Source organism: Armigeres subalbatus, chromosome 2 (assembly GCF_024139115.2).
Source record: "Armigeres subalbatus isolate Guangzhou_Male chromosome 2, GZ_Asu_2, whole genome shotgun sequence".
Taxonomy (NCBI): domain Eukaryota; kingdom Metazoa; phylum Arthropoda; class Insecta; order Diptera; family Culicidae; genus Armigeres; species Armigeres subalbatus.
In genome coordinates, this window is record NC_085140.1 from 365891171 (window position 1) to 365963259 (window position 72089).

The 72089-nt window shown below is 39.1% G+C and overlaps 3 protein-coding genes across 4 annotated transcripts; 2 read left to right on the forward strand and 1 right to left on the reverse strand.

Annotated features, from left to right (window-relative positions):
* Positions 1–4594: 4594 nt before the first annotated feature.
* On the forward strand, positions 4595–32066 carry LOC134213027 (uncharacterized). 2 transcript variants are annotated; one of them, XM_062691494.1, is made up of 5 exons: positions 4595–4697; positions 5137–5350; positions 29412–29576; positions 29641–29696; positions 29761–32066. In XM_062691494.1, the coding sequence occupies exons 2-5, from the start codon at positions 5287–5289 to the stop codon at positions 29902–29904; spliced, it is 429 nt and encodes a 142-aa protein (XP_062547478.1). In that variant the 5' UTR covers positions 4595–4697; positions 5137–5286; the 3' UTR covers positions 29905–32066. The 2 variants fall into 2 exon arrangements, with proteins under 2 accessions (XP_062547478.1, XP_062547476.1); XM_062691492.1 differs by lacking the exon at positions 4595–4697 and adding an exon at positions 4712–4983.
* An 11312-nt stretch (positions 32067–43378) lies between these two features.
* LOC134217189 (uncharacterized) lies at positions 43379–46708 on the forward strand. Its single transcript, XM_062695972.1, has 4 exons — positions 43379–43527; positions 43653–43902; positions 45863–46019; positions 46086–46708. The coding sequence occupies exons 2-4, from the start codon at positions 43689–43691 to the stop codon at positions 46600–46602; spliced, it is 888 nt and encodes a 295-aa protein (XP_062551956.1). The 5' UTR covers positions 43379–43527; positions 43653–43688; the 3' UTR covers positions 46603–46708.
* Positions 46709–47985: 1277 nt separating this feature from the next.
* On the reverse strand, positions 47986–59600 carry LOC134217190 (uncharacterized). The gene is made up of 3 exons (XM_062695973.1): positions 59256–59600; positions 48421–48597; positions 47986–48333 (listed from the first exon to the last, which is right to left on the reverse strand). The coding sequence occupies exons 1-3, from the start codon at positions 59314–59316 to the stop codon at positions 48128–48130; spliced, it is 444 nt and encodes a 147-aa protein (XP_062551957.1). The 5' UTR covers positions 59317–59600; the 3' UTR covers positions 47986–48127.
* Between the last annotated feature and the right edge of the window lie 12489 nt (positions 59601–72089).

Genomic DNA, 72089 nt, shown 5'->3' on the forward strand with positions numbered 1-72089 from the left:
AAAGGTGACGTTTGCGGAAAAGCCGTCAGAATCCGAGTATCAACCTCCACCACGGTTAGCTCTTTTTGCAAATTGAATATCTTTCGGATGCTTGATTTGTCCAATCTCCACATGTGCTTTACTGTTGTATTAAACGAGAGGATCGTACTCTGGGGTCATTTGGCCGATACCCATTCGGCCGAAAGCCATTTGGCCGAATGCCACTAAGCCGAACAGACCATTAGGCCGAAACCCATCTGGCCGAAAGTCAATTGACCGAAAGGGTTGTTTGGCCGAAAGGGTCGTTATAAGGCTTGCTCTCGACAAAATCTGGACCCCTCCATACACGTTATAACTTATGAAATACCAAAGGAAATACCTCATCAACAAGTGAATTAAAAAATGTATGGGGCCTCCTTAGCCGTGCGGTAAGACGCGCGGCTACAAAGCAAGACCATGCTGAGAGTAATTTTCGGATTGGAGATTGCCTCGACTTCCCTGGGCATTAATTATCATCGTGTTAACCCTTATGATATACGAATGCAAAAATGGTAACTTGGCTTAGAAACCTCGCAGTTAATAACTATGGAAGTGCTTAATAAACACTAAACTGCGAGGCGGCTCTGTCCCAGTGTTGGGATGTAATGCCAATGAGAAGAAGAAGAAGAAGATTATTTATTAGTATTACAAGTACTTAATGGATAATAGACAATTTTTTGGCGCAACACCTATGGTTTTTTGTACCTATCAAGGATTTTGGGAATCCTACGAGATTTGTAGATTTTTGTAACAGGGCTGAGCGTCGATTTACATCATTTGAAATATTTAAGTCGTCCATTAATATCTGATAGACCAACTTGCATGAGCATGAGCATGAGCATGATTGACCACCCACGGTTGCTACTCCGTTATTGCCAGGCCAGCTGTAATTACACAGAGAACCAACAGATGCTGTTTGGGACTAACATCATCTTCAATGTGTAAGAACTGGTGACCCAAATTAGAGCAATACCAGCGCCGGCCGTGTCCGAATGCAGGTCAATTAGGGAATAGGTAGGAAATTGTTGACGTGATACTCGCTTTGATGGAAGCCGACGAGTCATCTGCACTTCCACGAGAAATCGAGTTTGTATGAAAATTAATATGAAACCAGTAACTTTTGTAGAAAACCTTTCTGCAACGCTGCCCATTAAGCTCTAAAAATATATGAATACATTGGCAAGATAAAAAAATTGGCACAGGAACCGATCGTTTTTGTTGCGAAACGTTTTGACACTGGCATCAAAAGTTATTAATAAAATACTTAATCGTGGGAAATTCAATTTAACACGTAAAAGAATAACATCAATATCAATAATGAGCATGTTTGTTTTCTTTATAGCTTTACTTACAAAAGTCAAATCGCATCGCAACAACAACTGACTTTCAGTTTAGAAAGTGTTCTATGAAGTCGACGCGTTGATTATATTCGATTAGTTTATGGGCCAGCTCACGGAACGATCTTTCACATTAGTAGCGATTACCATAGTAATTTCTATACTAACTTCAAATGAGGCTGTATACGGATGTATAAAGTAATTGGGTCCTAAAGCCCTACCTCGTTTATGGTTGCAAACGATAGTGCATCGATCATATTAAATCCCAAATAGTAATCCATAAGCAGTTGGGGTAAGAAAGTTAAAGAAAATACATGACAGCTATCAGTATGCAATCTACGAAATACTCTGTTACAACGCAATGCAACGCAACGCAACGCAACGCAAACGATAGTGCATCGATCAAGAATACTTGAACCGATGTTTTGAAAATTCTGGTAAAAGTCTAAATAAGTAAAAATAATATTTTTGTGATTAGGACATTTTGAGGCAAATTTTGGGTTGTGCAACATTTCAGAACGAATCAACCATCAGCCCGAAACGTCAGGCCCATATATTAACTGTCAAACGTCGAGTCAAGTGCCCTGCGGTGTTTCGCTAGTGCGTTTGAATCATATTATTCCGTACGTCAAACAAGACCGAAAATGCCGAGGAAGCATTTTTCATCTATTTTCAAATTTCAAATTAAACAATACTCCTTTCGATTTTTGAGTCAAAATAAAAACTGACGCGTTCAGGATGATTAACTTCATCGTTTCCTGAAAGAAAATCGAAAATCGATTCTTCATTTTAGGACCCAATTGAGAGTTTGGCCGCACTGAGTTAGAAGAAGAAGAAGAGTTAGAATCAGAGGGATACAACAAAACAGACCCGGCAATATTTTTCAAATCTTCTTCTTATTGGCATTACATCCCCACACTGGGACAGAGCCGCCTCGCAGCATAGTGTTCATTAAGCACTTCCACAGTTATTAACTGCGAGGTTTCTAAGCCAAGTTACCATTTTTGCATTCGTATATCATGAGGCTAACACGATGATACTTTAATGCCAAGGGAAGTCGAGACAATTTCCAATCCGAAAATTGCCTAGACCGGCACTGGGAATCGAACCCAGCCACCCTCAGCATGTTCTTGCTTTGTAGCGTCTTACCACCGCACGGCTAAGGAGGTCAAATGGCCCTGAAGCAAATATATATTTCTTTAAATGGGTAAATGATGATTAACGGCATATGAGTCTGATAAAAAATAAATATGGATGAAGAAGAAAGACGACATCAATCGTTTCTAAAATTCGAGAATAAAACGTAGCGTTTACAAACGTAAGATTATTTACAATGTAAGAATTCTTCACAAAAGAAGCAAATATTTTGAAAAGAGTTCAAAACAAACCTCATGTTTTTTTATGGCTTCCCATGACAAAGTAATTCATTCGTTTAATTACAGCGGGGTAATAATCAAAGTTAGTAAGTTGAAATTACAAGTACAAGTATTGACAAATCCCTTTTTAAAATAAATAAAGAATTTGAAGAAATGGGAACATATCTTTGTAAATGATTAGCTACATATACACTATACAGTTTAGGTACGTGTAAGCACGAATGAAGTTTAGACAGGGAGCTCACCGAAAAGGTTGATATACAACAACCTCAAATTGGTTTAAAAACAATATGTTACTTCCCTGATTTGATGTATTGCTTACGTCCTTCAGTCTGAATAACTGCGTTCTCCACTGCCCGCTATCGTCCATTAGTATCTGATACCAACTTGCAAACAATAACATCAGTTGAATCGAGCGAAAATGTTAAACTTTCTGTGTTATGAGTGTTAAAATAGAAAAGTTTTAAAAAAAATTAGCCCCCTTAGAATTCTTCATTAGTTACGCCAATCAATGGTTTATTCTTTCGAATTGTTTTTTATAATTAGATGGCGTTCAATAAAACATAATGGTTTGTTGCATAATATATTATTAACCAGAGTGTAAAATAATCGAAAATTTTTAGTGAAGTCCATTTTTCTTCATTTGTCAGTTCACTTCCGACACATTCATAGTCGGCTCTGGACAGTCAATATTCAGTTGAATATTTATGCACATTTTACAAATTGATAAATTATCTGAAATCTGAACACGTTTCAAATGAGTAAAGTGATTTATCACACAGGACTGAATCCGATTTTCATCCTCGAGGCACTTTCAGCGGTAAACATCAACATAAACAATGATAATTATGTTTTTTTCTGCACATAATGAACACATTCAGTGACAGTCGAATGAATGAGTTCGTGGAGTAGTCGTCTGACTATGTCATTCTATGTTTTGAATATTCATGCGATGTTTGTCAAAATTCGGACCGAAGTTGCTTCATGAAGATGAATATTTTAAGCTCTGATATTAACATTATAGTTAATTGTGGTACATCGCTGCATTTGTTCAAAGATCTGGTAATATTTTTCTTCAGCATTCAACTTTACAGTATAATGTGCAACATAATTTTCATCTAGGTCAGATGGAACTACAAAAGTACAGCTTCTGTTGCAAGCCGAACACGAACTATCGAAATTGCGGATTTTTTGTTCCTGAGACCATTTGTAGAAGTTTGAGCTACTAGTTCAAGTTAACTAATACCGCACTTGCCGTCTCCAAACACCCAATTCTGTTATTCGGATTTGAATTTGAAACATTTTATAATATTTTTGAGGTTAATAAAATTTATTAATATGTGCAGTTTAGCCAATCTAACACCAGATTCTGGTGAAGTGGTACACCGCGTGGCCTTTGCTTCGATTTATCTATTCGCACACAACTTTACGCGGCCGAGAAAATTACGCGCCATGTCGGAGGAAACACTGCACTGCAATGTTCATAAAGGAAGTAAACAGGGTGCAAAAAGTTCAGCGCTTCTTTTAAAGGACAGGCCACATGATGTTTTGAGCAAATCACCCAATCTTTTCTAAAATATGTTCTAAAACTTCACATTTTTAGTGGATCAAAGATAGGCACATTTGATTTTAGTGTCCACGTGTCTGACTGCCAGCAAAATAACTGAAAACATGCCTTCGTCCATAAATAGATTGCTGTTCGTAACGGATGATATCCTTTACTCGATTCCAGGTTTCTTCGACGTTATTTTTTTTGCGCGCTTGTTGTAATCGCTCTCCCTCTCGCAAAACTGACCATTCTGACTCACTTCACGCGAACGCTCTTCATCGTTTCAAGAAAACTAAAAGCTCACAGTGCTCCATGCCATGCTGCCCATTTAGAAGCGCACAGTCTGTCGTTATCGTTCGGTCGGTCGCTAGTCCTCATCACGTTGTGTAGTGTGTTCCGTTCCATCGTTTTCTCCGGGTAATAAAAGGGCTCCCCTTTGGCTGACTGGTTCTGCTCACTCACCCCAACCACCCAAGACAGGGACCGCTGCAGCTGTTCCGCTGGATTCACCACCCGCTGATTCCGCCCGTCGTGGAAAGAAAGGGAGGGTTCTTTTGGACGGTTATACAATTTTCTTCTGCTAGTGAGACGGTTAGTGGTTATAAGAAAGGGCACGATTGCTGTGAATTTTGGCGAGGATTTATTGATTTGCTTTAGTTTTTCGCTAAGCGGCGTGTTGTGGATCCTCTTGGGCACTATTAGGGTAGGCAGTGTGGCGTGAGCAGGAACAGCTCTGTACAATTGTGAATTTGATTGGAAAATTGGCCATACTCCGTGTGCCGTACTGTGGAGTGCAATATTACGAGCGAGGACTCTGTAAAGCTTCAGAATTAAACGATCCGTGCATAATTTCTAGGTGCTGCATTGCGTGGTAGTGGCTGTAGTCGACCTGACCCTCGTTCACACCCCAATTGATTAGGGTTCGGAACAGTCGGAAGTGTGTGAAGATCTTTGAAAAGTAGTACACAAATTACCCAAGTCACCTTCGGAAAAAGAATTATTAGAAATGGCTGTGCTGCAATCGATAATCCTGGCCAGTGTCCTGCTGCTGTCATTCGTTGTGCAAAGAGGTAAGCGTAAAAAAGGTTTTCCATATGAAATCGATATTTTCGTGGTCGCAAGCATCAACCCAGTTTAGGAGAATGCATAAAAGGTGCCTTTTTGACAAAATGTGGACTATCTTTAAGATCGAGACATTTTGAGAATACCACAGGACCTAAGTATAGGTCAAATAGTTTCTGCGAAGGACACGACAAGGATTATGTAAGAAATGTAGTCGGGCATTATGTTTCGGGTGAAACGAGGGGGAAGCCGTCCTGCTACACTGGTGCCATAGGGCTAGCGTAAAGGACGAGGATGGCGGTACAGTTTGATGATTTGTGACTCCGATGGTACCTACAATGTGTTAGTGAGGAGGAATCTATGCCCTGTCCGATCGATATCCTGTGCTGTGTATTTTTTTTCTCAATGTGCGCTCTAAAGCGGGAGCGGCTAATGAAAATATGAGAGAGGATTTTTGCATATGGTTGTCTGTGCGATTCCAGACTGAGACTGGAGGGAAGTAGATTCGTATGTGGTTATATCGGTAACATTACCTTGTATGACATTTGATGTTTGAATGATTTGTGAGCACTTGTATCTTACAAACAGGTTCTTAACGGATATAAGCAATCTAGGAGGGGATTTTGCTCGTGATTCTTAGGCTAACAATCGGTCGTGAATATATATTTACAACGAAGTATTAATCACAAGTTGCTATAAAAAAAACGATTATCAGTTCAGAGGGTGATGTGATCAGAGTTAATGGAATGATTTCACTTCACCAGACGAGTAGTTCGTCTGTGCTGGATAAGTATCGCGATAGTAAATTCAAACAATCGTCGACACTGCCAGATAAAAAATACTAGATATCTGCACCAAAAATTGTTAGTGGCGAAATATTTTTTTCAAGGCGATGTTTTGTTTGGTTGATTGGATTTGGTTTCATTGCTTCTGTTGTTGATGTACACCCTTGTTAAACTACAGAGCAGTCATATTCCCAATAATTTATTTTTCGCTGACTGCAAGTCAGCCTTATCTAAATAGAATCGACCACAAAAGTGCTCTATGTATTTGAATCGGAATCACGTACATGAAACGCTCTATTAAACTTCAGTCACATTTGTAATATGTTATACTATGTTCGCACTACGACCTGAATAACATATTATTCAAATTATCGTCAAAAGAAAGCTCATCAAGATAGCCGAATAACATGTTACAAGGCCCTAGTGCGAACATACTATTAAGCAAAAAGATAAAAATGTGTTACAACTTGATTCACACATTTAGCTGGTTGCCTAACATATCCCTTCGAGTGGCCCTGAAATGAAATCTTGCTTAACTTTTCAAAAGGTCCTAAGTAACATACATGAATTAATTTGAGTACTGCAATCAAAAGCTTTCATGTTGTTCTGTTGATTGCGCTATTCAAATTAATTCATGAAAAAATGTTACTTAGGACCTTTTGAAAAGTTAAGCGAGAAATCCTTTTTGGCAATATCGTGTTTTTGTAGACTAATCAAAATCATAAGAGTCTGTTCACAAATTACGTAATGCGTTTGGGGAGAGGGAAGATGTCCACCTTGTGTTATACTTTGCTACACTAAAAGGTGGGAAAGGGGGTGGGTAACACCAAATGTTACGCGTAACGCGAATGAAAGTTCATTTATTAAGCTTTTGAACGACTGAAGCAATTGCTGACATGTGTCACTTTATATGCATAATTGCCTCATATTAATCTTAGTAGATTTTGACTTTTTATCTCGGAGCGGTCTATTTTTATGTAAATTTTAGAAAATTTTTAAAGACACAGACAATATCAAGTACATAGCAAGACTGATTTGCGTAAAAAATACCAAACGAATATTGTATTTCTCAGCAGAACTGTCTGACTAGACTATTTGAATAATCATGTTGAAAATTATATTTCAGAATGGAAAATTAGAATGATTTAAATTAAAAGAGTTTTCTGATCAATTTTGTGAGCCGATAAGGGGGAGGGAAGGGGTAAAAACTCCGATTTTTGCGTTACGTAATTTGTGAAAAAAAAACTCTAAGAGGTTATTCAAACTGATAATAAAAATAGAAACTTTCTTAGTTATTATTTATTTACTTTACATCTAAACAGACAACACTGAATCAACAATTTGACGCCACAATTCACGGTTGGAGACCGCATCTCTCCATCCTCGAATGCGCCCCACGCTTGCCAAGTCGTTTTCTACCTGGCCAGCCCACCTTGCTCGCTGCGCTCCACGCCGTCTCGTACCTGGCGGATCGGAAACGAGCACCATCTTTGCAGGGTTGCAGTCCGGCATTCTTACAACATGCCCTGCCCATCGTACCCTTCCGGCTTTAGCTATCTTTTGGATACTGAGTTCGCCGTAGAGCGGGGTGAGCTCGTGGTTCATTCTTCGCCGCCACACACCATCTTCTTGCACACCGCCAAAGATGGTCCTAAGCACCCGTCTCTCCAATACTCCGAGTGCTTGCAATTCCTCCTCGATCATGGTCCAAGTTTCATGTCCGTAGAGGACTAGCGGTCGTTTTGTACATGACACATTTTGTGCGGGGGTGAATCTTTTTTGACCCGTAGTTGACCCGACTTCCACAGATGACACGCCTCTTCGTATTTCACGACTAACATTGTTATCAGTCGTTAGCAAGGATACAAAGTAGCCGAATTTATTGACCACCTCGAAAGTATCCTCGTCTATCGTAACACTTGTAGTCGTTGGTACAAAATTTTAAATTTTAAAATTAAAAATGTGCCATGTTTTCGAAGATATAAGTACACAACGAAACTATAGAGGATAGAACACCACTGGGTTGTAAACGTGAACAGCTAAACATGGCGTGAATAGTGTCACAGAAGAACAATACTGTGAAGGCGCTATAAGAACGGGCTGATGGGTTCTACGATATTTGGTGGGCGATACTTGCCTACTTTGAAACAGGCGAGCGTGTAGATTAGTCGAGCTTTTCGAATTGTGGAAAAATTGTGCCAAGTGATAGTTCAGTGAATTACAGTGTACTATCGTTCAGGTAATTAAACCCATTCCGCCTTGATGGAGTGAGACTGATTTTTGGTTGTCCTCTTGATAGGACCTTTTTGCGTTTTTCTTCTTCCTTCCTTCTGATTGGCGTGTCAGAAGACCGCCATTGCACGCATCGACTTGGGTAAATCCCGAGTCTAACCGTCAAGGACCGCCATCGCTCCTCTGGCTCTAGGCCAGAAATATAAAGAAGGACAAAGCTCTCGGGCCGAGGTCCTAATTACCAAGGAGAGGATCCCTTTTTGGTTCGAAAAAGGGCGGCCTTGCCGTCGTCGGCCGACTACGTCTGAAGGAAGCGCCTGTAGTCGAGAACCACCTCCACAACCCGTTAATCCAGCTCGTTACCCACCGTCAGGACGCCGGCCAACTGTACCGCCATCTTCCAGCAAGCTTCGTCGTTTCCGTCAGCCATTGCTGGACCAGCAACCCAGTAAGCGTTCGCAGAGGTACGCACTGCAGTGAACAATGAACTAGAACACCAACCATCGAAACACACCGTGAAAATCGATCCCATAGTGATTAGCTCCGAGCAGAGCTGTAAATATTCGATTATTTTTTATGAAGCCCATCGGCTTTCTTTGTCACTTCACTTCTAAACATATTCATATTCGGCTCTGCACCGTAAATTTTCAGAATGAATATGGGTCAGTGAGTATTTATTTGAATATCACAAATTATTAAATAATCGTAAAACTGAACACATTTTTGATGATTTAAATAAATACACGCATAGATCTAATCCCGACGTTCAATTGAGGGGCATTTTTAACGTCAAATGTCAATATAATCAAGGCTAATTTTGTTTTTTTCACGCGCAGTTACCATATTCAGTGGTAATCAATTGAATGAATTTATGAAGAAGTAAACTGAGTAAGTCATTCTATGTTTTGAATAATCAAAACACGAATGTCAAAAGTCGGAGTGAATGTGCTTCATGAAAGTGAATATTTTATGCTCTGGCTCCGAGTCTCGCGCTACTGAGTTGTTGTCGGGTAATTAATCAGTTTCACACTGCTTCCCAGGCGGGCCCTGTCGCGCTGGGTTCCGGCCACAAGCATGTACTTTGTCTTCGATGCATTCACCACCAGTCCAACTTTTGTTGCTTTCAGGTTGGTGTACAGTTCTGCCACCTTTGCAAATGTTCGGCCGACAATGTCCATGTAATCCGCAAAACAAATAAATTGTCTGGATCTGTTGAAAATCATTCCTTGCTGTTACTCCCGGCTCTCCGCATGACACCTTCTAGCGCAATGTTGAACAACAGGCATGAAAGTCTATGACCTTGTCTTAGCCCTCAGCGCAATTCGAACGAACTGGAGTGTTCGCCCAAAATCTTTGCACACCATCCACCGTTGTTGCTTTGATCAGTCTGGTAAGCATCTCAGGGAAGCTGTTTTCGCCCATAATTTTCCATGCCTCTATGTAGTCTAGACTGTCGTATGCCGCCTTGAAATCAACGAACAGATGGTGCGTTGGGACCTGGTATTCACGGCATTTTTGAAGGATTTGCCGTACAGTAAAGATCTGGTCCGTTGTCGAGCGGCCGTCAACGAAGCCGGCTTGATAACTTCCCATGAACTCATTCACGAATGGTGACAGACGACGGAAGATGATCTGCGATATCACTTTGTAGGCGTCATTAAGGATGGTGATCTCTCGAAAGTTCTCACACTCCAGCTTGTCGCCTTTCTTGTAGATGGGGCATATAACCCCTTCCTTCCACTCCTCCAGTAGCTGTTCGGTTTCCCAGATTCTGACTATCAGTTTGTGCAGGCAAGTGGCCAGCTTTTCCGGGCCCATCTTGATGAGCTCAGCTCTGATACCATCCTTACCAGCTGCTTTATTGGTCTCTAACTGTTGGATGACATCCTTAACTTCCCTCAAGGTGGAGACTGGTTAGCTTCCATTGTCCGCTGAACTGACGTAGTCATCTCCTCTGCTGCCATCACTTTCACTACCTGTACTCTCAGTGCCATTTAAATGTTCCTCGTAATGCTGTTTCCACCTTTCGATCACCACACGTTCATCCGCCAAGATGCTCCCATCCTTATCTCTGCACATTTCGGCTCACTGCACGAAGCCTTTGCGGGATGCGTTGAGTTTCTGGTAGAACTTGCGTGTTTCTTGAGAACGGCACAGCTGTTCCATCTCCTCGCACTTCGCTTCTTTCAGGCGGCGTTTCTTCTCCTGAAAAAGACGGGTCTGCTGTCTCCGCTTCCGTCTATAACGTTCTACGTTTTGCCGGGTACCTTGCTGTAGCGCGACCGCCCGCGCAGCGTCCTTCTCTTCCAGAATCTGCCAGCACTCTTCGTCGAACCAATCGTTCCGTCGACTTCGTCCTGTAAACCCGACGTTGTTCTCCGCTGCGTCGTTAATGGCTGCTTCAACTGTATTTCAGCAGTCCTCAAGAGGGACCCCATCGAGCTCACCCTCTTCCGGCAACGCTGCCTCGAGATGCTGCGCGTATGCAGTGGCGACATCAGGTTGCTTCAGTCGCTCTAGGTCGTACCGCGGCGGTCGTCGGTACCGAACATTGTTGATGACGAATAGTTTTGGGCGCAGTTTAACCATTACCAGATAGTGGTCAGAGTCGATGTTAGCGCCCCGATATGTCCTGACGTTGATAATGTCGGAGAAGTGCCGTCCATCAATCAGAACGTGGTCGATTTGTGATTCTGTCTGCAGAAGGCTGTGTTGGAAGTAGGTGCCGCGAACGGCCATATTTTTAGAGGCGGCAAAATCAATTAGTCCAGGCCGTTTTCGTTCGTCAGCCGGTGAGCGCTGAACTTTCCAATAGTCGGTCTAAACTCCTCCTTTTGGCCAACCTGAGCGTTCAAATCTCGTAAATATGATGATTTTGACGTCGTGGCTTGGGCAGCTGTCGTACTCACGTTCCAGTGCTTCCGGAGTGTGGGCTATGGACGTTGGTTATGCTGAAGTTGAAGAACCGGCATTTGATCCTCAACCTGAACATTCTCTTATTGATCTGTCACCACCCGATCACACGCCTTTGCATATCGTCCATCACTATGAAAGCTGTTTCCAGATCTTGTGTGTTGCCGCCGCTCTGGTAGAAGGTATGGTTACTTTATGAGCTATTTGGGTTTACTCTATGAGTTGAGTTACGTGAATTTGCTCGAAATGAGTAAGAATAGTAGAATAGTCATCGCATTTGAATTACATGAATGGTGGTATCACATTTTAAAAATCTCATGTTACCTAATTTTAAATCAGACAAAGTAAAAGAGGTTATAAATTAAAGGCAAAAATTGTTGCGTTGTGTACATGTGTACATAACTCTCAAAACGTATGCAAACACTGACATTTCGCTCATTTGGTTCCTTTTTATAGTTCTAGTCTGAATCTATGACAAAAGGTCGAAAGACAAAAGGTCGAAAGGACAAATGGTCGAAAGACAAAAGGTCGAAAAGATAAAAGGTCGAAAAGACAAAACGACGAAAGGGACAGAAGGTCGAAAAGAGAAAAGGTCGAAAGGCGCAGAAGGTCTAACGGGACAAAAGGTCGAAAAGGACAAAAGGTCGAAAGGGACAAAAGGTCGATCAAGAACAATTTGATAACAAGTTGGGTGTATTCCAAAAGAATTTATGAAATGCATTTAACTTCAAGCTGAAATAAAACACTCATAACATCAATCAAAGTTGAAGAAAGAGCAATTTTCAAAGAAGGAGTAATTACTATGAAACAATATTATGAATATCTAGATAGCTCTGTTAGAGATAAAAAAGATTGTTCATTTAGGAAATGAATAAAACTTGTTTCGCGCGAGGCAGAGTTGTTGTTGAGTTGGCAGAGTTGTTGTTTTAAACTATTTTTAGCAACTAAATAAAATTCATTCAATAAGTGCAAATAATATATGAATATCTAGGTTTTCTGAATGTCAGTTCGATCTGTCAAAATAGGCGCAGGCGCACGCATTGAAAATACACCGGCGTGTAATATACGCTGATGTATTTAATGTGCGGCGTGCACCATTTTGAAAGATCGAAGTGACATTTAGAAAACTCAACATCCATCTATTAGTGAATGAATTTTATTAAATTGTTAAAAATTGTGAAAAATAAAAGATCAGATTTTTTGCTACTTATGTAGGGCAACTCTGGTGCTAGATTGACTCTCTCCGTTTCCGTTCCTTGTCTATTTCAACCTTTTGTCCCTTTCGACCTTTTGTCCTTTTCGATCTTTTGTCCCGATCGACGTTTTGTCCTTTCGACCTTTTGTCCCTTTCGACCTTTTGTCCTTTTCGACCATTTGTCCCTTCGACCTTTTGTATTTCGACGTTTTGTCTTTCGACCTTTTGTCCTTTCGACCTTTTGTCCCAAACCCTTCTAGTCTAGTCAATCACTGAGTTGCAATTACGAATTGATGCATTTTCGCGCCAAATCGTATTCGCAGCTGGCACACCGTCTCAGATTTTAATGAAACTTTCTGGACATGTAGACTTTGTCACAAAAAGCCACTTTTGCATACTGAGTTTTTCCAAGATCATGCTAAAACATCATTAGGAAAGAGCCAAACTTTTTTTTCAAATTAGGCTGACCAGATCATTTCGGTTAAAAAACGGAACAAACGCACTTGCAAAACGGGACATGTCAAAAAACATTGGGAGAAAATTCAAGAGCTGTGGAAATTTCAAAATGTATGGGCTTAATTTTCATTTTCCGTGTATAAAGTTAGAAACATTAGTTGTGGAAAAATGCTACAAATAATTCACTATTCAAAGGGTCGCGGAGAAAACACGAAGGGACATTTTTTACATTAATAAAGCATTTTTCAAAATATTTTTAGAAAATTGTATAATTTTTAAATTTTTAATCTACTTATAAAAATGGATTTTATTACTGATCAATATCAAAAACTTTTCCAATTCTGAACAATTGAAAATAACAAAAAATAACAAAACTACGTGAAGACCGAAATCCGAACAAACTTTTCCTCGGTTTGAAACTGCCTCAAACTCGATTTGTTTAACTGATATATAATATTTTTTATTGTCGTCGATTTTTTTACAGTAAGATTATTTCGAAATATTCAGAGTTATTCAGAAAGACTTTGAATGATTCCTAATATTTCGAAAAGAATCAATCAATTGAAAAATAGGTAGTGAACCAGATTTGAAAAAAAAAACAGAACACTTCGCAAGAAAAAAAATCGTAAATGAGCTTAATCTGGAAATTAGAATGTCTGTTCCTGCGCTTCATTTTCTTGACATTAAGGCCTGACCTGATTTTCATGATGGACTTGCCTTCCAAGTTACCGGTTCCGTTTAATTCATTGATGAAATTGGTCAAATTTTTAATGGCTTCGAAATAAGCAGAAATAAGTCATAGAAATGAAACTGTATGAAGAAATCTCCCGTTGTCATTAGCTGTAAAATACATAACGGCATTAATAGCTTTCTTTGAAAGTCAACACGGCACGACAAACGCTTTACCCAGGCGTACCATTGGTACTTCGCGTACCTGAAGGAATAAAATAGACCCCATCTCGCGGTCCTTAGCCTCTTACCCAGCAACTCCTATCCCTACCTCCCGCGGTGCTGGCCGGGATACGAGTAATCTTAAGGAAGATTTTGTAACCAACCCTGGTGGGAACTACATATGTATGGTCGTAAGCTTACGGAGAAGGGGTCGTTTGGTCCTCTCCGGAGATGCAAATCTTATCGAGCGTCTGTTTTCCACTTCGGAAGCGGCTCACAACAGCGTTCCCATGTTAGGGACGGCTGATCATCGTCCGAGTACCAGCGAGGGATTCTAAGCAAATCTGTGCACTATGCGGTCCACCGGAAATAAGGAGAAATGGTCTTTCGGAAATTGGGGGAGTTTGGTGTCAGGGCTTGCAATCCAGCCTTTAAAATCATAAGCAACGAACAATCAACAAGAGAGTACGGACCGGAACCATCGGCGAAGACCACTGCGACGAAAAAGGACTAGCGATTGGAAACTCGGTTCGTGGAACTGCAAATCTCTCAACTTCATCGGGAGCACACGCATACTCGCCGATGTGCTCAAGGACCGTGGATTCGGCATCGTAGCGCTGCAGGAGGTTTGTTGGAAGGGATCAATGGTGCGAACGTTTAGAGGTAATCATACCATCTACCAGAGCTGCGGCAACACACACGAGCTGGGAACAGCTTTCATAGTGATGGGCGATATGCAAAGGCGCGTGATCGGGTGGTGGCCGATCAATGAAAGAATGTGCAGGTTGAGGATCAAAGGCCGGTTCTTCAACTTCAGCATAATCAACGTCCATAGCCCACACTCCGGAAGCACTGATGATGATAAGGACGCATTCTACGCGCAGCTGGAACGTGAGTACGACAGCTGCCCAAGCCACGACGTCAAAATCATCATAGGAGATTTGAACGCTCAGGTTGGCCAAGAGGAGGAGTTTAGACCGACTATTGGAAAGTTCAGCGCTCACCGGCTGACGAACGAAAACGGCCTACGACTAATTGATTTCGCCGCCTCCAAGAATATGGCCATTCGCAGCACCTACTTCCAACACAGCCTCCCGTATCGGTACACCTGGAGATCACCACTGCAGACAGAATCACAAATCGACCACGTTCTGATTGATGGACGGCACTTCTCCGACATTATCGACGTCAGGACATATCGTGGCGCTAACATCGACTCTGACCACTATCTGGTGATGGTTAAACTGCGCCCAAAACTATCCGTCATCAACAATGTTCGGTACCGACGACCGCCGCGGTACGACCTAGAGCGACTGAAGCAACCTGATGTCGCCACTGCATACGCGCAGCATCTCGAGGCAGCGAAGAGTGCAGACAGATTCTGGAGGAGAAGGACGCAGCGCGGGCGGTCACGCTGCAGCAAGGTACCCGGCAGAACGTGGAACGTTATAGACGGAAGCGGAGACAGCAGACCCGCCTTTTCAGGAGAAGAAACGCCGCCTGGAAGAAGCGGAGTGCGAGGAGATGGAACAGCTGTGCCGTTCTCAAGAAACACGCAAGTTCTATCAGAAGCTCAACGCATCCCGCAAAGGCTTCGTGCCGCGAGCCGAAATGTGCCGGGATAAGGATGGGAGCATCTTGACGGACGAACGTGTGGTGATCGAAAGGTGGAAGCAGCACTACGAGGAACATCTGAATGGCGCTGAGTACAGGCAGTGAAAGTCAAGGCAGCGGAGGAGATGACTACGTCAGTTCAGCGGACGATGGAAGCCAACCAGCCCCCACCTTGAGGGAAGTTAAGGATGCCATTCAACAGCTAAAGACCAACAAAGCCGCTGGTAAGGATGGTATCGGAGCTGAGCTCATCAAGATGGGCCCGGAAAAACTGGCCACTTGCCTGCACAAACTGATAGTCAGAATCTGGGAAACCGAACAGCTACCGGAGGAGTGGAAGGAAGGGGTTATATGCCCCATCTACAAGAAAGGCGACAAACTGGAGTGTGAGAACTTTCGAGCGATCACCATCCTTAATGCCGCCTACAAAGTGATATCCCAGATCATCTTCCGTCGTCTGTCGCCATTAGTGAACGAGTTTGTGGGATGTTATCAAGCCGGCTTCGTTGACGGCCGCTCGACAACGGACCAGATCTTTACTGTACGGCAAATCCTTCAAAAATGCCGTGAATACCAGGTCCCAACGCACCATCTGTTCGTTGATTTCAAGGCGGCATACGACAGTAAAGACCGCGTAGAGCTATGGAAAATTATGGACGAGAACAGCTTCCCTGGGAAGCTTACCAGACTGATCAAAGCAACGGTGGATGGTGTGCAAAACTGTGTGAAGATTTCGGGCGAACACTCCAGTTCGTTCGAATCGCGCCGGGGACTAAGACAAGGTGATGGACTTTCGTGCCTGTTGTTCAACATTGCGCTAGAAGGTGTCATGCGGAGAGCCAGGTGTAACAGCCGGGGTACGATTTTCAACAGATCCAGTCAATTTATTTGCTTCGCGGATGACATGGACATTGTCGGCCGAACATTTGCAAAGGTGGCAGAACTGTACACCCGCCTGAAACGTGAAGCAACAAAAGTTGGACTGGTGGTGAATGCGTCAAAGACAAAGTACATGCTTGTGGGCGGAACCGAGCGCGACAGGGCCCGCCTGGGAAGCAGTGTTACGATAGACGGGGATACCTTCGAGGTGGTCGAGGAATTCGTCTAACTCGGATCCTTGCTAACGGCTGACAACAACGTTAGTCGTGAAATACGAAGGCGCATCATCTGTGGAAGTCGGGCCTACTACGGGCTCCAGAAGAAACTGCGGTCGAAAAAGATTCGCCACCGCACCAAATGTGTCATGTACAAGACGTTAATAAGACCGGTTGTCCTCTACGGACATGAAACATGGACAATGCTCGAGGAGGACTTGCAAGCACTCGGAGTATTCGAGAGACGGGTGCTTAGGACCATCTTTGGCGGTGTGCAAGAAGACGGTGTGTGGCGGCGAAGAATGAACCATGAGCTCGCCCAACTCTACAGCGAACCCAGTATCCAGAAGGTAGCTAAAGCCGGAAGGGCACGATGGGCAGAACATGTTGCAAGAATGCCGGACAGCAACTCTGCAAAGATGGTGTTCGCTTCCGATCCGGCAGGTACGAGACGGCGTGGAGCGCAGCGAGCGAGATGGGCAGACTAGGTGCAGAACGACTTGGCGAGCGTGGGGCGTATCCGAGGATGGAGAGATGCGGCCTCGAACCGTGCATTGTGGCGTCAAATTGTTGATTCAGTGTTATCTGTTTAGATGTTAACTAAATAAATGAAATGAAATGAAAGTCAACACAAATAACATAATATCTCACATTTTTCTTATGGGTTTCGTCCACTTTCTTTGTATTTGGTTTTAGATTCCTGCCTGAAATATTGATTTTTTATTTTAGAAGAATCAATGAAAAAACGGACAAATTGAGGATTTTTTAGGTTACGACGGGACAAGACAATAAGGTCTAAAAAACAGGTCTGTAGCGTTAAATATGGTACGTATGGTCAGCCCATTTCAAATGGATATATGCTGCTGAAAAATGTCAAGTCCTACAAAAAAACTGTTGTATGGGTGACTATCGCAAAATCAGTCAAATTTTCAATTAAAAATATTTGAAAAATTTCAAATTGAGTCCTATACTGAAAAAAAAATCATTTTTTAAAATTAAAAGCCCCTTTGTAAAAAAAACACTACTTTTGATTTGGACGAAATTTTGTCTGAAGATAGGTAATTATGTTCCTTACCAACCGTCCATACATCGCAAGCTGTGCACTTTTAAGGACAAAAAGTTTTTCTAACAAAAACATTTCCTGTCCAGATTGAAATTTTATTTCCAGTGCCTTTTCATCCGAAATTAAACTAGTGAAGGCCATAATCATCTCAGAATCCAAATAATCTCAATTTGTTATGAAATTAAACCTAATTGAGCAAATAGATGTACTTTCTCAATCAAGAAAACCATTTGATAATATATAATATAATATTATGAATATAATATAATATTATGAATATAATATAATAGGATGTGATTTATATGATTGAATTTTGTTGACTTCAACTTCTTCTGTAAGCAAAGTATTACTATCGTTTATAAAGCGCAAAATTCTAAGTATAATACAGAAGCCATACTTTTATTACATGTGTCTTTTATATCCAAACTGCAAATATTTACTTTATTTGTTACCTCCGATCAGACTCTAATATTTCTCCATGCCATGCTCGATCGAATCCCAAAATTGATAGTTCTGCTAGATCTCGTCATACTGTCGGACAAGGCCATATTTAAGTGACTATAGTTTTCACGGCTAATCAATCAATCAGGAGCATGCATGATGCGGTTTACTCTTCCGTTGATAGTTTCAGTCGGCTATGGCATCAAGAAGTGCCGTGGACAAGAGCGTGCGTGTCGCACTAATTTGTTTCGAGCTTGTTTCGGGCTTGATTGAAGGGGAAAGAGGTGAATCTGACTGCGTGAAGATTTGGCTTCAGCTGACTTCAAGGCATCTTCGGAACAGGCGAGAGCGTGTGTCGCTTAAAGCAGTGCACACACCTTTATGAGCTCCATAAATTTGGTTAGTCTATCAGTTACACAGTTTGTTATAATGACAAATATTTGGCGAGTCAACCTGATATCCTTCCCAGCAAGTACATTTCAATCAAATTTGGTTGCAGTAACTTGATTGAGACCAAATGCAGTCATCACATATAAGTTACTGTAACCGACTTAACATCTGTGGTACTCGGGTTGTCTATTCCTAATCAGTCTGATAGATATTTAATAAACTTGACAAATATTTGGCATTATGACAAACAGCCTGCAATCCGGCTTTACGTTGATGGTTTGTGCTAATAGTTCAACGTGGCTCAACGTTTCTACTTACATTCAGCCTACCGTCAGAGAGGGTATTACCTATTCGATAGAAATGCACATGATGATGGTTGGACATTAATCGACACGTTACCCGACCAGTTAGTCATAACAAAATTTTATCACAATTATATCAATATGTGTTACAAATAACAAAACTTGCAATAATTTTGTTATGAATTCTCTGCCAAAGATGGAGGAAAGAAAGTTTCATGATCGTCATAACATGATTATAACATAATGTGTTATGTTTATTTCTACCGAAAAAAAATTGCCTACATTTTTGGTAGATAGGAATTGGAAAAAACGAAGGTACCACCTACAGTATAACTCGAACCTACATTCAAAGTTGAGCCAACTGGACAAAGTTAATTGCCTACATTATGGATAATCATAATCTTTTCAAGAACATAATTTGTTATAGTACAAGCTATTTTCATCACTTTTTCTGTAACACAACGAGCTATATTTTTGTTCAATAAATAACATATATAGTAATGTTTTTGTTAAAACTAGAAGAGATTTTGTTACAATTTTTGTTATTTTAACTACTAATGGTACATGTTTTATAACAACCGCTGTTATGAAAAACTACTGTAACAGAATAACAAGGTCTGATATAAATCTGTTACTATCTACTGGTCGGGTACTCTAATAAAGTCTCGGCTATGATCTAATACATTCAACCAGAGTCTCTCCGATATCTAATGTAGCGTACACACGCTCAAATATGGTGGATCCTGAAATGGAGGTGTGTTGAGTCACCATCCGAGCCTCTCCTTCCGCCGCTAAATGTGGTCAGGCAAGATATCTCCGTTCAGCACATTTATTGTGGACATCAATAAGGCTCTTTCTGTATTTTCGGCTGATGCAGATGTAATCAGTATGTCCGTCAGTACACCAATTTCGCTTATTTTTCCATAACACACTCCTAACGCGTCCTAACCCGGAAACCCGTCTGGCAATGATTATTGTTTCATTAATTAGCAAGGGTCCCTATCCAGCACTAGGACTTGCCTAGTGCGCTATGAGTGGCACACGATGGCTTTGGAAGGCTCTGCCCACGAATGTTTGCAGTTTTTTATGTAAGTTTGACAGGTTCTTCTTGTACTGATCTCTACACATTTCGGCAATCAAAAATGTAGCCTTTGCGTTATTGAACTGCCTAATGTTGAAAGTGCTGTACGGGTACGAGGTGACATCTGCATTGCGATGCACAACCGAATTCATTTGATCTATAGTACTATGCACTATGCACAGTAATTTTTGTTCGAAAGCGCATTCGAGCGTAAAATACCAATACACCTAATATCTTCCACAGAGATCAAAGAATTTTTGATTTTCTGGGAACCACCCAGATCTCAGTCCAAAGTTAAATTGTAGCAGGCTTTGAATTTTTAAAATTTGAATCTGACAAAAAGGCATCAAACATATATGTTCTTCGGAAAAGTCGATCTTTAATAAGTCACATAACCGGTTTACCCTTCATACAAGATTTTGACGGGGAAGCTCAATCGATAATTACATGTTCTCAAATGTCAACTATTGAATGTTTTCTATTTCCTGAATATTTCATGGCAATCGGTTGAGATACTTATTTCTGGCAAGTTGTTCTTAGTAAGGTATTTCAACTGTGGACTATCAAAAACACTATTTTATTGTTGAAATTTCTAGAGACTGTATTGTGTACCTACTCTTATAATGGAAATGAACCATCCATAATATTATGGATTCTAAAGTTTACGTTTGATATAGCTACGTAAACCTACTTTGCTAATACGCATCATGTGTTTGACCTAATTGTGAACAACATCTGGTGCACTTCTCAGAACGATGAACAGAATCGGACATACACATTTGTTGCTGCGTCGAACTTAAATGAAATTGAATCTAAATTGTTTTGATTGGATACAATTTCCAGCCATGGCTGATGGAGTATTTGCTCTATACCTATATATCCTTGGCGCACCAAGCGCGGCACTATAGTCCAGTAAGTGAAATAAAATAGAAGAGTTACCGATGGTTGAACTATTTTGGTTGAGTTGTTCTTTTTTGAGTTATACGATTGTGATCAAATCGCTGATAATAGCCCTTAATTTGATGACACATGGATTCTATGAATTTCAAATAGGGTGCAGTCATGATAACCAAGTTCAATTTTTAAAAATAATCCTGCCAATAAAAATCTGTTTTAATCGCGTATTTATTAAAGTTTTGACGAATGCTTAGATATATACATCAGAATGTTTAAATAATTTATGACAAATGAAACTAATTCGAAAATTAATAATATCTTTAGTGGAAGTGTATTTATACAGTGTGAATACATAGAACGAAAACATCACTAATTTGATACTAACTCATATTATGAATGTAGTCCAAAAATTTGAGCTTGGCACATAGTCGTCTATATTTTTCTGTTTTATCTTTCGCACCAGAAGAAGCAATGATACAACATTGATTAGCTAAATTGATTGTTCTGAATTTTTCTTTCCCCCCATAGTGCTTTGGCGTACGATTACAAAACCATGGAGTTTGTTTTCATCTTGCTTTAGCATCATTCGATGAAAAAAATTGCTTTACATTCAATTTATTATTAGATTTATGCATTTTAATATAGTAATGGTGACAAGTAAAAGACAGTAACTTGAAATACACAGAATAATTGATGGGGGAGTGAGATTGAGATACGGCTTAAGAATAACATAGTCTTTTGTTTTGTCACCATTGAATAAGCTTATTAAATCTGTTTATATTTTCAATAGTGACTGGAATACTGGTATACTGGTCAGGGTTCTGCCAAACCGCACCAAGCGGCTTTTTTTATAGACTTCATATTGTGATATTGTGCAGTAGATCGCTAATGGCGCTCCAAATTTTGTGATCAACCAACTTCCACTCCCAACCGGCGGTTGTTAGATTTTCTAACAATTCCGTATAAGAATCTATATGAACTGCGCATATGCAAAATTGTTAGATTCTTATACAAAAAATGTATTAAAAGCTTACAAAAATGTTAGATTCTTGTACAATATTTGTATAAAATTCTAGCAATTTTGCATATGCCCATATCTTATACAGGTTTTGGCAGATTCTTATACAATTGTTGGAAAATTTTACAACCGCCAGTTGGGTGCAGAAATAGCTACCTTGATATTTTTGAAAATTTGGCCGGCAAGTGCTGAATGCTGTGATAGCACGATTTGTTTGTACTGCAGATACATTTTATTCATCTATGAGAGCCTTGCAAAATGATAACAAAAGTTGTCATTTTGTACAAGGCACGATATTTTGTTCGTAAAAGGAAAAAAAATCATTCCATATCAATTCGTACGTATACATTTGTTGTAGGATATCCTCAGTAATTGGGTTGAGGGAAATCCGATGCGTGATTAATAAAATCTGCTAAACGAAGGCTTGGGCAGAAAAATGAGTATTATTTTTTCTGGTCGCTTGGTGCGATTTGATTCGGCCAATTGATGTTTTACTAAGATGATTCTTCAGCTCACTTAGTAAATAAGTTCTGTTAGGCCTGAGAGCAACAGATGGAGACGCATAATCATTTGTGATTTGTGATGAGAGGAAGAAACTGCTATAAAATCAGGTGATGAGACTGCACCTACTGAGGGAATGCCAATACAAATCTATCGAAAGAAAATCAATCATGATTTTTGAAAAAAGCTCAACGAACGGAGAAAATTCCAAGTAACATTTTTAGTTTTATAACAATCATGAACCATGCTCTTCATGACTTCTATAAAACCAGCATAAAACCAAAATGTTACTGGTTAATCCTTGACCAGACGCAGGGCAGGGGGCTTGCAATGCCTAGTTGATCGCTATTTAGTTTCATAACAATTGGCCACTGCATTTAGAAGTTATGAACAAATTGGTACATTGAACCATGTTGGTGTCTTGGCTAAATGCCGGAAAGGCGGTATCAAAAATCGGATAATAAAGTTGGCCTATCAGCATTACTTCGCTGTTACCGTGTCTCTATGGTGGCTGACTGTGATATCAACTCCATTGCCTTCGTCAATGTTAGTGGGCTCCGGATTGCCGATATTTAGTTCCCCCACTTCACAAAGGACAACCAAATGAAAGGCATCATAATCGCTTGTGTTGCTCCATTGAAGTTTTAATCCATTACAATAGTTTGTGTTGGTGGTGCTCGGAATCCAATTTGCACATAGTATTGTTGAAGCCCTTTCTATTCAACTGACCATGCGATGTTTTTGGACTGGAGGCCGTACTACAAACGTTGTCGTATCGTCTAGGTCTAATATTAGCCTAGTCCATTCATATATCTGGCAGACTGATGAGACATTGACATAGATATATGATAGATATCTGGCTGACTAGACAAATATTTGTCGCGACGATTCATAACAATGTCAGACAAAGTGTGCATATGTATGTACTGATGGCATGACTCTTATGATGCCCTGTGCTGGATAGATTTAAACTACCGACGCTGAGAGACTTGTTTCACCCCGGGGAAATTCTTGATCTAACAGAGCCAAGTGAATGGTTCTACTAACACATCTTAATATCTGCAGCTAAAGGGAAGTGAAAAATATTACTATTTAGAATCATGTCTTTACTCACGTAACAGATGTTGCCATAATGTCATGATTAACCCCTTTTGACACTAGGCGCGTCCACTATATTTTTTTATGTTTAAAACATAGTAACCTGAGACTTTATGAAAATTTCTCAGTATATAGATGTTTTGAATTGACGTATTGCTTTATTTGTTATCAATTCTAGGTAATCCTTATCATTAAATTATTTTTTTTTTAGGTTTATATTGAACATATTATTATTGATGATGATTATTATTATTATTATAGAGTTTTGGCACTTCCTCAGCAAGCGTGCTGGGAATTTTCACCTACCCCGGAAATCTGAATGCCAAAGGGATTAGGCTCTGTGGATCTCATTCGCCGGTTGACTTAAAATCCTATAATAAACGTTTGCACCGGATGTATTAGTTATGGTGGTTCAGGAATCTTCTTACGATGCTGCAAGTTCCAAGAACCACTGTCTTTTTGGATGCTATGGAGGTTATGAGATAGTTCCAGCTCTCCCTAAGGATCTCAGAAGAGATTTCAGGACGATTCCGGTTGCCACATCTACTTCAACTCCTCCACCAAATCGTGGTACTTATTATCAGGTTGGAGAACGTTGTTTGGACATTGTGGTCCAGCGATACAGCGATGTCGATGTGGGTTACCCGCTTCATCCTTTTGTCGTAGACCACAATATCGGGCCGATTGGCACGAATGAGGACATCCGTTATGATCTCGCGATCCCAGTACAGCTTTACGAAACTATTTTCCAGAACCGGGACAGGCACATATTTGTAGTAGGCGACAAACTGGTTAACCAAGTTGTGCTTTAAAGCAAGCTGTTGGTGCACAATCTTGGCTACTTCGTTATGACGACCGAGATAGGCTGAATCAGCTAAGGCTGAACACCCGGACACGATATGTTCGATCGTCTCTCCTACTGAATTGCACTTCCTGCAGCGGTCCTCCACGTTTTCGTGCAATATATAGTGCCGATAGTTCTTCGTCGCAATTACCCGGTCCTGGATGGCTACCATGAATCCTTCTGTTTCCGAGAAGAGTTCACCCGCACCAGCCACGTATTCGACGCCGCTTTGTCGATATATTCCAGCTCCAGTTGATGGGGTGCGTCCCATGTAACTCCTTCTGCTTCCACGATGCGATCATCTCGTCGACCGATTTGATGTCGCAATTCAGCTGATAGTCCTCCTGCGCCAGATGCAGGGCACTGAATCCGTGGTCAGCTTCACACACAGCGCGATAGATTTCGTGGCGGTTCTGGCTTTCCACGAAGTATCTTCGCAACTGCTGGATCTGGGAAACACATAGTGTTTGTATATCGGTGACGCCTCTTCCTCCTACTGTACGTGGCAGGGTGGCTCTCTCAATGGACGATTTTGGATGGCGCATGCGATGCTTAGTGAACGCCACTCGTACTGCTCGTTCTAACGCCTCCAAGTCAGTCTTGGTCCACTTCACCACCCCGAAAACTGTATGTCAACAATGGCACAGCAAACGTGTTTATTTGCCTTTCACCTTGTTGCGGCCGACAAGAAGCTCTTCAAAGTGCCGTTCGTTGCCACGATACAACAACTTTTCCTGCAGCTCTTTCATGATCATCGTATAGTGAATTCCCTTCAGTTGCCAGAAACTAAGGAACTTGTATGTTTCGTCTTCAACCATGTTTCGAATCTCCTCCTGTTCGTTGACGCGAAAACTGTCGGCATCCACCAGATGACCCCGGTGTAGATGTATGGATCGACATTTAACGATACCAAGCTCCATCCGGATGCCGTTGCTGAATACCGTTACAAGCCGCAGAAAATGGTGCAGCTTCTCCACATATTCCGCAAACAGCTTCAAATCGTCCACAAAGAAGGTGTGGGTAATGTTTGTACTCCTTTCCACACTCTTCAAATGATAGCCATAGTTGTGTTGGTTGAGTGCTCTGCTAAGAGGGTTCATGGCAAGGCAAAACCATAGAGGATTAAAGGTATTGCCCTGGAATATGCCCTCCTGATGCTGAGAGTCCTGGACCGTAATCTTTTCTCCGTCGGTAATGTGTAGGATGTGCTCCACATCCCCATAGCGTGCTGCATTAGCCTGATGACGTTACCGTCTATATTATACAACTGCAGTACCTTAGGGAGCTACGAGTAAAATACTGAGTCGTATGCCATTTTATAGTCGATATACGCCATGCTCAGGTTTCTTTGCTTGTGGGTGGCCTGCCCAACAACGACTGCATCAATGATGACCTGATCCTTGCAGCCTCGTGTGTTACGTCGACAACCTTTTTGTTCCTCGGTCATCAGGTTGTTGATGTCGCAATGGTTCTGCACCCTCCTCGCTATTACCGATGACAGCACTTTGTACAGACTCGAAAGGCACGTTATTGGTCTGTACTTGGCTGGGTTCAAAGTGTTCCGATCCTTCGGCAGAAGATAAGTGACACCCCTAGTGATGAATTCCGGTAGCTGCTCGGGGTTATCTAGTACCGTGTTGAAGCATTCCGCCATCCGCCATCCATTATTATTATTATTATTATTATTATTATATTATTCATGAGCTTTTCCTTCGTCAATTGGATATTCACGGAATATATCTTAGCTGCACCATTTCATGGAGGAATATTATTAGAAATTTGAAACGTTGTGTGTGACCCCGGGAGCTTTTGTGTTTTCCAAGAAGGGAACCGGCCTAAGTCTCAAGCTGCTGGTCTGACCTACGGCAGCTTCTGGGATTGGCGCTCTTTTATCCCGGGGCCAAGCGTGTGAATGTGGTGAGTTTTCGAATGGTGAAAATCGTATCAGAAAATCCAATACACCCTGTTTTTTTTACACGGTTTGGTTTTAGTCGTTTAAGACCTTCAGCGTCAATGAAACAATGAGTTAACCCCACGAAAAAATTCACAAAAAATCAAAGAAAATTCAGGGGGTATATAAAAAGCTTTGAAAGTTTAGGTTAACCGAGAAATTAATGAATTCCAACCAAAAAAACCTGGGTGTAGACAAATTTACTGGAACTTTACCATTATAAATTATTTCACGACCGCGGGTGATAGGGTACAGTGGGATGGCCGGGTCCAATAAGAGCACCACGATGGAGCGCGTAGAAAGGTATCTGGTGGTATGCTACACACCAGGATGTCGATTAGTTCGACGGCAATTTCACGACGATATCACATCGACTCAGGTTGATGCCCGTAACAGGGCGTCGAATCACACGATGCTGGCGGTATGTTACTGAGGGTACGAATTAAGCTGATCTAAGAGAACTGAGTTACTGTCGCCGTTGGTCTTCCCGTTCAATTGCGTTTGGGGCTTTATTCTGTAATTATTGACCTGCCCCTTTCAAATTTAACCCCGGTAATGAGACGCAGTTCAATTTACGTCTCATTAAACTACCCATCTTAGCAGATGATCTTTGTCGATTCTACCAACTTGAATCTGTCGGGAATACCGGGAATAACCCTATTTGTTTTATTTTAAAACGTATTATCCAAGCCGCACCTAAATTTCGTTGGCATGCATTGATTCCCTACTCTCCCAATCCACCGTTATATTACGGATCCCTGCAAGCGACATATGCACAATGTACCAGTAAAAAACTTGGTAGAAATCCCATAGCTATCGTCCGATAGATTTTCCGTTATTTTTCATAGAACCTAGAATTTAGAATTCATTATTTAATTTGAATACAGGCAGTAATTTACCGCTGTTGAAAACATGAAAAAATTTGACACGTAGGAAAACAAATTCAAGTTTCAAGGCTACTTTGATGTCATCTGTCATTGTTGAATCACCCCTTATCGGGTTTATGGCTAGCGTAAAAAGCTGGTGCGACCCCTCCCCTTTATGGAAAGTGGGCTCCCATACAAATAAAACACATAGGGTAAATCCGGGTGAGATGCCACACCTTTTTAAAAATCGACATTTCTTCAAAAGAAACCGTTAAATTGAAACTCTAATATTTCTTTTTGGTAGCTCAGAGATCGAAGTACATAATGTAGAAGTGATTTGCAAAAAAAAAATGGGACTGTACTAGGGGAACAGACGGCTTTGGCAGGTTTTGTTCTATTATTGGCAGGGGGTTTTTGTCGACCGAATTTTATGAAATTTGGCCACAATATTCTTTGATATGCAAAGAATGTTTTGGCCAAATTTGAGCATAATCAGTCATAAAAAAAACCCCTGCCAATAATAGAACAAAACCTGCCAAAGCCGTCATTAACCCTATTTACATAACTAAATAAAAGTCAAATCCGGATCAGATGCTACATCTCAGGGGGAGATGCCGCACTTGAGAAATGTTGGAGAAATGGGATGATTTTTTTTTTGCGATAAATGATATTTTTCATAAAAGCATAATCAGTTATATTTGTATTTCAACCCAAAACCAAACAAATTCTCGCTTAACTTTTCAAAAGGACCTAAGTAACATTTTTTCATGAATTAATTTGAATAGCGCAATCAACAGCGAGAGCGAGAATTCATCGCTTAAACAATTTCTTTTTTCTACTGTGTAACAATACACAGTCGAGGATATTAGTCATGATTAGGCTTTTATATTATTGTCCCACAATCAATTACATAAATCGTCAAAAATAGAACATATTGCATTTTGCTATATTCAGGACGTTTTATAACTTGTCTAACATTAAAAGATGGCCTTATATTTTTTGAAGCATTGTTTTTCCGTTCCTGGTTTGCTTTCGTAGTGTTTCTGCTCTTTTATTTCATAACATGTGCCCATATAACAATCAAAAACGAAGGATTGTGGCGCAAATTAATCTGTGTCTCATTATTGTGATGTTATCAGTATGATAGCAATAAAAAACGATAAAAATTAAGTCGAAATCGTTCCTTGTGCAAATATTATTAATTTTGGAGCATGTTATTAAGAAAGGAACAAATGTCCCTGGGCGGCTGAATTTTCTGAGTAGGATTCTCCTCTCCTCACAATCCATTGCAATATTTTTGTCTTCGTATTTCACACGATTTCCCCACTTAAAAATAATATCTCTTCAAAGTGCTGATAGTAGGAAGGTGCGGCATCTCACTCTGATTTTTTTTTTGCGGCATCTATACCGATTGTAAGGGATAGACGCCACATCACTATATTTTTTATTCAAAACGTAAACTGCTCACATACATAATCTACAAGCTTTTTAGAGGATTCACATAATGAAATAAACATGTGGAGTCGTAAGATTTTTTGCAAAACCGTACTAAAAATCTTTATTAGAAAAAAGCGTTAGAAATTTTACGGCCTCTGTCGCATAAATAAAAGTGTACAACCAACATATTGGGGCCCTCCTTAGCCGTGCGGTAAGATGCGCGGCTACAAAGCAAGACCATGCTGAGGGTGGCTGAGTTCGATTCCCGGTGCCGGTCTAGACAGTTTTCGGATTGGAAATTGACTCGACTTCCCTGGGCATAAAAGTATCATCGTGTTAGCCTCATGATATACGAATGCAAAAATGGTAACTTGGCTTAGAAACCTCGCAGTTAATAACTGTGGAAGTGCTTAATGAACACTAAGCTGCGAGGCGGCTCTGTCCCAGTGTGGGGATGTAATGGCAATAAGAAGAAGAAGAAGAAGAACCAACATATTACTTTTTTGACTGATAAGAATGAGCAGTTACTACTTACTACAAAAGACACACATTCACGTATATTTGTGCCAATACATCAAGTTCGTTCTACCAGATCTCTGCGGCATCTATACCGACGCGGCATCTCACCCGGATTTACCCTTTTTCTCGAGAACTAATTAAGCAAATGGAACCAATTTTGGTATGTGGAGAAAAGTTTCTATGATGATTTGAGACCCCTCCTCGCTCTAGAGGAGGGGGTTCCCATACAAATGAAAAACAAATTTTGAAAATAATCAATTTTTGGCTAGACGAAGTTCGACGGGACTGCTAGTACATATTTAAAATAAAAACCATAAAGTTTAACCGCTGTAAACGTTACATTTGATTTTCGATCATACTACGAGAATTTGACCATGGACGAAGCTGTCGTAGTTCTAGCTGAATTCTGTATTTTATTAGTTAAAATCAATCAACTAAATAAAACGATCGTTTCCGCTTTCTCGCCCTATGCTTCCACCAGGTGATGCTATTCGGTGCTATGTGTGCAACAGTGCCGACGATTCAATGTGCTCGTACGACACCCCACCGGCGGACATGCAAACGGACTGCGATTCCTATAAGGACGGCAACAAGTACACCTTCTGCCGGAAGATCATTCAGTCGATTGAATTTTCCGTCAATAACCGTGAGTATTCCGCCGCTGACAAGGTTTCGGGCATGATATTGAACTGCGTTTCCCCTCTTTACAGTTCCACCAGACACCAGAGTAATCCGTGGCTGCGGATGGGATGAATCGTCCTATAAGGTTACTTACCAGTGCACTAGTAATTCAATGACAAATCAGTAATTCGTATTTTCTTCATTCTTAGGGCAAATGCTATCAGCGTTCTGGCTTCGGAGGTCGTCAGGAGGTCTGTGCCTGTTACGAAGACAACTGCAACGGTGCATCATCGGTGCAGGTCACCCTCGGACTGGTGTTGGTCGCCGCACTCGCATTCTTAGTTCGTGCTTAATCTCATTGAGCGAGTGCAACTTGAGAAGAGGGCCACAGTTGTGGGATCGTCGATAGCAGCTTTATTATTGTATTTTTATTTATCTATTGGTAGTGCTACGAAAAGAACAGGTAACACCCCCCTGTATCCAAGTTTTCGGTTTTTGCCAATTTATCGCTGTGATTTTCTCGAATTCTGTTCTGTTCGGAAAGTGGAAATAATGCGACGTAAAAATTAAATCAAATAGTTCGAATTCTAGGTATTTTCGAATTTCTGGATAACAGTAGCATAAGACAAAATGAATTCAACACGAACCGAGTTCAGTAGTTGAGCTGAATAATTAACATGAATATCTGATCAATTAGACAGCCAGCGATAATGATCAAGCGAACAAACATCCATTGACGAAGAAACAAATACTGTTAAATAGTAAATAGATTTATTTTTTTAATTATATCGCTACATAGTATTGTTAGAGGCTAGGTTCAAATCACATCTTTCTGTAATAGTACTGTATTTGGAAATTTTCCATGGAGGTTGCTGGATTTGGCTAGTTGATGAATGTTCAAACTTGCGGTTGACTCGTCTGACTGAATTCTGGCGTCGGTTCCGTCCCGATCAAATCAAAGCAACCACATGTGTTCGTTTGGTTAAGATGGCGTTCGGTCAGAATGTGTTGTTTGGAAGTTGGCTACACCACATCGGTAAGAATTCTAGTCAAGATCTGGTTCCATGGAGAGTAATCTTTTGTAAATATTTGTACTCTAGTATATGGGCGTTCTGGTTTTAAGTTCATTAGCGAGCGCAGCGTAGTTATTAAGAATACCGATTCCGAAATTATTGATTATAAGCATTTTATTGAAAACAGTCAACCACTAAAACACCGAAGAAACAATAAAGTTCATTATCGAAAAGCAAAATAGTTATTTTAATTGTCATTATTTCCGGAAATAAGAATGCTTTGTGTGGAACAGCAAAATACGATACATTGAAGCAGCGCTGCCAGAAATCGGTTTTAGTCGTGGAACATGCTAGTCAGAATTATGTATACTGTATCAAAGACAAATACTGGTCCGTAGATTTTACGGGATGGTACAGATTAGGGACAAGGAATTGTCTACTAAAATCCTTATAAATACTAGTATGCTAAGGAAATTCGGATGAAGGGTTTCTACTAGCGGCAATAGACTGTTATTAGAAGGATGAGAAACTTCTAGTCGACAAAAACCTTGTATGGCCCTCGACAGCAAAGAAGTCATCACTTCTACCAGTCTAGTACACATTATTGAAAAGGATCTACACCCACAAATTAATTCTACCAGTAGATAGCAAGCACTCCACCAATTTGAGCTGTCTTTTTCACCTAGTTCCAAATAATTTGAATTCCTTCTGTTTAGCCCGTAGAGAAAATTCCCTACCAAGAATCAAAAGATTAATTATATTTTATCAGATGTGTTTGTTTTGGAAGAAAACCAAGAAAAAGTGGTAGAGTTTTAATATTTAAATAGTGTTACGTAAGAAAACAAATATTTAAAAAATAAACGAAACAATATACTGCTTTATACGCTGATAAAATCGAACTATTAATGATACAATGTTAGAGATAAACAAAAGAATTGTTTTCAGATGAAATCATAAAGATTACGATTACGAACATGTAGAATTAAGCAAAAATAATAACAAAAATAAGAACGATAGAAAACCACTCCGATGTTGACTCATTTTCTGATTTATTTTCCATTGATCCAGTTACGGCCGATAGCTGTCTTGAAGGGTTGTTCAGCTGTAACGATCCAGCAAAGACATAAATAGGCCAACAAAAATTTCTCCATTTTCCATGGGCTGGGTACATCGCTAAATGCTCAGCTCAAGTCATCCATTCGGCCTATTCCAATATTAAGTAATCTTTACTACAAATCAAACGTTTGCGTCAAATGTTTCTCGTTCACTAAACCCTGGACCTAAAGATAATAAATGGAAAGTAAAGGAACAAATTAAGCTGCCAGCGATCAATGGATGTAAGGTATTTCAAAAAGAGTTTCATTCCAGGGAAATATTTTTCATGAAATCGCATAAATTTCAAACAAACAAACCAAGCTGAAAACTAATGACAAAGATTACAACAGGAACGGAACCATATAGGAAATAAATGGAAACATTTGGCTTTTAGTTCTTCGACAAAAGTGTGATACTTCATCTATCAACGTAAAAGAAAGTGTCCATGGTCAGTGTTCGTCTTCTCTTGTTAACTCAAGGTTTCTTTTTTTGAGAGCGTTTATTTGTATGACAATTTAGTCGAAATATAGTTTCGTTGATTAATGTCGTCTGGCAGCGTAGAGCAGAGGTTATCAATTTTTCACAGTTTTCAGCCTCTTGGAAATCATACTATATGGGTTTTATGAACAGGTATTTTTCCAAAATTGATGTGAAAAATTTATCCGCAGTGCAAATAGCATTCCGCCACATTGAATCGAAGTGTGCCACGTTTGCGATTTAACACGAACAACTTTTGCTCTCGTATTTTTTTTTGCAACAGTGATAGTTGAAGGGGCTGAAGCGAATAAAACAAATATGGACGTCGGTGCAGGCTGAATCCGTGCCGAATTTGCTGAAGTCTGCCTATTTGGTATGTGGAATTTGCAGACGAAAGATAAATATTGCTACAGGACTGATGATGGAGTAGTTACACGAAGTGGGTAAGAATCCTTAACTCATGTGCAATTGAAAAAGGTACTAATTGTGTAGGAGGTTGCAGTTGGCGGGTAGGTGCCTTGATGACTGCCATCGTGGTATTTTTCCGATTATGTCCCTAAACGCTATTCTACTACTCTTTGAGCATGACAACCCGACCAGTTAGTCATAAAAAAATTATATTAAAATTATATCAATATGTTTAAAAAAACAATATCTGCAATTCAATGATATTAAAATATATTTTTGTATTGGAAAGGACAAATGGCCGGGGATCTGCCAAATCGCACCAAACGCCAACAAAACAATATTCGTTTTTCTGCCCAATCTTTCGTTCAGCAGATTTAATTGATCACAAATCATATCGGATACCCCTCAACCTCATAATTGAGGGTATCTGACAACAAATGTGGGGTCCTCTTTAGCCGTGCGGTAAGATACGCGGCTACAAAGCAAGACCATGCTGAGGGTGGCTGGATTCGATTCCTGGTGCCGGTCTAGGCAATTTTTGGGTTGAAAATTGTCTCATGTTCCCTGGGCATAAAAGTATCATCGTGTTAGCCTCATGCTATACGAATGCAAAAATGATAACTTGGCTTAGAAACCTCGCAGTTAATAACTGTGGAAGTACTTAATGAACACAAAGCTGCAAGGCGGCAATGTCCTAGTGGGGGATGTAATGCCAATGAAGAAGATGAAGAAGAAGACAACAAATGTACATACGTATGAATTGATATGAAATGGTTTTCATTTTCCTGTTTACGAATAAAATATCACCATTCAGCTAAAAAAGCCGCTTGGTGCGGTTTGGCAGAACCCAAACCAAATACCGAAGAAAAATCATCCTCTGATACTAACTTTCATGATTGGATTATTTCTTTGGTGCTTGCTAGTGCAGTGGAGTGTGTATTCCATGTCAACTTTGTAATCATGAGACAATTGCCACAAAGGTAGTTGTCACATATTTTATCTTTACCAATTCAATCAATTTCCGACAATTATCACGCTGATAGTTATTGTATTTGATCACAATCGGATACTGATTTTAAATATTATGATCAGGTACACACATTTTCAGTTCACTGCCACTGAGGTTGATACTTACTAGCTTCGTTCTCGAATCGTAATCGTGATGATGCAAAACTCATTAATACTCAAGTGTAAAAACCAATGTCAATATTGGGCAAGAATGACTACATTGATTTGCTTATTACTTATATTGACAATTTTTGATTCTTAGCCCCATTTTCGAGAGACCCCATTTTCGAACCTTGGTGTTAAATTATTTGATACTGGAATATGAGTGAGCTGTTCATTTAGAGGAATATAATTGAGTAGTCTCATGCTTAAGTTGAGCTTTGAAATTGTGGTGTCAATATTAATGGTGATAACATAAAAACCGACGATTTATATTATTCTATAGCACATGTTGCCTGAAAGTATTTTTTGTCAAATTTATGTTTATTGTCCAAAAACATTATTTTGAAAATACCAACCACTTGGCCTTCCGGCTTCGAAATTGATTTGCAAGCTCATTTCTTATGTTCAACTTGGATTTGCAATTTTATAAAAGGGATACCACGAGTTTAGGGCATCTTTTGTAGAATTATATAAAAAATTACAGCTTCAACAGATGTTCTATATTACAAAAAAATAATTTCGACTGTTAAACTTGCTATGGTTCTGTTGAAATAATAAATTATGTACCGCTTCCCTAAGTTTGAGAACCGCCAACGTAGAGTATTCGAGTGGGGCTAAATTTAAATTTAGTTCCCGTGGTTGGACCGGAAGCGGTCAATTGTACCGTGAGTTCGAGTGTCGGCGGCGGCGCACCGGCCCCTGGGATTCCGTCCGCCCATCATTGTCGTCGACGTCGTCTAGCGAATGATTGTTCGTCCGCAGTGTGTGATTTACACGAGGCGATGTTTCAGACCAGAGGGATGTAATTTGATTTAGAGAGCTATATCCCTACACTACGGATTACCCTCTAATGAGGTTGGCTCGTTGGCGGCTATTAACCTTGGACTGTCGCATAGAAGGTAAAAGGCACCGGTCGGCCAAACGAACTGTTGAATAATGTGAGGGAATACGGTGCAACTGATTGTCTAGGGCAGTATTTGCCAGTTTATATCAGATATAGCTGAGACTAGCGTACCCCACTTTTGGTTGCAGATTGAGTTAATTTATTTTTCACAAACAAGAATATGCATAATGCGAGGAATAGGAAGACCGAGAGAGACTTTAACAGATCTATGAGTAATAACATGAAACTAGCGTACAAACAAGTTTGTTTGATTGGAAACTATCATACTCAATTATGGAATTTTACAAAAAAAAAAGAAAAACAAAATTACTATTGCTGTTTTTTACATGTTGGTGATGCTGCTCTTCTGTGATGCTTTTGTAACCAAGATAAAATTTTCCTTAATTAGGGCCGATGTCCACGTAGCGATTTTATAAGCTGCGTGCACGACGCGACCACGCAATGTACCCAGAATCAAATGGAGTAATACACACGTATACGTGTGCAGTGCACGTCTACATTAAATGATTTTTACTTTTTTTCGGAAAAGATGTTTAATTTTGATACACATAGTTAATAGCATGGGACATGGATATATGAAAAAAATAAATTTTCGTTCCCACATATTTTTCAGAAGCCTTTTGTGTCTTACAATGCGTGTACGAAATTTCAGATCAATCGGTGAAACTATATTTTAGCGCCGGCGATTTTAATTTTCTATAGGATTTACTATGGGGAAATTTAGCTTTACAAAGAAAAAATCCCCAAGGTTTCCCATTATTCTCTAACGATAAATCGATCCAACTACATCATAGGAAATTTTACCAGCAAACTTTCATTGGAAGACCGCAAAGTGATCAGACGCTCGTGAAAAATGTTATTTACATAAAACTAACTGCTGTATGAACTCAAGGCTCATTGCACTTTTTGTTCCAGCATCACTGCCGTCTGCTGCTTGCTGTTGTTTGCACGAGGCACCACTTTGCGTGGAGGCTTCGCTTAGTATGAATGAAAAGCGGGTTACTAGGGATACGTTTATTGGCCTTGCTGTTTGAGTCTTCGTCCTTCTAGGTAGAAGAAATTCAACCAAATTTCAATGAAGGTGTGATTAACAAAAAGAGGCATGTAACGCACACTTTCCACACACAATGCAACGAAGCGACGCAACGAAGATGCAATGTATTAGTTGGGGCCTCTGAATCGCGACATCAATAGTTCGAAGCTAGTCTGAACGGGGATTTTTTTGGTAATTGTAATCTTTTTGAAATTCTTTGTATTCCCAAATTCTAACTGTCGAGAAGATTTCCAGTTTTTTCTAAAAGATTTAGATAAGATACTTGTGATACTGTTTTCAGAAGAGAATAAGAGAATAATGAACTTGTTCTGCTGCGTTGATACTTGATTGACATGATAATTCAAATCGAAGACTACCGGGTACTACCGGGCTAACATTTGGGAGAGTACAGTACTTTGTGGGTGGCGTTCAGTAATGTGATTGCGCGGTAGTTGCTGCGATCCAGCTTATCGTTGTAGATGGGACACACGACACTTTCCATCTACTCCTGTCAAACCTTAGCAATTGTGGAACACTCTAGCCAATGCCTCACCCCTGTGTTTGAATAGCTTTTCTGGTTGTTGATCCACCCTGGGAGCTTTGTTGTTTTTTAGCCGGCCTATCACCTCCTGGATTGCATGGAAATCCGGGGCCAGAAAATGTATGTCCTGCGCGTGTGCTTTTAGGTTCGTCACCACACCGACATCGTTGTCACCTCGTTCAGGTGCTCTTCGTCATGTTGCCGCCACCTCTGGAGGCCCGGATAAAAAATACAATAGAGTTGCAATAAAATATCATAAAAATACAATACATTGTATTGATGAGCATTAAATTCTATTGTTTTTATATCATACCAATTAAAGTGCCATATTGTTGTTCCAATAGACGTACAATAAAGGTTATTGCCAGATAAATATTGGCAATAGAATTACAATAAATTCAATTGTAATGGCAAAAATTTGTTCGATCGATTTTTTTATTGTAAAGATACATAACTACCCCTATTTTCTATTGTAAAACTGTCATTTACAATAGGCTTAATGGTGGAAAATAATATTCTTTAATGTTATTCTATTATGTCCCACAATAGAGTTTACCGTAATTTCTATTAATTTCATGGTCATGTTACAATAATTTCCATTGTAATTCTTTTGGATTTTTTTTATTGGGGGGATCACCTAACACTCATTCGTAACAAGGTTCCCGTTTAGAATTATATTGCATACTTATTATATTTTTTTTCTGTTACATTCATGTTATTAAAATCAAATCTTGTTTGGAACGAACTGCGATTTAGGTCGTACAAATTTGGCGCATATTGAATTTAATGTCGTGTGGTAATGCTGCGTATTTATTTCGGTCGGTGCGGAAGATATGCCATGCTTTGGCAAATGTTCTATACGCTTTCGTCGCGTGCTTCTGAGCTTGCTTAAACGTGCTAGCGCCTTGTAAATGGCTTCCATATTTCGAATTAATTTCCCATGCTTGAAGATCAAATGCTTCTTTGTTATTGCTTTGTCAAAATCTTAGACAACTTCGTAAAAACAAATTCGCTTCTTACAATTTTTAATAGAGGTTTCAATTGTTGTACAACCAGGTTTTTTTACACGGTTGTAATTCATTAATTTCTCGATTAACCGGAACGTTCACAGCTTTTCAAATACCCCCTGAATTTTCTTTGATTTTTTGTGAATTTTTTCGTGGGGTTAACTCATTGATTCATTGACGTTGAAGGTCTTAAACGACTAAAACCAAACCGTGTAAAAAAAACCTGGGTGTATTTGTAACCTCGGATTTATAGGATTTTTCCAGTGCAGTTTTTTAAATTATTTTACAAATCACTAAAACTCTCCATTTACATGAAAGCTGTTCGGTGTGTTCCAACCTCGTACTGCCAACCGTTTTACATCAAAATGCTTTTAAAACTTTCGTGAACAGGTGGTTATAAAATTGATGGTAAATCAAAGTTTAATATGCATATTTTATTGTAGATTTGTATGGTAATATTAAAAATAAAGATCACTGCACTATGGTCCAGGATACAGATTTACGCGGAAACACGGTACTTATAATGATGTCGCTGAGTTGGGGGCCTCTCGTTAAGTAAGTACTACATCAACTCTTCCTTCTTCTCCCAAGTTACGGTGAAGATGGGCGTGACCAGGAGCAGTAATCCTCATGCTTTTGTGATTTTTATCCTAGATTGAAATCAAGGACCACACCCACCTTGATTTCTGATAGCAATCTGAATAAGGATTTCAAAAGAAAAACATGAGTATCACTATAGTGTCCAATCTACGAAGTACACCGTAACTATGCTATGCTATGCTATGCTTGGACCATAGTGCTCCGAAATACCTTAGTTAAATACTCATGTTCTACCATATTCTAAGCTCTTCTAATTTCCATGTCTACTCAATGATTTACATCAGGATGCCTTCATACATACGAAAGAGCCTTGATTTACATATTGAGACCGATTTGCAATTTGGACGTACATGATTTTGTAAACAAACATAGGAAGGCGAATTCCTGCTGAAGCAAGACATTTGCTAATAAAACCACAGTATGTATCCGACAGAATGAGATAAGGGAATTAGCTTAGGCAAAAAAACACTTGTATTCTACGGAATCCATAAAACAACGTTTGTTTGCAAAATAAGCTACGCCCGCATCGCAAATCGGGCCCAATATATACGATTTTTTTAAGCCATTCATAAGCACTAAGCAGAGCACGTCTATTGCAGGGACACCGTTCTGGGAAAAAACCTCTTAGAAGGTCACGTCTCCACGCTCAGCAATGAGTATTAACAAAAACAAGAGGAAGGGGGAGTCTCTGAATTCTCCACTTCCTTCAAAGAAACAAGGTTTCAAGACCGTCCTGCCCAAGCGCGGAAAAAAATAGAAGGAAGCTGGAGAATTCAGATATTCCTTCTAACTCTAATATCGGAAATAATTCTTCTCCAATCGAACTGAGCAATCAGTTCGATTTGATTAATGATGATATTGAGCAAATCGAATCTACCTCTAGCCCAGGTGATTCGATTCATGCGAAAAACCAAAGGATTCCGCCAATTGTGGTATCTGTTGCCGAGTTTTCTGGCTTCCGGAATGAGATTTTGAGTAACCTTCAGGGGATCAAGGTTTCATTTCAGATTGCTAGGAAGGGTGACTGCCGCGTTTTGCCGGGATCCTTTGACGATCGCAAACGTCTTCTCCACTATTTAACTGAGAAGCGCCATAAATTCTTCACATACGACGACAAAACTGAGCGATTGTTCAAAGTCGTCTTGAAAGGTCTCCCCAGTGATGACAAATCACTGGATGAGATTAAAATTGAAATTTCTCAATTACTTGGATTTTCACCAGTCCAAGTAATTAAGATGAAAAGAAATCCCACTCTGGTACTACCCAGAGGGGCATTTCTCAAGTATTTTATTTAGTTCATTTTAACAAAAGTGAACTAAATAATATGAAAAGTTTGAAAAGGCCTGTATTATGTCCCATGTCCGTGTTACATGGGAACATTTCCGCAGGCCTGGGGAAATTTCCAAAACCCTACCCAGTGCCGTAAGTGCCAAAAGTGGGGTCATGGAACCAAACATTGTCACATGGATGCTAAATGCATGATTTGTGGTGGAACCTCTCACGCCAAGGACGCATGTCCTGTGAGAGAAGATTCCAATAAATTTAAGTGCGCAAACTGTGGGGGCAATCACAAATCCAATTTCTGGGAATGCCCTTCACGCAAAAAGTTTTGAATTCCCGTGCAAAATTGATGACGGAAATTCCAATCGGATCCCAGATTCGACGGGTAGAAATTTTCAAACGCTCAAATTTCGAAACCGGTTACCGGTCGAGCAATTGATACCCACCACAATTCACAAACAAATTTTGCCGCTCGTCAACGGGTAGCAAGCACTTCAGTAAATTCCAATTTTTCGAATGTACCTACGTATGCAAACAACGCTGCTGGTAGACAAAATTTCTCTTCTCAAAATGAGGTTTATACCCATGTCCCAACGGAAAATAATGGTCATGTTGCTGATACAGGTAGCATGACTGCTTCCGACTTTGATTTTTTAACTGAACAATTGCATCACATGATTGATGCAATGTTCAAAGCAAATACCATACCAGAAGCTGTTCAGGTTGGTATAAAGTACACACAAAAGTTGTTATCGGACTCCGTTTTAATGGATCTAAATAATTGTGTGAAAGTTCTAAATTGGAATGCCCGCTCTCTAAAGGGTAAGGAAGATGAATTATTCAACTTCCTTTCAGTTCATAATGTGCATATTGCCATTATAACTGAAACGTATTTAAAACCAGGACTCTCCATTAAAAGAGATCCAAACTATTTTATCTACAGAAATGATCGTCTTGACAGCGCCTGTGGTGGGGTCGCCATTGTCATTAATAGACGTATCAAACATAAATTATTTTCTTCGTTTGAAACCAAAGTTTTTGAAACCTTGGGAGTTTCTGTTGAAACAAATTTTGGACAATTTTCCTTCATTGCAGCCTACTTGCCTTTTCAATGCAATGGGCAGCAAAAGAATTTGTTGAAAGCTGATCTTCAAATTCTGACTCGCAACAAATCAAAATTCTTCGTAATTGGTGACTTCAATGCCAAACACCGTTCATGGAATAATGCTCAAAGCAATTCCAATGGTAAAATTTTATTTGAAGATTGTTCTGCGGGATATTATACTATTCAATATCCCAATGGACCAACTTGTTTTTCTTCCAGTCGAAATCCTTCTACAATTGATTTAGTTTAACGGATTCAAGTCAGCTGTGTGGCCAATTGGTAACTCATGCTGACTTTGACTCTGATCACCTTCCTGTGACGTTTGAAATCTCACAAGAAGCCATTTATAATCCAATCAGCTCTACTTTTAATTATCATAGAGCTGATTGGGATTTATATAAAACATATATCGATAGGAATTTTGATGTTGATATTCCTCTCGATACCAAAAGTGATATTGACAATGCGCTCGTATCTTTGACAAATTTAATTGTCGAAGCCAGAGGCATTGCAATTCCGAAATGTGAAGTTAAATTCAACTCCATTATTATTGACGACGATCTTCAGCTACTGATCCGTCTTAAAAATGTGAGGCGAAGGCAATACCAAAGAACTCGCGATCCCGCGTTGAAAGTTATTTGGCGAGATTTGCAAAATGAAATTAAAAAACTTCGCTTTTCTGAGAAATACCCACTTTGAGAATAATGTCTCGAAGTTGGATCCCAGTTCGAAACCCTTTTGGAAATTAACAAAATTCTTAAAAACCTCAAAAGCCAATTCCAGCGCTTAAAGAGGGAAATAAAAGTTTATTAACAAATGGCGAAAAGGCTCAAAAACTTGCTCAGCAGTTCGAGAGTGCCCATAATTTTAGTCTAGGTCTCACTAGTCCAATTGAGGATCAGGTTACACGAAGCTTCGAAGACATTCTCAACCAAGATAATGTTTTGACCCTTCGTTGGGAACTAATTTGGATGAAGTGAGATCTATTACTAGAAAATTTAAAAATATGAAAGCCCTGGGTGATGATGGTATTTTCTACATACTTATCAAAAAACTTCCTGAGAGCTCTTTATCTCTTTTGGTTAATTTATTTAACAAATGTTTTCAATTGGCATACTTTCCAGATAAATGGAAAAACGCCAAAGTTGTTCCAATTTTGAAGCCGGACAAAAATCCAGCTGAGGCTTCTAGTTATCGCCCAATCAGTTTGCTTTCTTCAATAAGCAAACTGTTTGAAAAGATTATTTTAAATAGAATGATGGTTCATATTAATGACAATTCTATTTTTGCTGATGAGCAATTTGATTTTCGCCATGGGCATTCAACCACTCATCAGTTATTAAGAGTTACGAACTTAATTCGGCTCAACAAATCTGAAGGATATTCGACTGGAGTTGCTCTTCTTGATATAGAGAAAGCATTTGACAGTGTGTGGCATGAAGGTTTGATTGTAAAATTGATGAATTTTAATTTTCCTCTGTACATCATTAAACTGATCCAAAATTATTTATCAGATCGCTCGCTGCAGGTAAACTATCAGAATACTAAATCTGATAGATTACCTGTAAGGGCTGGTGTCCCCAAGGCAGCATACTGGGGCCCATATTGTATAACATTTTACTTCTGACTTACCTGATTTACCACCAGGGTGTCAAAAATCTTTGTTTGCAGATGACACGGGCCTTTCAGCCAAAGGGCGAAGCCTTCGTGTCATTTGTAGTAGATTGCAAAAAGTTTGGATATTTTCTCCACTTACTTGCCAAAATGGAAAATTTCTGAGATGCTTCCAAAACTCAGCTTATAATTTTCCCACATAAGCCGAGAGCTTCTTATTTGAAACCTTCTAGCAGACATATTGTCACTATGAATGGGGTTCCAATTAATTGGTCTAGCGAAGCTAAATATTTAGGACTTCTGCTAGATCAAAATTAACTTTAAAAATCACATTGAAGGCCTTCAAGCCAAATGTAACAAATATATTAAGTGCCTATATCCACTTATAAACAGAAAATCAAAACTTTGTCTTAAGAACAAACTTTTGATTTACAAACAAATTTTTAGACCTGCCATGTTGTATGCTGTGCCAATATGGGCTAGTTGCTGCAATACCAGAAAGAAGGCACTCCAGAGGATTCAAAATAAAATTTTGAAAATGATTCTGAAGTTGCCTCCGTGGTATAGTACCAATGAACTTCATAGAATTTCTAATATTGAGACATTGCAACAAATGTCCAACAAAATAATTTCAATTTTAGATAAAAATCGTTGCAATCTTCTATTGCAACGATTAACTCCTTGTACCCTTAGTATAAAATAGGTTAAGTTTAGTTTAAGTTGAAAACATTGTAATTCCTACATGGTTCAATTCAACCAGAGGAAAAAATTCTAACTGCCAGAGGCAATTGAAATGTATTAATAATAACTAAAAGCGTAACATAGCAAATAAGGATGATAGTGTTAAGAAAACACGGAACACCTAGTCTAAGAGATGAATGCATGTATTAGATAATTAGCAAATAAAATTAATATATAAAAAAAAAAAAAAGAGCACGTCTATTAGGCGTGGGAAGAGGCGCTTAACGATCGCTAGAACAAATTTAATACATATAAAAAATCTGTCGATGAGGGAGGAGATGAAAATAGTTAAAATATTATCATTGTGCTTGCCACCCAATATATTTTACTTCTTGGCTCTTAATTTAAAACTGTAGAAGTGCATTCAGAACAAGATTCAGAACATCAATGATCTGAACTCTATAGAACTCGGATGAGTCAAATGGAACTAATCAGGCCTACAGATTTGAATAATTGTGCTTATTCTGCGTCTCATATGAGATGAGGTGGTTCGAATGAAGTGCGTATTGTCGATACCTTCCATTTAAATTACACTTTCGTCTCACGTGAGACGTGTTGAAATCGTTAATTCTCGAGTCAGTCGAGACGCAAAATAAGCCTAAATGTGTCTACACTAAGCGCTTGGCCGTGTGTTTCCTGATGCGGGTGAGGTTTCCAATTGGATTTGACTGTCGATTGCTTTTATCACCTACCGTTTCCGAACCGTTACAGGAATGAATAAAATTTTCAACTGGGCACATTCCAAAAACAAGCAAAATCGCAGCAATCCGTCCGTCAGTTGTAGATGTCAAGCGAAGCGTCATATTTTTTCGAGATCACGAGGCTAACATTTTTACGCATAAATCTGACAGTGTGTTATGGGATTTCGCTGTGGAGCGACTGAAAGGTTCGGTTGGTGCCTATGTTTTTCGCCACAGGAGTGAAAAGAGACATTCGTGCCTTATTTGAGAGCTACGCCTGTCCACAGTTTTACTTCGTCGCTTTGAGGTGAGAATATTTGAAAATATATTTTGATGATTGTTGTTAGCCTGAGACGTGTTAGCGATTTAGTCGTTTATTGGTGAAATGGAGATTCAGCTTAGAGATATCCCTTATATTTTGTTTTGTTTCAGATAACATTCTGGTAATTTGTCTATTGACCAGAAGACATGAACCAGCAATTGCTGCATCAGCAGCAGCAGCAGCTTCACCAACAGCAGCGGCGACGCCAATCGCTACTCACCAAAAACGTTCAGGAGGAGTACCTGATTAAACAGGTTGAGCTGCATCCGGTCCTGTACGACAAATCTTTGAAAGCCTATCGCAAACCAGGAGCAACGGATAATGCATGGGTAGTCATTGCCGATTCTCTTGGCGTGAGAGGTAAACGAAATTGGTTAATTGGCTGGGTTGTTTCATTGGTACCATTACTTGGTGCACTCGTAGCTCTGTCCGTTTCGCAATTTCAGTGATTGTCCCTTCGTGCATTCCTAGTTATTGTCAAAGGTTTGTTATTCTATAGTGGTATAAGCATTTAAGGCATTAAGTAGGCTCTGCTGTTTGGCTTCAAGATTTGATAGAGAATGAACAACACACGGTTAAGATAGCTAACTCAGTTTTATGTCGTTTTCGTTTTTGAGGTGTAGCAACACCGTTTAGTGCAGCATTTGCACGGCAAAAACCAACGTTTTGAGTGCAGTTGGGTTGGTTTGGTATGGATACCTGTTGGATACCATAAAAGAAAACAATAACAACGTGAGAAACTTGACAACAAATTACACTACACGGCACACTCTGATTTTGTCTGGTGCTACACTGCTTGTTTCAGTGCAAGAAAAATGCTACACTGGTGTAGCCAGGGGGAGAAGGCGGAGCACTGAATCCCTACCCCGACATGTGCGACATCTGAATTTGGTTCTAAAATGTAAACAACAGTGTTACTTCTCTACCACCTTTTTGTTATAGCGAGGTAATTTTTATGCACACTTTTGTTTTCGATATTTTATCAAAATTAAACACTCAATCATGCAGCAATATAACGATGTGGTATGTTTGAGGTACCTGCTTGATTATAAGGACTTGAAAAAGAATTTATTTCCAGTAACTTATCGAATATAAAAATGTTAGTATTAACGATTGCGCCCTAACACCGGTTCTAAGCTTCGATGCAGAGTACACGAGCTTTGTTCTCCAGTGACAAGCGTATGAGGCCCTTGGGTGTAGCACGAAAATCAAAAACGAACATTTTCGGTGCAAAAGTGTGGTACGAGTGTAGCTACACCGCAAAAACGAAAACGACATTAGAACACAGAGAACAGACGTTGAAGCTGCACTCGTCATGTTGTGATAACTTTTTACTGTTCATTTTGAAATAACTTTGGAATGTCGCCGTTATCCCCTGCATAATCAGCGCTAGCGTCATCAAAAAATGCCACTGTGCGCTAGTGTCGTTATGCATGCAAGAACATACCAGCGCCATCGTGTTGTCAAAATGAGATTGTGAGTTGCAATGTCGACGTCGATGGCGCTGCGGTTCGGTGTATTTGTTTACACATGTTTTGTAAGAAATTTTGTTCGAGCCTCCATGTCTGTTCTCTGTGATTAGAATGCAAATTTTAACTATTGTGCTAGACATAGGCCTGTTGGTTCGGTATCTACAGTGATATTGGAAATTTCGAAATGAAGTATTTTACAGCGATCACCCGTGGACAGCTAAACATGGAGTGAATAGTGTCACAACAGTACAATATTATGAGAGCGCTTTTGCAACGGGTTAAAGGGTTCTGAGTCATTTGGTGAGCGATGGTCGTCCAAACAGCAGGCGTGTAGTCAACGGCCGATTACACCTGAAGAAGTGCCTGTAGCTGCGAGCTCTACAATCTACCAAACTAGCCAGTGGGTAACGGAATCCTCGGCATCAGGACTCCAGTTAGTTGTGCAGTCTTTGTGACGCCAGTTCCCGTCGTGACTCATCAGACATTGCTGGATCCAGTCACAAAGCGAGTACTCGCCGAACTACGTATTGTAGAATACAGTGATTCAATCAACAATTACTGAAATACTCCGTGCCGTGCCAAGAGAATTTTTATTGTTTACAAACGACTTCCTTACACTGAGAACATCGCTGTAATAGGCAGCAGAAAATTCTACTATGCTGTACCTGGCAAAACTTGTTTGATAATCCCGTTGTTTTCGACAAATTTCCACTTTTTATTAATACAATTTCCGTCCGGTTGGCTATCGTTATTATATTTTTTTATTTTAACCATATACATCTACTTAAATGTATCAATTGAAAATAAATTCATGTTTTTCTGAATGATTTTTATTATTCTAATTTCAGTGGAAGACTGTAAAAAACGATGGAAAAGTTTGAGGGACACATTTATAAAGTACTTTCGACAGGAAATACTGGCGTCGAGTATGCCGGGTATGAAACGGAAGAAATGGGTTTACTTTGAGCATATGAGCTTTCTGCGTGGCCACGTTGAACTCTACGGGTATGACTTTTCCCTTCCGGTACAATTAATTTGAATGTTTGTTAAATCATACGAACTCATTTGCAGAATCTCGGAGACGGATTCGATTCCCAGCGATAAGGAAACTGTTGTACCTGAACCTAGCAGTGCCATTCATATACAGAACTATGTTGGCACCGATCAATCGGAGTATCTCACCAGCGACGAAGGAGTGGAAGAGCAGTACGATGACAATACTGAGTACATTTATGAAGAAGTTGAAGAAGCTTCTGCCTACGCGATCGAAACGAAACCGAATCGGGTGGAAAACATCAGCGGTGAGCAGGAGACAATGTCGACCACTATGATAGACGATGGCCACGAACTGGTGGACCTTAGTCAGGAGGAGGTTCGGGAAACCATCACTGTTCCCGTGGTAGCACCGGTGGAGAAAGTCACAGAAATACCTGGCCAAGCGGCATCCATCACGGATCCAGATGAAAGATTTCTGCTGAGCTGTGCTCCTGTGCTGAAGAGGCTGTCGACGCAAAAGAATGCTCTTCTGAAGCTAAAGATTCAGCAATTACTGTATGAGGTTGAATTCGGTGACAGCGATGTCGGGTAACGTTCAAAGGGTTCGAATGCAATGGAATGTACTCTAGTCAAATAATTAGATTTAATTAATTTAAGGCATTTTTTAAATATGCGAATAAACTGATTAGTAACTATTATTTATTCTGAATCAAGTAATTTATTTTACTTCCACACATAGAAAGTAATAATCACATATTGGACCGGACGGAAAATTTTCCTAGCCATGGGCTCCGGTGCAGCAAATCCAATCTATTCCACAGCCTATCCAATTCGAATCCAATCTAATGAAATCCAAATCCAAACTATTTCCAACCAAACTAATCAAAGTCAAATCTAATCTAAATCAAAATCTAATTCAAATCCAATCTAATCCAAGTCTAATCTAATCCAAATCCAATCTAATCCACATCCAATGTAATCAAAATCCAATCTGATATCATTCTAATCCACATCCACATTTACCTTTTCCGCCTAAACACCTAAAGATCTTCCTTTCACGAGTACTCATGTTCACATAGGATTGTTCATTCATTGAATAGGAATCAAAATGTCCACATTTCCACTTTTTTTTTAGCAACTGACACTTCGTTACATAAATTTCCTGGAAAAGGAGGACGTTATATTAGTGCTGTTCAATGAGAGCTTGAAGTAGCTCGAAGTTTCTCCCTGTCCTGCTCATGCCCATTTGTTGACAAAAAAGAACGAGCAGGACGGGAACAACTTCGAGCTACTTCGAGCTGCTCATTGGACAGCACTATTTTTTCCTAACACCAATTGCAAGAGAGTTCGTGGGGCAGTACCAGGCGCAGGGATTGCAGAAATCGCTCTCAATAGATAACGATCAACGATAAAAGAGAGGCAAAAATCTCTTCGAATCATAAGCAAGCCATGAAAACAAAACTATCGCACTTTTATACAAGTTGGAAAAAAATTGATTCGTATAGGCGGCTCCACAGATGGGGTTTGATAAAACGGACCAACGTGCACTGGGAGTTTTCGAAAGAAAATTGTTGCGTGCTGAATGGAGAAGACTTTTATGTGCAGCACAAGCCACTCCGGGCATAGTCTGGTAATAAATAAATATTTTTTTTTTCTTTTTGCAAGTCCCGTTCCAGCTATGGAGAACTGCGTTTTTTCCCACCGAAGCCTTATCTTTTGGCGTTGCTTTTGTTTAGAGGAAGAGGCCCCAAAACGCCATCACCAATCACCAAATCTGTTGTAGGAAATTTGAAAACAATATTACCATTACAATTAAATTTTAGTTATTCATTTTTGAACTGCAATAGAAAAATTAGCAAAATTGACAATCCGGAGATGACGAGTTCGATTCTCGGTTCGAAACAACCCTTTTCCTGTCTAATAATGGTGTTAGTGTTATATAATAATTCGGATATACTTTTGAATATAAAACAAATTAATTTACAAAGTACATTTAATAAGTCGCAAACGCTCAAAATCCGTACACTGCCAGAAAAAAAAAATCAGTATAAGTACACTTGAAAATACACTTTATAATCGATTGTATCAATAATATATTAACTATTCGTTCAACGGCTTTAGTACACTACTAATCGCACGAAGGCGGCTACAACGGCAATCCCCAGTCCCATTCCAACCTTCAGTCGGCTCACCCCGTTGCACTGATCCGAGAAGCACTGACACACCGTCTCCATGTGGTCCTCGTTGTCGGCTTTATAGCATGCACTGTCCGACCGCTCGTAGGCACAATCCCGAATCACCCGGTAGTGTTCCGGTTTCAGAACTGAAAAACGCGAAAAACATGTAAATTAGGCATCCTAATTGATTTCTGCTCCGCCTCTCGGCTTTCAACAGCGCTTTCCCCACTTACTGGTGATGGTAATCTTCCTGCAGAACGGTTCCCGGCCCAGCCCCTTTTCGTCCGGTTCGCACTCGCGCAGGAACTGGCCCAGCTTGGTCGAGTTTTTTCTTCCGCCGTTCAACTCCGGCTCGCCCAGACAGTCGGCGTTGTCGAAGCTGTTGCAGCGATAGCATTTGAGGGCGTTCGCTAGAAAAGGAGAAAATAATTAATTTGATTGCGTTATGCCCTTAACAAGACAATAAAACTATTATATAATGAGAATTGACCTAACTTCAATTACGTTTTCTTAAATGAATTCAATCTCAAAAGATGGAAATGAATGGGTAAACCGGTGGACGTTGAAAATAGTTTCATACAATTTTGTCCAGTTTGAAAATACTACTGGAAGTTGATTGCTATCGAGCCCTGTAGAAGATCCCATCCCCGGATCGAAAGGTCGGCAATGAAATAAAATTGTCAACGCTGTTATTCACCAAGCCACCTCGAAAATCGAACTAAACCAAATATTTCATTTCTGTGAATGTCTCCAGGACTTCATACAAACTTTGGTTTTGGATTGCAAAGCCACGTCCCAATTTTTTTTCAAAAATCTCTTCACTACCCATGATTGAGGACCAAAAACTTTAATTAATTTTTTGGTTGCATCTTGAAGTACGGTTTAATGTAGTGAACATTTTTTCGCTACCGATCATTAGGGACTCTGAGCTTTGATTATTGGGCCTCAATCTTTGGTTAATTTATGGTTGTAGCTTGAAGCACGATCCAAAACCAAAAAATGTATGGAGTTCTGAAGGCGTTCGGTCCAGAAGGAGTTGATCAGTCTCCAAAACCATTATGCATTGCATGTTATTATAACAGGTGTAGTATACTGAATAAGGAACTAATTTAATTTGCTTCTAGTTTATTTAGCGGTTTCTTAATAACTAATTTTTACATGGCACAACTTGAATTACAGTGGTGCTTCAATACACCACAACTACTGCCCCTCCAAGTAGCGCGGCGGGCACACTATTCGATTCGACCTGGTCATGTATGTTCCATCCGCCTGTCGTTGACCTGTTCTGGGTAGCTCTTCGACTGCTTCAACAAAATCATCTCCGTATACAGAGCCGTCACTTGCTTCGTTTGTAGCCCCACTTTCTCTTTCAGTAACGGTAAGTTTAACGGTTCGCTCGTCGTAGGGATATTTTAGTAATTGATGGCTTCTTCTTTTTATCAGTCCTAGTCCTAAAGCATTACACTCGTATAATACGGATCCCAAGTTTTTCACTATGGTTGCTCGCACCCAAGCTGGTTTCTTTGGATCACGATAATCTCTAGCGTACACAAATTCGTTAATCTTGAAACTTTCCGACTTTGAACTAGATTCATATCCTCCTGACGTCTGTTACCGGTACGACTTTTCTTTAGCGCATCGAATCTAATCCGCATCTATCTTTTGAACATAAGCTTGAAAGTGCTTTCATTTGTGGTAAAATGTTTTCATCACAAACGCGATGCTACTGTCTTTGTTTGGTATTCTGGGTCGGAGGAAAGTTTCGTCAATACCGCCTTGACAGCAGAAATTCCTTTGAAGCGAATGGCGTACCATTGTCGGAGACTTTTCATTTTTATGATGCCCAAATGGACCGAATGCAGTACTAACAAAACACTCTTCCTCAATTTGATTGGAACAACGATGCGATATCCCCAAAACGTCTTCTTCAATTTCAAATTCATCTCGCTTGGAATGATATTTCTTAATTTATTCTTCCAGATTTTTCAATGGCCAACCAGCCTTCATATATTGCACAACATGGCTTATTACCCTGTCCCGGCGACTTTCAATAACTAACTGCTTTCTCTCTACCAACGAACGAATTTCCCGTTCCAAAAAAAATCAAGAAAATTGCCGTATCTTTAACAAAATCGTCATCTGTCTCACCGTCATCTCCAAAAGTCCTCAAAGGATAGTGAGAAAGAAAATCTGCAGGAGTATTGCCCACGCCTTTTACATGGTGTATTTCATAATCAAAACTTGACAGAAATACGGCCCAGCGTTGAAGTCTTCTTGCTGCTGTCTCCGGAACACCCTTCGCGCTGAACAATCCGAGCAGCGGCTTGTGGTCGGTCATGAGAATGAAGTGTCGACCAGCAAGGAAACTGTAGAACTTATTGACCCCATAATATATGGCCAGAGCCTCACGATCAATCGTTGAATAGTTTTCTTCATGTTTCTTGTAGACTCTTGAAGCAAACGAAATTGGTCGCTCAAATTTATCTGGAAAAACGTGCGTGATAACAGCACCGATTCCAGCGTTGGACGCATCGCAATATAGCTTCACAGGCAGCTCCCGATCGTAGGGTAAAGGATGTATTTTGGATCACCCTTACGGGGGCTCTTATTTTGGACCACCAAGAGGAATTTCCGTCTCTTCATCGAACTCCAGCTGATAATATGCATTCTTCAGATCCAACTTGGAAAAGTGGTTACCTCCTTGTATTGCAGCGAAAATCTCATCGATGATAGGTAACGGATGATAATCGTCTTTTAGGAACGGATTGACTGTGACGCGATCCTTGAATCCTTTTTCAGAACAAGTACTAGTGAAGTTCCCCAGGAAAAGCTTTTTTTTAATCTTTCGTTTATTTGGGAGGCTCAATAATCTTTGAAAGCTAATGGTACTTTTCTAGGCTTGCAAAACTTTGGGACTGCTTCATCTTTTAGCGGCAAATGAAATGTACCTTCACATCCTTTAAACAGCCCAGCGCTCCCGCAAAAACTGACTCATGCTTGCTTAAAATCTTCTTCAGCTTCGTAGTGTGGTCTTCAGTAACTGTCAACGCACAAACATCGATCTTCAATCCCCAACCGGACATGGTCTGTCTTCCGAGCAAAGGATGCCTGTCACCATCGAAACAAAAATTTCTTCCTTAGATTCATGATTCTTGAATTTCATCTGAGTATAAAACTTTCCTATTGCCCGGAAACTGCTGCCGTTATAACCGTTATAACAAATTCATCTTCCACAGTGTTCAACTTCGCGTTTGAAAATAACTTCTTGTATAGCTTCTTGGATATGGCGTTCACCGGACTTCCCGTGTCTACTTCGAATTCAATTTCATTTTTGTTGACACTGATTCGCAGAAGAACGGGTGGAATTAAATCCACTTTGTTCAAACGGAAATGGTTCACTTTCGGACATCGTTTCTTTCCTTTCCTATCCGGCGTCAAATTCTTCTCCTTTGAAGGGCAAACCTTTGCTAAATGCCCTTTTTTATCACAAATCTTGCAAACGTAGCTTTTGTACTGGCACTTCCTAAAATCGTGGTCGCAAGCAAAACACTTGGCAACGTCTTTCTTCTTGTGGTCTGCTCCGGCATGGATCCGATGCACTTTCAGCAATCCGCGTTGGACCAGGGTCGATTCTTTTTTCATCGCTAACTTTACCAAATCACCAAAACTGTTGCTTCCTCAAAAATAGGACCGCGCCGCAATCCAACGACGAACATATTCTTGATAAAATTGTTCAAGTTAGTACCAAAATCGCAGTCGATCGCTAACTTTTTCAAACGGGTGGCCCATTCAACAACACTGTCTCACCGTCGCACAGTGTGCAAATTCGAGCCAAAAAACGGACGCAATTCAACCACAGTATGTACATATCTGGAGATTACCTTAAAAAAATCACAAAAATCCAAAGAATCTGATGGTGCCAACCCCTTTGCCGTTAGAATACTGGAAGTGTCCTATTTTGTCCAATTTCCCCTACAAATAGAGGATTTTGCTAATGCATACGTTCACATCAATCGAAAAGACAGGGAAAACCTTGACTTGTGTTATGGAAATATCATAATAGGCCTCCCATATATTTTTGAACACGGATAAGTGTCTCATTTTGTCTAATACCCCCTATAAAATACTTCAGATGATACACATTTAAGATTCGAGGAGATCATCAAATGAGTTACTGTCAGTTACGGAATTCAGGACGATCAAATAGTGTTATCCTCGGACAATTCACTGGGAATATGTTTAGTGTCTCTTTTTGTCTGATGCCCCCTATAATTTAAAAATATTTTCAAAAGTATAACATCAAATCAATTTTCATTTTAGGAAAATGTACTAAGATCCTTGAAGACTATTGTAGGTATATCAAAAGGCTATTCCTTTTTTTGCATGGTCCCTTTAGTGTCTAATTTTGTCCAATATCCCTTATACGTTGAACTGTTTTATTCAATTTATCAGAACACACAAATTGAAAGCTCATGAAAACTTTGTGAAAATCGGCGAATTATCTGGACAATGAAATGTGACTTTTCCTAGATGGTTGAATAATGTCTGATTTTGCCAAATATCCCCTATAGTTAAATGAAATTTTAAAATCAGCTAGAGCAAATCAATTAATAACTCTGAAAATTATATTAGCATCCTTGCTTACTTAGTGGACATATTAAAGAGAGGTTTTTTTTTCTTTTTTAGAGTGCATCGTCCAGTGTCTCATTCTGTCTAATACCCCCTATACATTGAAATTCTTTTAATGCACAAAAAAATCAATTGAAGTTCGAAAGAATTTAGTGAATTGTGCTAATTTTAGCAAATCACTTGAATAATAAAATAAGGCCTTAGCCTCGGCCTTAGCTAATTAACAGGGAGCTGGGTAATGTCTGATATAGATCAATATCCCCTATATTTAAATGAAGTTCCGATATATAGTAGAGTAAATCAATAATAACTTAAAAAACTATATCAAGATCCTTGCGTATTATAGTGGACATATTAAAGAATGGTTGTTTTTCTTAAGTGCACCGTCCAGTGTCCCATTCCGACAAATATCCTTCTAGGAAATATTTTAATGCATACGAACAAACAAATCAAAATAACTAAATAATTTTGTGAAAATCAGCGAATCATCACGTTCACGTTCACGGGGTTTCACGTTCATCTTGACACATTTCTTTTTCCCGTCTCCAAACTGTAGCGCACTGAATAAGGAACCCGTTACGCTGGGTAGTGCCGTTACGCTGAAGTAGTGCGTAACGGTGTAAATCCGGTCATATCGCCAGGCTCGGTACAATACTGGAGCTGATAATATGACCTCCCTAACCCCAAATCCCAAGGTGTCAGGCGACCCGTCCCGAGGGGATGAATGATCTGGGGGATGAAACAATTAGCCAGGTTATTAACGGAGCCTGTAATGCTGGGTAGACACCTTTTTGGTGGTGCATTACGGAGTAAGATTTACCACATTGGGCTCTATTCTTGATATTCTTGTTAATACTTATGAGTGATGGCCGGAAAAGTATGGAACGAATATAATTTGCTTTTAGATGACCCATCTTTTGCACCATTTGGATGGAGATAATGGAGTAAATTATAAAAACGTAACTCAATCTTAGGCTGGTTTCGAAGCCAACGACATGAATCTCCAAGCTCCTCGGCGCTGATTAATTTGGAAAGTAGCGGATACGAATTTGGTGGATCTGCTAAACCCTCTGACTGATTAGAGCTCTGTGTAAAGGTGAGATTCCGAAATGTCAAACGCAATGAATCAGATCTCTGTACAAAAACGAATTCGGAACTCATAAATTATCACGATGGTTGCACGTTTTTATTCAGATACATGATACTTCTTAGACAATTTAGACGATTGTGACATGATTCCAAATTTTTTAAGTGTCATATTCGGTATTTTTCTGGCTCTTGGTTTTAAGATGGATCATACCGAATGATGAATTCAATTCAAATCCGTTGAGTTCGAAAAACCTGGAAAAAAGCATTCGCAAAGACTAATAGTCGTTTTTGCCCACGAACTGACACCCAGTATTGCCAGAAAGTACATCTGTTGAAAGCCTGCTGATTAGAGAGGTTCAGAGGTACTAAGTCAGTCAAATATTATCTTTTCTGGTCTGTATGTAGAAGCAAACTATCAAAATCTCTACAGTGTATCTATCCCAGATCTACACCAATAAAAATCCACACATTTTTAATCGCAAAAATTAAAAAATTGACAAATACCATTTATGTGTGCATTTATAACATTCCGCTATAGTAAAATCCACTTGAAGATTATGAGTCAAATACAGGTTGTGTGTGTTTCCACAAATCCATATAGTCATAATTTGGGAAACACCATTGGCGTAACTAGCCGCGATGCAAAGGGTCATTGCATCTATTTTCTCTATTTCAAGCTTCTTTTCAAAAATTCTCGAACATTTTACCACCTCATTAAGTCATCTTAGAGGTAATGTGATAATTACGGTCCAACTACTCGGGAATGTTCCAGGGATTCCGACGGGAATCTCCAGAGATTTCGAAGGGAATCCTCCAAGCATACCAAAGGGAATCTACGGGGATTATGAAGGCAATCCACCAGGGATTCCAAATCCTCCCCGGATGTTGACGGGAATCCTCCAAGGATTCCGACGGGATTGTTTCAGGAATCCAGGGGGATACGGAAGTGTTCCAGAGATTCAGATGGGAATGTTCCAGAGAATCCGAGGGAAACGTTTCAGGGATTCCAATGAGAGTCTTCTCGAATAGAATCCTACAGGAGTTCGGACGGGAATATTCCAGGAATTCCGACGGGAATGTTCCAGAGATTCCGTCAGAAATGTTCCAAGAATTCCAACGTGAATGTTCCAGGGATTTCGAAGGCAATGTTCCAGGAATGTAGAAGCAAATCGTCGCAGGATTCCGAAGCAATCTGTCGAGGTATCCCGAAGCAAATCGTCCAAGGGTGTTCAAGCAAATCGTTGAGGGGTTTCAAAGCAAATTATCGAAGGATTTCGAAGCAAATCGTCGAATGATTCCTAAGCAATTCGTCGAGGGATTCCGGAGTAAATCGTCGTGGGAGTCAGAACTAAATCTTCGAAGAATTCCTTATTTACGCCAATGGCAAAACACTTTGCTAAAATTTATGTATGCCACACATAAATATGATGTTTGTATTTTTATCAGTGTACGGATAATTTTCGGACACCCTGTATGAAGAATTATGATTTGTATAGGTATTTCTTTAAAACAATCAAGGTTTTGCATATGTTTATTTGCTAATGTATTATATATTAAATCTTTAATGTTTTCTCTAATGTACAAAGTGGAAAAGGGGCGTCATAAACATGTGCAAAGTCTACCTTTGTGGTTCCATAGCACATTTTTAGCGCCATCTAGCTAGTAATGTGCTAGAATCATGGGTGAGAGGGGCCAAAACTCGCAATTCTTTTGCGCATGCCAAAAAGCTATTTCTCTCCTGAAATAAAAAGTGCTAATACGACAGACCGACATCGGCAATAGGAAAAGTAGGAATATCACTGAGTGGTCTCATTAGTACAGCATCGATAAGCGAGATGTAAATTTTTTAACAACTTATGAATCAAATTGGTGATAATTGCACACAGTCCGTGACATCAATTGGTGCGGGTTTCTTGCGACGCATTATCTCGAAAATGCCGTCGATATTCAAAAGCAGTCATAATATTTTCACTTGTGAGAAATTTTACTAAGCTTTCAAAGCAAAGTGAATGAAGATTGAAGTTAAATAGGATAGATCGTTTCGATTCGTTTTGATAGACTTTAAATTGAATTGACTAATTCTGAAGAGATAAATATTCACATCCTCCTTCTTGGTAATCGGTACTTTGATGTACAAGCATGACGGTAGTTGAGTGGCAAGCCTTGAATCTGGGCCCAATAGTTGTTGTCGTTGATTTTTTTTTAACGAAAAATGCGATCATATTCCTCGGAAAATGTACGATGTAGTGTCCAGGTGTTGGAGTCGTCTTCTAATCAACACTAAGTGTTTGTCACATAGGAAATAGGCGCGGACTCAGCTCAGCTCGACTTTCTTCGATGTTACCAAAGATCAATATCGGAGAACGAAACAAATTTCCACTTCGAATGCAATTGGTTTCGTGCGAGTAAATCGTTCGATGCAGCGTCTCACATATGTATTGCAAAGTGTGTCTCAAATTTTTTTTTTACACGTACACTACTCGAAAAAAGAAACTGCTAGATCCGACGAATGTGCGAGTAGGGATTCTTTGAAAGCGCGTTTATCTGAAGTTAAATTAAAGCATAAACATTGCAATCGTGATTGATACCCATTTGCAAACAAAATTCTGCCCTACTTTTTGTTTTTGCCCTGTTACGCGAACAAAGTAAGTGCCAGAAACGCATAAAGGATGTGCATAGCTTGCGATGTTTTTGGTTGACGGTAGAGTGAAATTTTTATTTAACGAATTTAAATTAGGTAGGTAAATTCGAAGACAAAATCAAAATGAATACGTGCAAACTGCAAACAGTTTACAAATTGACCTCCAAAAGCCTAAGGAACATCGACTTGCTTATCTACCAGTGTGGATAGAAACGATACAGCATGCGGAGGTTTTACCGCATCATACTGAAATACGCACGGATTGAACAGCAATACCAAGAATCCAATGCTATTTAGACTGGTTCGCACGAGATAGAACACATTTGTTTGTTCGCATGATCAGCGTCATTACCGTTGGGGGCTAATTTCTGCTAAGCACCGGTTACATCTGGTTGGTTTGACCGTGTCTGGTCATCCGTGTCGTACACGTCTGTACCGATTTAGCTCCGACGCTAAACCGCGATTCGAACCCCATTATAGTCGGACGGTAAACTATGAAAATCAGTCGAAATCATAGAATTAAATGGCGCCGAATGTTCAAATTATGCAGCTTGCTGTTCATTCACTAGAGTGCAACGGCGCCGAGTACTTTCACGCGACTCGTCTGCAGCATTGTTGGCAGTAGTCATCAAGTCTGCGCGCATGCGACGTATCAATGCTATTATGGTACGACCGGTACGGTACGTTTCGCACAGAAACAGCAGTTTATTCACAAAAAGCGTGCCGCGCTTCCCATCGTTCTTGTAGGGTTTTCACGTCACGTCGGTGAGTTGTAATCGGATCGATCTAGTTTTACTGCAGGCAACCGCGAGCTGGTTTGGGTCGGTTCTGTTTGGATTCGCAAGGAAAGATTTCGACTGGGTGGATTTGTCAATGGAAGCGCATTGCAATACCCGTACTTGGCAAAATCAAATAATGCTCGAATATGCGAAATAACAAACTCGAAGTTGAAGCTGAGATGATTACATTCGCAATAACAAATCGTTTTCTTTGAATGACTGTTTGAATTTGAAAATTGAATTCAATTATACTTTGCAGTCGTTGATTTATCATACATTATTTATACATTAAAAATTTACGAGTCTTAGAATGCATTTTTTACAATATTTTTACAAAACTTTTAAAATTTAATTATTAAAAGAAAGATTATGCGATCGATTTTTCTATGCAAAAAATGGGTACTTCACGGTATTTTAACTTTTGCCCATTTCGCTGTTCAGTTGTGACATGAATACATGACTCGATTACGATAATTATAAAAACAGTCAAATACCATTTTTTTTCATAGTAGTTTTCTTTTGCAAAACTTTCATGTTTTTCCGTATATATTTTGATAGTTTTAATCCAATATACAGTAACCAAGAATAAAATTATGTCTGTACATCTGATTTTTCGTAAAGTAATATTATACTGCATAGCTGTGACAGTTAATTTAAAAAAAAAAATCAGGTGCTAATTGTGTCATTGCCTATGGAAAAAATAGGGTAGCCGTACCCTTAGTGGAGGTAGCACCAATAGTTGGCGTCCTAATTTTATTTGCCGTCAATAAAATGCTTGAAAAACTAACGAAAACAATGATTTTCCTTAATAAAATTGACTCTCTTGCACCTATAGTGGACAGTAGTGCAACTCTACCAATAGTGGCGAGTCTCATAAGAAATCAATGCATAGCACCACTATGGGAACCAAAATTAATTTTGGTAGTTGTTGATGTTAAATAACATCAATCTCATTTTCGTTAGCAAATTTATTAGTTCATCTATTGGCTAAGATATTGAATCTGAAATTTTTCCATAATTATCGATTTAAAAAAAAAATCTTTCGTGGATTTTCTAAGAAAGATGCGTTTGTTTTTTTTTCTCGAAATGGCCATTGCAAAGTTTCAACAGAAGTTCGATCCAAGTTTGACCCTGTTTGATCGTAGTAGTCACAGAAGACTGGAATTTTCTAAAAACGATGTTTATTTATGAGACCCGCGAAGAGTGAAACCGAAAGTCCCAATCGAACCGACAAACGCGATTCAAATCGAGCATCACCATTCGGTACTAAATGCGAGATAGGTATTGTAATTAACATTAGCCATTTGCGTTCTAGTACTTATGCTTCTACTATCCTAATAAACAAACTGATCTTTAAACGATTTAAAACCTTACAATGAAACAATTTTCTCAATGGTACGCCATTAGTTGCGTGAAAATCAGTGAAGTTTTGCAAAAAAAATAAGAAGACGACAGAAGAGTGTGGACAGTATTCTGATACATTGGGGCCAGGATTCATGATCTGCCGCAACAGTCAATGGCCGGTGCACCTCAACCTCGCTTCTCCAAGAAGACAGATCCCGCCATTCGTGAAAATGCGCAAAGTCGAAAGTGTGTTACTTATCGCCGCGCCATACAAGCATCGAGTGCCAGTTTGAGCTTGTTATTCTACCGGATTTGCAAGCCGTACGCTTGATTAAATGCGCGGAGAAGATTCCCAAAGTAAACTATGCATCGCTTCCCTTTGCATAAAATATAGATCTGCGATACATATTAATAACCGCTTGCAACACATGTTTCATTCAAATAAACCGCATATAAATACTAACGTGATTCACATTGCTTGTTGAACTGTATGCATATAGTTTTATGATTTCCGCTCAAAGATAATTCACAAAACTATCAAAAACTCAAGATCTTATATTAATATTATTACAACATATTTACTTACCCTCCAATATCAGCGACAAAGCCACCACTACCAAGCACGAGATCTGAATTTTTAGCACCATAATTTTGAATCGTCCGTTACTTTATATCCTAGAACTTTGTACGCTTAAGTATACTAAGAATGCTATCAACTAATCTAACGCGTTTGATTCACACTTAACAATCAGCAAATGTTTGCAAATTTCTCGCACAACTCTTTCAGCCGCAACCCACAACCTCGGCAGTTGAATGTAGACTGATTTTTCCTTCATCCGACTGCCCTCTCAACCTGTTGACTGGCTATGAGTTTTTCGGCACCATCCATCGACGTCACCGATCGTCATCATCATATGTAGAGTTTAGTAGACGGTCACAGCGAGCACAGCAGCATAGTATCATCATCCGTGAATTTCATATTCTATGGGTAGGTATAGGCTGATAGATTGTTTGAATAGGAAATAGGCAATTATGGAAACAAAATTAGACAGCGATACAAAGTAGAAATGCCCATTTTGCCATCTTTATTAGCATTTTGAAAACTAGTGGTCGGCTGAACCAGAAGACTGGGAGAGACAGTGAAACAATGTGACAATACAGTATAAACATGCAATGTTATTTGTTAAACAAAATTCCAATGATTTTGAAGTCAGCAGCACCGAACTCATATTAATTCATCCGGTAGATGACTCTATTGAAGATGCGTACTCTACTCAATGCAACGCAAATGAGCGTAAATGCATTCAGCTTGTCCAGTAGCAGCCGGCTCACAAACACCGAACAGCCCAATCGTGAGCCATTATAACTGCATAAGTATGAGCGTGCCCTCGCCTCGCACGTGTTAATATTCGTTAGGCTTGTTGGAATTCGGTGCTACCTGTCAAAAGGGATGTCGTCAAGTTGGTAAAAAGTGGCCTGTAAAGCACAGAACGAGCGGTTTGACTTGAAAGACGATTTAATTTTATTTTAGATTTACTTATATTTACTTTTGTGAGTTTATTTCTCATTTAATGACGAGTAAAAATTAAAAAAATCTATTTTTTAGTTTTACTTGTTTAGTTTACTTGCGTTTCGGTTAACGTAAAAAATGAAGCATAAAACATGAAAACAAACATGCACAGTGTGTGTCCAGTTTCTATAAGATATAGCTGATAATTTATGCGTACAGTTGCACGTGAATGTGTTCTGATCGATGTTTCTCGTAGAGATGTATATAAATGTTCAAGCGTATGTTGTCATCAACGGGTAAAAAACGGCACCGGCAACGCTATAGCGTCCTGTCTGAGTGTGGAAGGTGATTCGCAAATCTAATTGGAATTGTTCTGTAATTAGTTCAGAGCAAGTTGAAAGCTATCAATAAATGGAATTTATTTTGCCAAAAAAGGATAGGATATTAGTTTAAATTGTATGGAAAAGTTCCATTGAGTTATTCTTAGCTAGGGATATTGGAACTCAATGCAAATTTATACCGTCTAAGTTTTGGTAACAGATAGGGTAAGGGAGGTATTTTGGACCACTTTAGGAGATGGCCGAACAATATTTCGAATCGAAGTTGGATTTTGTAAAAATGCTTGATCGTTTCTCTATGCAACTAAAAAGTGGTGATTTGTAGGTAAAAATGATGTAAATTCCACCGAAAGTACCAAACTATCATAAATTCTGAAGATATGTAAGATTTAATTTTGGACCACCTGTTTTTATTTTGGACCACCTGTTGAACATATTTTGGACCACTCGAATAATTTTGTATTACTTGCTAAGTTATGTTACTATTAGATTAAATTAGTGATCTGAAGCATTTTCGGCTTTTTTATCCTTGTCCTTGTTGTTGGAAGGAAGTAGGCCTTGAACAGACATGACAGTTTTTTTTCTGCTCTTCATTTTTCTCTCTAATCTGAAGTTTTCAACAAATTTTGAATTGTGATGTGAAAATCTTTTGTTTATCTGACAAGGAGTGTTGCGGCTATTTGCGGCGGATTGGAGACGAGTATCATTAAGTATAATTTCGTATATATCTTATTGCTTCTGGCTTCAGAGAAGCAGACAAATAAGTTCTAGTTTTAGTAATAATTATTATGCAGTACTGTTAACAGCTTGAAACAGTTTTGCACCCCGGTATTCTTCTACGTATCAAAGGGGATGGCGTCTTAACCCAAAGCTGCTAGATTACAACAAGCGTAACGACAGCTTTCTTGGTAGGCATGGAAGCCCTTTTTTCCAGAGTCCCAGGGCGTTGTCAGGAGAAGAGTGCTTTTGGTTAGGTGGTTTTGAATGAGGTATTACTATGTTACCTAAATAGTACTACGGCTACGATATTGGGAACCGCGCTTTTGGTATCTCGGCTGGTGTGCGGCGACAACTGATCATTGCGACTAAGTGGCGGCTGAATACTGGCCGGCTGGTGAACTATCGAGGAGCAAAAATGGCAAGGAAAGGAACGGCAAGATCGTAGAATCAGCGACGGATTACCGACCGTTTGGTAACCGTCATTACGGCACCAAACGAGATAATTTAGATTTTAGCGTTAATTCAGTCTATATAAGTTTGTAACAGGTGTGTAGGACTTTGATAGAATTGTTTTTCAAAATTTTAATGTGATTAAATTTTGAAAAACTATTTCATTATTTAATCTCTGAAAACGGAAACAGAGCATTCAAACATTTTTAGGTCATTTTAGTTTCGTCACTCGTTTCCGTATCGGCCACTATTTTCGGCTCTCAATGTGGCGTTGAAATCCAGGATACCGCGATTCGGTTGCGGAAAGGTTATGCTGGAACGCAGGTTGCCTCATTCCAGGTACCTGTGGCTGACGCCAAGAAGGTACTGGATAAGGCTGAAGGTGGGTTGGTCGGTATGCTCGGTGAGCGCAAACCAACAACCTCAGGCCTGCTTCAAGTGCTTCGATTACGGATATAAGTCATATGACTGCATGGAAGTTCTCCGAGATTTCCTCCTTAATTTGATTTGAAAGAATCGTTTGGAAATTACTGAAAAGATTCTCAGAATTATGTCCTAAAGATTTGGAAGATATTGCTGGAGGAAATTCCGGAAGCATACTTGGAGGAATTACCGGTGGAATTCCTGATTCCTGAATATTTTTTATTCTTTCTCAATTGAATAAACTTTTAGCCCTAGAGTTGTTCATTTCTGAGTAAATAAATTTCCGAAAGAGTTTGTGGAGATTATTCCGGAGGAATCCCAGAGGAGGTGCGCGCGGATCGTCGTGTTATAAACTGCTGTCAGGATTTCCTATTTTTTTTTTACATAATTGTTACGTGTAAACTGGGGAATGAAGCGTTACTGATATCAAGGATACAAGCCGGTAGCGTAACATTTTCCTCCGAATGTATAAAGGCGCTTTGAGGAGAAACTTTGGATTACGAAGTTATCAAGTAGCTCTGGAGCCGCCATAGACTGTACGGACGGGTTCGTAAGCAAATCGACCTATTTGGGTACCAATCTGGCGATCAGACTTACCTAGGAAGAAGATAGACGACACCAGAAGGAACGCAAAAGTGAGGAAAGTGTAATCTCTAAGATAAACATACAGGCTAGGTAGGCCCCCGTCAAAGGTAAGGCAAGAGGTAGTAGGATCGACAAGTAGCATCTTACTAACGACTCCATCAGGTTTGTATCAGTTTCTGTAGTTATAATTATAGCCATTCTTTACACAAAAACACATACCTACAAATCTGTTTCTAAAAAAATTGTAGAAGTTTACCAAAAAAACTGTTGGTTCGATGGTTTAATTTGTGTATTTTTTTTGATTACTTTATTTTCGTGATTTCTTATTAATTCGGGTATGTGGGAAAGAAGAATTTCCCGTACTGTTTTATGTTTGAAGCAGATCTTATTGTGAATATTTCTTTCTTTTATTAGATATTAGTCTTCGGGTTGTCTGTATTGCACGGCAGATTTGTAGAGAGCTCACGAGGTACATATTCTCCATGGTTTATAAATAGGTTAATAAAGCGGGGAATGTAATTCTACATAAGTATAAACCACCTTTAACGAAGGTTAAATTTGGTTTAATTAAATATTGATTTTTTTCTTACATTCGAACATCCAACATTATTTTCAATATTTTAAGTACTTTCTTTATATTCTGTTTTTCCACCGTATTAATTTGAACATTATTTAAAAACATCAACTATATTACATTCATCGTATTCATTATATTAATCTCATTTTCAATATATTGAATTCATTATCGTTAAACTAAGCATACTGGACCAGACGGAACATTTAACTTATCATCTCCGGATTGTCAATATTGAATCTTTGGTCGGATGGCTGTTGGAGACAATAATTTTATAATTCTATTTAATGGATTTTATTTTATTTAGTATGACTTTATATCAACCAATCAACAAACAATTCCATACAAAAACAAGTTTTAGAAACAATTTTTTTTTTCACTAATTAACATTTTTTTAGAATGTTTATGTATATAGGTATTACGCCGTTTTATCAACTATCGTGCTTATCTCGTTATATTCATCAAATGATTATTAAAATAATCTTTTTTTTTATTTCTTTATTATTTTTCCTGACATATTTTTTATTGTGAAATCAAAATAGGACCAGCAATCAAACTTATTTGAATGGCCATTTATGGTCTTTGCTCACAAAACTGCTGAATATATTATATTTTAAATATTTATGACAATTATGAAAAGTGGTACATGTGCAGTTCTACCCGCTAAAATCAGCTTATTGAAAAGAATATTGAACAACATGGATGTTTTTGCAAAATTTTTAATCCTATTTTGAATTCCAAGATGGTTCACTGCCGTTTAAAATAATTTTATAAATGTACATGTACCATGGCAACGATTTTCGGTTTATGTGGCATTTTGTTCCCATTAATAGTGGTATACTACCGTTATACGCATAGTTGTCCCATGTTTGCTGGGATTTCCTATGTACATGGGACAGTTATGTGTATAACGGCAGTATAGGTGCATCATACAGTCTGCGTCTTGACTTCAGAACTGTATATTATTTGTCAGAATATACCTGGAACATCGCCACGTATAATCGCAATTTGAAAACGTATATTAATATGAGTACATAATTTCAATTGGGATCGCATAAGGGGAAGGGAAAATTAATATATTTTATATTCTTTCTCGTTTCAGAGAGCGAACAATGGCGCTTAAGCCTAGGCTAATTACCCGAGCAACACAAGTCAGACTAAAATGGTTGCAGCAACTTGATAGTGACCAAACCTAGTCGCATATCCGTTGCAGTAATCTATGTGGGACATGTGTGCTACTTGGGTAGCCAGGGCAAGTTTAATAGCTTCGCCCCATCCCAGGACAATTAACAATGGAGTGACAAAAATTTCTTAGCATGGTCACTCCCAACGTCTATTTAAACGCATTATATCATTTGCTTATGATGATATTCCTAAACTATATTCCCTACCAACCATCCAACTCCTTGGCATCTATGAGGGCGTCGGTGAGTCGCTGGCCTCTCGTTAAGTAGATGTCATATCATCATTTCCTTCCCTTCCTTAGTAACAGAGAAGATGGGCGTGGCCGGCAATGGTAGCTTTCATGCTTTATCATTTTTGACCCCCAATTGGGTTGCTATTAAATCCCAAATAGTAATCCATAAGCAGTTGGGGTAAGAAAGTTAAAGAAAATACATGACAGCTATCAGTATGCAATCTACGAAATACTCTGTTACAACGCAACGCAACGCAACGCAACGCAATTATTCCGGAGGAATCCCAGAGGAAAGTAAAGTGTTATTATGGTCGGGACAATGGACACGCCCGGAATATTTATGGAGCAAAAACAAAACGTGTTCTTTATCAACGCTCCCTGGGCAACACATTTTGTTTCCAAAAAATATGTTTCAATAAGTATGGTAGGGGGGGTCCCGTAGCGTAGTTGGCTACACGTTCACCTTACAAGCGAATGGTCATGGGTTCGATTCCCAGCCCCTCCACCAAACCCTCGTCAGTCGCCAGATCCGCAGCCCATACGGTGGCGTTCTGGGGTACGCGCCTTACCGTCACGGCTGCCTGATGACGACTGACAACTTGTTCTTCTCGGAGGCATTCCTCCAACGTTACCCGGATTAATGGCAACCGAACAATGCGACGATCATTGAATACAGGACATGGACAAACGGACACAATGGACTCACGATGAGATGGACTGGCAACGGCAACAATAATGGTAATGGAAATCTAAAACTAGATTCTGTGTGGATTCTGTAGAGCAGAATACCACAGTAGATCTCGGCACAGTAGCGGTCAAGTAACACAGAGTGCCTAACAAATAAATAAAGGAATAAAAAAAAAAAAGTATGGTCGTAGGATTTCTCATATATCAATCATTTTTATTACTAATTATATTCGCGTTCTAACCGTACATGTTTTCTTTTATCTTTTAAGCTGTTATTCCGCAAAATGATAAGATTAGAACACAAGACGCTCAGGTTTTATATTGAAATTTTTTTATCAATTATGAACTAGTCGTCAGAAAACTCCAAATGATTTTTCATGATAATCGTGTGCGAAGTATTTAATTTTGAAATTTATACTAGCCCAACTGATGTGCATATAACACGAGCGTCACACGAACGAACAAAAATAAACAGTAACTGCATACTGCTTTTTTAGGATGAAACAATCAATAGATGAGTAGATGAGTTGCATACAGATTGTAATCGAACATACATAATTACATTACATAATTATGATAAATAGCAATGTACTTCTAAATTGTTTGTCTCCCTGTTTCAACTTTGTATCCGTTCATCGAGAAACTATAATTTGCGGTTAATATATTTGCCTATAGTATAACCATTACAAATTCATTTCGGCACATTTGAGTGTTACCAAAATATCTACGTTTGTCAAAATCCTGGAAATTTGAACGCCTTTCCAATCGTAATGTAGTTTTGAACAATAATACTTAAAATACATTATTTTCTATATTTATAATATTATAATATTTATTATTCTTATTATAATATTCTTCTTCTTCTTATTGGCATTACATCCCCAAACTGGGACAGAGCCGCCTCGCAGCTTAGTGTTCATTAAGCACTTCCACAGTTATTAACTGCAAGGTTTCTAAGCCTGGTTACCATTTTGCATTCGTATATCATGAGGCTAACACGATGATACTTTTATGCCTAGGGAAGTCGAGACAATTTCCAATCCGAAAATTGCCTAGACCGGCACCGGGAATCGAACCCAGCCACCCTCAGCATGGTCTTGCTTTGTAGCCGCGCGTCTTACCGCACGGCTAAGGAGGGCCCCACAATAATATTATAAATAATAAAACAGAAATTTTAAAATCTTGAGTATAATGGTAGGTATAATGAGAAAATTGGATTGCATTTTGAGGTGCATATTAGTTTTAATCATCATACTTATGTTATTATGTTTATACTGCCTTCCGTCTTCTCACATCATCTTTTCAGGATTCAAGAAATCTATTTCAATGGAAGCAAAACCTATATGCTGATTTTATCCAAGATTTTCCTCGAAGGACAATTGGTTTTCCCATCTCTGAAGACAACAGTTAATCACAAAACGAACTGATATTGAAGAAAGGATCTTGTGGTCAAACCAGGTCAAACGATTTGAAATTTGGTGAGAAAATTCCATTATATTTATTATTAACGTATATTGAAACTATATGACTATATATTCAAAACAAACCATCAGGGCACCCAATTGAAGCGATTTGGATAGGAAGAGTGGAATTGCCAACTTCCTATTGTTAACATTTCGTGGATAAAGGGCGGGCTCTTCTCCCCATCTATTGGGTCAATCTGGGAAACGAGGGCTAGGCTATATTATTGTATGTACTAACTTTCTTCTGGAAGGAGATTCTCTATTCACCCCGTGGATTCGCATAAGTGTCTCTGCTTGTGGAACCACCCCACCCATTTTTGGCCCTTCATACAGGAGTTTGATGAAATACAAACAATAATATAATCATGATCAAATCGTTTGTCAGATATGGCCAGTGCTATCGGCAGGTGCCTTGCTACCAGGCGGGTGCTAAGCTGTCAAATATGTGTTGCCTCCAATCGAGCGAATGCCGACGGCACTAACACTACGCCGTAGTGTGTATGTATGTGTATGTTCAATCTAACCCCCACTGTCCGGCAGTGGTATTATGGAAGAAAGCTGTCTGTAATAAAGTCAGCTTTAGCCCGGGAGTTAGAAGTTGTTAGCTCTACTGCAGCTCCAGCGACCCATTTCACACTGCCTGGTAACTCACGTCCAGTCCGAGGTCACTTTCACATGCAATAAGCCCCGCCTGTTTATGCTACCATTATCAATTGGATAATGGACCCATAAGCAAACTTCCGGATTTTCAAATCCAGCGCGTATTTAGTTTTGGAATCATATAAAAACATATTGAAACAATCTCACCAAATTGATCAAATTCCGAATAAATGAACTGAGAAAGAAAAGACCATAACTAGTGTTGACTAAAAAATACTACTCTGCCAGCGCTATTCCGAGCAATTCGTTGTTGATCCATATTTTCCTGGTATTATCACCCATTCAAACATATTTTCACCAAATACATCCGCGTATACAAACTACACAAACGATTTCGCGCGCTCTAATAAGAATACACTTTAGTAATTGTCACCAAATCTAAAACTTCAGATAACTTAAGCTTTTCTCTTCTAGTACATATGCAAAATATATACATCAGCCGAATCTATTTCTTGCGGAAACGAACAAAAACGTGACAGCAAATTTAAAAGCAACCATTTGCGCGCATGGCTTGCTGCGATCTCGGCACTAACATTACGCCGTAGTCTATGAAAAATAAACACTGCAGTGAGTGAGAATGTTCTGAAACGCACAAAGTTTGGATTAAGCAAGAAACAACTGTTTCTGCTCAGCACAGAGTTTCTTCTACCAACACAATTATTTATTTGCATATTTCGCGTAAGGAATAAAGTGAAAACACTACATTTTTACGGATTTGGTGTATTTTTGTTCGATGCTATCTTTAATTTAATATGTGCTTTCGACACCACTCTCTCTTGTAAAAACGGTAAACAATACAAATTTTTACAAATACCACCACAATTTATGATAGTATATGAGCATTTTGACATTGGAGTATAAATTTATGCGCCAAATAAGAGGGTACTGTCATACTTGCCAAACTCCATATGAAAAAAATCCGTTGTCCCCCCTCTGCTTGCTACAATAGATGGTAGTATCATCATCATCATCATCATCATTTATCCTTGTCCTTGTTCTTAAGCAATACATTTTTATAAGCACTTTAAAGTTTAGAACAATATCTACCAGCTAAGGCTATTGAAGCTAATATCAAATTCAGTACCACTCGGTGTAGCATCATTAGGGCACAAAAAACGTGCGGCCCATGGCCGTGATGTATGCACCTGATCACTCCAATCCTGCCATATTTTTTATGTAGTTTGCAAGATTTGTTCCATTTGCGTCATTGTTAGTAGTGTGTTGCCCGGATCTTCCTTGCTCCTTGCACATTATTTTCCAAACGATCGTATGTAAATAATGGGAACAGTTACATGTTGGTTTAATAGACATTTTTCTAGGACTTACATCAATGAACGGTAATTTTTAAATGCGGTTTGAACAGTAATTTATTAATGGTTTTATACTAGAGAAACAAATGGTTGGTAAAAACAAAAGTTTAAGAGATCTAGAACTTAAAAGCTTCGGAGACGAGCCAGCCTCGGGCTGAAAGTCTCCTTAATAAAGACACAAAAAAAAACTTAAAAGAAGATATGTCGAAAATATGTTCAGTTCAATGAAAAATGAATCAATTTTGGACATGCCCCAGAATACTGTTTTTAAACTTAGAATGTTTTGCTCGAGATATGAAATTACTTCAATTAGGTTTCAATAAGTCCCTGCCCTTCGGTTCAGAAAAGGGAATGGGCGCGTTCTGCCAGGTTGGTCGAGGCAGATTTCTATCGAGAACAAGTTTGATATGGACGTTCAAAAGTGCCTGAATGAAATATAAAGCTTGTGAGGATCGCTAGAAGGTGGGATGAAAGATCATTCGTCTATAATTTATTGTATGTAAAAGAAATTTATAAACAGCATAAAATGTAGTTTAAAACGAAACTGTTATAAATTTTACAAATTATAAATCTCACTCGCGTATACTTTTTTTTTTTTTTTTTTAACTAATTTTATTTGCTAATTATCTAATACATGCATTCATCTCTTAGACTAGGTGTTCCGTGTTTTCTTAACACTATCATCCTTATTTGCTATGTTACACTTTTAGTTATTATTAATACATTTCAATTGCCTCTGGCAGTTAGAATATTTCTTCTGGTTGAATTGAACCATGTAGGAATTACAATGTTTTCAACTTAAACTAAACTTAACCTATTTTATACTAAGGGTATAAGGAGTTAATCGTTGCAATAGAAGATTGCAACGATTTTTGTCTAAAATTGGAAATTATTTTGTTGGACATTTGTTGCAATGTCTCAATATTAGAAATTCTATGAAGTTCATTGGTACTATACCACGGAGGCAACTTCAGAATCATTTTCAAAATTTTATTTTGAATCCTCTGGAGTGCCTTCTTTCTGGTATTGCAGCAACTAGCCCATATTGGCACAGCATACAACATGGCAGGTCTAAAAATTTGTTTGTAAATCAAAAGTTTGTTCTTAAGACAAAGTTTTGATTTTCTGTTTATAAGTGGATATAGGCACTTAATATATTTGTTACATTTGGCTTGAAGGCCTTCAATGTGATTTTTAAAAGTTAATTTTTGATCTAGCAGAAGTCCTAAATATTTAGCTTCGCTAGACCAATTAATTGGAACCCCATTCATAGTGACAATATGTCTGCTAGAAGGTTTCAAATAAGAAGCTCTCGGCTTATGTGGGAAAATTATAAGCTGAGTTTTGGAAGCATTCGGGGAAATTTTCCATTTCGTAAATAAGTGGAGAAAATATCCAAACTTTTTTTTGCATTCTACTACAAATGACACGAAGGCTTCGCCCTTTGGCTGAGAGGCCCTTGTCATCTGCAAACAAAGATTTTTGACACCCTGGTGGTAAATCAGGTAAGTCAGAAGTAAAAATGTTATACAATATGGGCCCCAGTATGCTGCCTTGGGGGACACCAGTTCTTACAGGAAATCTATCAGATTTGGAATTCTGATAGTTTACCTGCAGTGAGCGATCTGATAAATAATTTTGGATCAGCTTAATATTGTACAGAGGAAAATTAAAATTCATCAATTTTACAATCAAACCTTCATGCCAAACACTGTCAAATGCTTTCTGTATATCAAGAAGAGCAACTCCAGTCGAATATCCTTCAGATTTGTTGAGCCGAATTAAGTTCGTAACTCTTAATAACTGATGAGTGGTTGAATGCCCATGGCGAAAACCAAATTGCTCATCAGCAAAAATAGAAATAAAGTCATTAATATGAACCATCATTCTATTTAAAATAATCTTTTCAAACAGTTTGCTTATTGAAGAAAGCAAACTGATTAAGGATAACTAGAAGCCTCAGCTGGATTTTTGTCCGGCTTCAAAATTGGAACAACTTTGGCGTTTTTCCATTTATCTGGAAAGTATGCCAATTGAAAACATTTGTTAAATAAATTAACCAAAAAGGATAAAGAGCTCTCAGGAAGTTTTTTGATAAGTATGTAGAAAATACCATCATCACCTGGGCTTTCATATTTTTACATTTTCTAGTAATAGATCTCACTTCATCCAAATTAGTTCCCAACGAAGGATCAAAAACATTATCTTGATTGAGAATGTCTTCGAAGCTCCGTGTAACCTGATCCTCAATTGGACTAGTGAGACCTAGACTAAAATTATGGGCACTCTCGAACTGCTGAGCAAGTTTTTGAGCCTTTTCGCCATTTGTTAATAAAATTTTATTTCCCTCTTTAAGCGCTGGAATTGGCTTTTGAGGTTTTTAAGAATTTTGTTAATTTCAAAAGGGTTTCGAACTGGGATCCAACTGAGACATTATTCTCAAAGTTGGTATTTCTCAGAATAGCGAAACGTTTTTTAATTTCATTTTGTAAATCTCGCCAAATAACTTTCAACGCGGGATCGCGAGTTCTTTGGTATTGCCTTCTTCTCACATTTTTAAGACGGATCAGTAGCTGAAGATCGTCGTCAATAATAATGGAGTTGAATTTAACTTCACATTTCGGAATTGCAATGCCTCTGGCTTCGACAATTAAATTTGTCAAAGATACGAGCGCATTGTCAATATCACTTTTGGTATCGAGAGGAATATCAACATCAAAAATTCCTATCGATATATGTTTTAGAGAATCCCAATCAGCTCTATGATAATTAAAAGTAGAGCTGATTGGATTATAAATGGCTTCTTGTGAGATTTCAAACGTCACAGGAAGGTGATCAGAGTCAAAGTCAGCATGAGTTACCAATTGGCCACACAGCTGACTTGAATCCGTTAAAACTAAATCAATTGTAGAAGGATTTCGACTGGAAGAAAAACAAGTTGGTCCATTGGGATATTGAATAGTATAATATCCCGCAGAACAATCTTCAAATAAAATTTTACCATTGGAATTGCTTTGAGCATTATTCCATGAACGGTATTTGCATTGAAGTTACCAATTACGAAGAATTTAGATTTGTTGCGAGTCAGAATTTGAAGATCAGCTTTCAACAAATTCTTTTGCTGCCCATTGCATTGAAAAGGCAAGTAGGCTGCAATGAAGGAAAATTGTCCAAAATTTGTTTCAACAGAAACTCCCAAGGTTTCAAAAACTTTGGTTTCAAACGAAGAAAATAATTTATGTTTGATACGTCTTTTAATGACAATGGCGACCCCACCACAGGC

Excerpts from the sequence above, each read along its gene's own strand:
- LOC134213027 (XM_062691494.1), top strand. The coding sequence starts at position 5,287 with ATGGCTGTGCTGCAATCGATAATCCTGGCCAGTGTCCTGCTGCTGTCA. Across the intron at positions 5,351-29,411 it reads GTCATTCGTTGTGCAAAGAG|GTGATGCTATTCGGTGCTAT; the intron begins GTAAGCGTAAAA and ends TGCTTCCACCAG. Across the intron at positions 29,697-29,760 it reads GGGATGAATCGTCCTATAAG|GGCAAATGCTATCAGCGTTC; the intron begins GTTACTTACCAG and ends CTTCATTCTTAG.
- LOC134217189 (XM_062695972.1), top strand. The coding sequence starts at position 43,689 with ATGAACCAGCAATTGCTGCATCAGCAGCAGCAGCAGCTTCACCAACAG. Across the intron at positions 43,903-45,862 it reads CGATTCTCTTGGCGTGAGAG|TGGAAGACTGTAAAAAACGA; the intron begins GTAAACGAAATT and ends TTCTAATTTCAG. Across the intron at positions 46,020-46,085 it reads GGCCACGTTGAACTCTACGG|AATCTCGGAGACGGATTCGA; the intron begins GTATGACTTTTC and ends ACTCATTTGCAG.
- LOC134217190 (XM_062695973.1), bottom strand. The coding sequence starts at position 59,316 with ATGGTGCTAAAAATTCAGATCTCGTGCTTGGTAGTGGTGGCTTTGTCG. Across the intron at positions 48,598-59,255 it reads TTTGTCGCTGATATTGGAGG|CGAACGCCCTCAAATGCTAT; the intron begins GTAAGTAAATAT and ends CTCCTTTTCTAG. Across the intron at positions 48,334-48,420 it reads CAGGAAGATTACCATCACCA|TTCTGAAACCGGAACACTAC; the intron begins GTAAGTGGGGAA and ends CGCGTTTTTCAG.